This window comes from Pelophylax lessonae (assembly GCF_965119305.1).
Source record: "Pelophylax lessonae genome assembly, chromosome: 8".
NCBI lineage: Eukaryota > Metazoa > Chordata > Amphibia > Anura > Ranidae > Pelophylax > Pelophylax lessonae.
This window is the reverse complement of record NC_138775.1, coordinates 234,937,123-235,009,211: the sequence shown is the minus strand read 5'-3', so window position 1 is coordinate 235,009,211 and position 72,089 is coordinate 234,937,123. Positions and strand designations below refer to the sequence as shown.

The 72,089-nt window shown below is 46.2% G+C and overlaps 2 protein-coding genes across 3 annotated transcripts; one reads left to right on the top strand and one right to left on the bottom strand.

The window, feature by feature from the left end:
- Positions 1-22,389: 22,389 nt before the first annotated feature.
- MRPS14 (mitochondrial ribosomal protein S14) lies at positions 22,390-38,175 on the bottom strand. 2 transcript variants are annotated; one of them, XM_082266622.1, is made up of 3 exons: positions 38,084-38,175; positions 26,411-26,578; positions 22,390-22,604 (listed from the first exon to the last, which is right to left on the bottom strand). In XM_082266622.1, the coding sequence occupies exons 1-3, from the start codon at positions 38,126-38,128 to the stop codon at positions 22,422-22,424; spliced, it is 396 nt and encodes a 131-aa protein (XP_082122748.1). In that variant the 5' UTR covers positions 38,129-38,175; the 3' UTR covers positions 22,390-22,421. The 2 variants fall into 2 exon arrangements, with proteins under 2 accessions (XP_082122748.1, XP_082122747.1); XM_082266621.1 differs by having other exon boundaries at positions 38,066-38,170.
- Positions 38,176-38,544: 369 nt separating this feature from the next.
- On the top strand, positions 38,545-61,812 carry CACYBP (calcyclin binding protein). The gene is made up of 6 exons (XM_082266473.1): positions 38,545-38,602; positions 43,907-44,117; positions 48,064-48,160; positions 58,473-58,572; positions 59,201-59,295; positions 61,292-61,812. Exons 1-6 carry the CDS (start codon positions 38,582-38,584, stop codon positions 61,446-61,448), a joined length of 681 nt encoding a protein of 226 aa, XP_082122599.1. The 5' UTR covers positions 38,545-38,581; the 3' UTR covers positions 61,449-61,812.
- The last annotated feature ends 10,277 nt before the right edge of the window (positions 61,813-72,089 follow it).

Here is a 72,089-nt window from a genome sequence, read left to right as displayed (position 1 = left end):
GACTTGAAGTTTGCAACAGGTGGAGCACCTATGCAGCTTAAAGCATTGCACTTGAAATAAGATCATGTGTGTAATGCCAAGCTCCTGCAGACTGTGTAGCCAACTGCCCGATACAAGCAGGAAATCACTAAGAGGAAGTTCACTAGCGCCGGTTCACACTAAGACGACTTGGTCAGCCTGGCAAATCGCGCACCGTCACGGTCCATTTAGTACAGGACCGGTTCTAATAGGAGCGACACAAGTCGCTCCGACTTAGAAAAAGGGTCCTGTACTACTTCGGGGCGACCTGGAGGCGACTTACATTGACATTCAAGTTATGAAGTCCGTGCACCGCGACTTCACAGGTTACCCCTGAAGTCGGAGCGACCTAGTGGCACTAAAAGTTCAAGAACTACAAGCCATCAGCTTTAAAGGACATTGGTTCTTAGTCATTTATGCACAGAACTCTGAATGAATGATGGTGCCATGTGGATGGAGCCCCGCACAGGGCACACCTTTAAATTTTGACTAGGTGCAATAAGGAGAAGATTCCTGGCCTGCTGCCACAGGTAGGGGGGAATCAAGGGGGGGGGGGGAGCTGCAGGAGCATGCTCCATCCAAATACAGTAACATGTTCCTGGAGGTGACCTTATCCTTTAATGCAAATGATTGGCTTTTAGAATACACCCCCCCTACCAAACCAAAGTCATAACTTGCATAGTTTAGCACATCCCCAAAAAATAAAAAAAAAGTGGGGCCCCCCTAAAAACAAATGTTCAGGCAATAGGCAGCCATTAGATAACAGGACCTGGAACATAGGCCCAGGCCAGTGGTGCAGTAACTGCATGTGATCCAGACAGGAATTGCACTTTGCAGCACTGCTATCCGACCCATTCGCTTCATACAGCTCACACTGCACCCCTTCAAAGTCATGCAGAACAGTTTTTCTCCATCAGAACCGATCATGTCTACACAGCCATGCAATCTCATGCTGCAAATTGCACCGAGCTTTACTAAACCAATTTTGGGGGGTCAGCAACTTAACAACTGCATGGGTTCCCATGAATAGGGGGAGATTGTGAAGCAGTGTGGGAATTGCTGCATATTCTGCACTGCCATCAGTGAGACCAAATCATCTCCAGTGACATCTCTACACTCACTGACCAAATTCATACAGGAAAGTCACTCACCTTCCATCTACACCGAACATCCGGGGAACCCGAGCCATCATCTGTAACAAATTAAAAGAATATAAGTTAGTCTTCCAGCGATCGGTTACAGAATAGAATAGAAGAAGCCATAGGAGCGGAGGTGCGGATCAGAGACGTTGGTAAACATCACTGTATCTCAGATGTCCCTACCAACATAGCTTTCATCATCTCAGCACACCGATCACCATAGAGAGAGGCCGAGCCCTGATATCAATCCACCGCCATCCTCCCCCCACACCGCTCATACCCACTACCCGCACACACAGCGGGGGAGGACGTCTCACATGCGGCATAAATCCATCGGAAAAGCAATGCCATGCCCAGTATGAGAGGAGAGACCACAGCACTCACCATCTCCAGACACCGCCCGCCACAAAGAGAACTCACAGGAACTTCCCACCTCCTATATATGGGCGGCCGCTCACCGGATGTGAGGTCACCGGGAGCTCCATGGAGGGCCTGGCTAAGCGTGAAGGTCCCTCCTCTAGACACACCCCCAGGGCGGTGCTGAATATGTAATAGCATTAGCTAGGTCTGAGTGGCGGGAATGGGTGACTGTGATAATCTCTGTCCTGTGCTGAGAAGTCACTTCAAGTTCTTACACAATGGTGCGCTGTTCTCTCTTCACACTGTGCTCACCTACCTGTACTACCTGTACCCCGTGTACTACCCTCCTAACACACTGCACCCCCTCCCTGCACACTGCACCCCCTCCCAACACACTGCACCCCTCCTAACACACTGCACCCCCTCCCAACACACTGCACCCCCTCCCAACACACTGCACCCCTCCTAACACACTGCACCCCCTCCCTGCGCACTGCACCCCCTCCCAACACACTGCACCCCTCCAAACACACTGCACCCCCTCCCAACACACTGCACCCCCTCCCAACACACTGCACCCCTCCTAACACACTGCACCCCCTCCCTGCACACTGCACCCCCTCCCAACACACTGCACCCCTCCCAACACACTGCACCCCTCCTAACACACTGCACCCCCTCCCTGCACACTGCACCCCCTCCCAACACACTGCACCCCCTCCTAACACACTGCACCCCCTCCCTCACACTGCACCCCCTCCTAACACACTGCACCCCCTCCCTGCACACTGCACCCCCTCCCAACACACTGCACCCCTCCCAACACACTGCACCCCTCCTAACACACTGCACCCCCTCCCTGCACACTGCACCCCCTCCCAACACACTGCACCCCCTCCTAACACACTGCACCCCCTCCCTCACACTGCACCCCCTCCTAACACACTGCACCCCCTCCTAACACACTGCACCCCCTCCCAACACACTGCACCCCTCCCAATACACTGCACCCCCTCCCTCACACTGCACCCCCTCCCTGCACACTGCACCCCCTCCCTCACACTGCACCCCCTCCCAACACACTGCACCCCCTCCCAACACACTGCACCCCCTCCTAACACACTGCACCCCCTCCCAATACACTGCACCCCCTCCCAACACACTGCACCCCTCCAAACACACTGCACCCCCTCCCAACACACTGCACCCCTCCCTGCACATTGCACCCCCTCCCAACACACTGCACCCCCCAACACACTGCACCCCCTCCCTCACACTGCACCCCCTCCCAACACACTGCACCCCCTCCCTGCACACTGCACCCCCTCCCTGCACATTGCACCCCCTCCCAACACACTGCACCCCTCCTTGCCCATTGCACCCCCTCCCTGCACATTGCACCCCCTACACTGCACCCCCTCCCTGCACATTGCACCCCCTCCCAACACACTGCGCACCCTCCCAACACACTGCACCCCTCCCTGCACATTGCACCCCCTCCCAACACACTGCACCCCCTCCCTGCACATTGCACTCACTACACTGCAACCCCCTCCCTGCACATTGCACCCCCTCCCAACACACTGCGCACCCTCCCAACACACTGCACCCCTCCCTGCACATTGCACCCCCTCCCTGCACACTGCACCCCCTCCCAACACACTGCACCCCCTCCCTGCACATTGCACTCACTACACTGCAACCCCCTCCCTGCACATTGCACTCACTACACCGCACCCCCTCCCTGCACATTGCACTCACTGCACTGCAACCCCCTCCCTGCACATTGCACCCCCTCCCTGCACATTGCACTCACTACACCGCACCCCCTCCCTGCACATTGCACTCACTACACTGCAACCCCCTCCCTGCACATTGCACTCACTACACTGAACTCTCCTCCCCAAAACACTGCACCCCCTCCCTGCACATTGCACTCACTACACTGCAAACCCCTCCCTGCACATTGCACTCACTACACTGAACTCTCCTCCCCAAAACACTGCACCCCCTCCCTGCACATTGCACTCACTACACTGCAAACCCCTCCCTACACATTACACTCACTACACCGCACCCCCTCCCTGCACATTGCACTCACTACACCGCACCCCCTCCCTGCACATTACACTCACTACACTGCACCCCCTCCCTGCACTTTGCACTCACTACACTGCAACCCCCTCCCTGCACATTACACTCACTACACCACACCCCCCTCCCTTCACATTGCACCCCCTCCCTGCACATTGCACCCCCTCCCTGCACAATGCACTCACTACACTGCACCCCCTCCCTGCACATTGCACCGCCCCTGCACACACCACACCGCACCCCCTCCCTGCACATAGCATCCCCCCCCCCCCCGGACACATTGTGCACACTGATCCCCCTCCCTGCACATTGCACTCACTACACTGCACCCCCCTCCCTGCACATTGCATTCACTACACTGATCCCCCTCCCTGCACATTGCATTCACTACACTGCACCCCCTCCCTGCACATTGCACTCACTACAGTGAACTCTCCTCCCAACACATTGCACCCCTCTCCCTGCATATGGCACTCCCCTCCTTGCACATTGCACTCACTACACTGCACCCCTCCCTGCATATTGCACTCACTACACTGAACTCTCCTCCCAACACATTGCACCCAGCCTCAGGGACATCCTTCCTAATGACCACCAATGCAAGGGGCATTCCTCCCACCGATGATTAATATAGGGAGGCATTCTACCCATTGACTATCAATGTAAGACGCATTCTTCCCAATGACCACCAATGTAAGGAACATTCTTCTCATGAGCCACCAATGTAAGAGGTATTCTTCTAGTGGACCACCAATGTAATAAGTATTCTTCCCATTGACCACCAATGTAAGGAACGTTCTTCCCGTAAGAAGTATTCTTACCCTTTATCACCAATATAGGAAGCATTGTTCATTCTGACCACCAATGTAATGGGTCCCGTCTTCCCTCTGATCACCATTGAAAGGTACATTGTTTCATCTAACCATCTGTTTATTAGGTCCATTCTTCCAACCAATATAAGGGGGCACTTCTCCAGGGATTGCCATTACAATTTTCAGTCCGCGTTTCTTTTCTGGCCATTATTATTATTACTATCATGCCCTACATTTCACTTTTTATATATTTTTATTACAGAAAATAACTTTATTGTATAGAACAGCCCTGGGTGAGAAATGCATGTAAAATGTAGAGTTAGCAGAGTTGTAGACAAAGTAATTATTAGCTGGGGTTATCAAAAACCTAAAAGTTACAGAATCTCACAAAAGTAAGTACACCCCTCACATTTTTGTAAATATTTTATTATAACTTTTCATGTGAAAACACTGAAGAAATGACACTTTGCTACAATGTAAAGTAGTGAGTGTACAGCTTGTATAACAGTGTAAATTTACTGTCCCCTCAAAATAACTCAACACACAGCCATTAATGTCTAAACCAACAAAAGTGAGTACACCACTAAGCTAAAATGTCCAAATTGGGCCCAAAGTGTCAATATTTTGTGTGGCCACCATTATTTTCCAGCACTGCCTTAACCCTCTTGGGCATGGAGTTCATCAGAGCTTTACAGGTTGCCACTGGAGTCCTCTTCCACTCCTCCATGATGACATCACAGAGCTGGTGGATGTTAGAGACCTTGCACTCCACCACCTTCCTTTTGAGGATGCCCCACAGATGCTCAATAGGGTTTAGATCTGGAGACATGCGTGGCCAGTCCATCACCTTTACCCTCAGCTTCTTTAGCAAGGCAGTGGTCGTCTTGGAGCTGTGTTTGGGGTTGTTATCATGTTGGAACACTGCCCTGCGGCCCAGTCTCCGAAGGGAGGGGATCATGCTCTGCTTCAGTATGTCGCAGTATACTGTATGTACATGGTATATGTGCAGTAAAAGTACATGAATGTTGCCATTCATGATTCCCGCAGCACTCATGCAGCCCCAGACTATGACACTCCCACCACCATGCTTGACTGTAGGCAAGACACACTTGTCTTTGTACTCCTCACCTGGTTGCTACCACACAAGCTTGACAGCATCTGAACCAAATAAGTTTATCTTGGTCTCATCAGACTACTGGACATGGTTCCAGTAATCCACCTCCTTAGTGTGCATGTCTTTGTAATGTTCTGGTACCTCTGGTACCCTTATTCCACTTTATGGGTCCCACCATTCTCTTCTGGTAGGTGCGCATACACCTTTAAGACCGATGCTGTCATCACTGAGCGCCGCAGAGAGGCTATTTCAACCGCCGGCGTTCTCACTCACATGTTCGTTCAACCGTCATGGTTGGATCGTCCCTGTCTGAAGTCAGCATACCAGATGTTACTCGCTCCTGTATCTCGCTACCTGAACTTGTTTCATATCTGATCCTGTGTCTCGCCACCCGATCACTCCCGGCATGCTGCTTTCACCCTTCACTCTTCAACCTGCCTTGCATCTATGCTTACAAGCGTGTCTCGCTGTGGAACCTCGCTACAGATCCCTGTATCTCGCTACCAGGATCACTTCCTCAGACCCGAACCTCGCTACTGATCCCTGTATCTCGCTACTGGATCACTTCCTCATCACCGGACCCTTCTACTACTATACTATAGTGATAAGTACCCCGCAGGGGAAACCTCCATAACTTACACTACTACTATTGCATTAAGGACTGTTACTACCTATCCACACTATCCTATCATCTGCACTGTTACATAGATTGCTAGCTCTTGAGACTACTACCATCTATCATCTGCACTGCTGCATAGATTGCTAGCTCTCCTGTCTACTACCATCTGCACTGCTGCATAGATTGCTAGCTCTCCTGTCTACTACTATTTATCCTTGCACTGGGTTAGTCTATCCTGTATTTGTCATCTGCTGTCCTCACCACCTGTTAGCATACTCAATACTAACCTATCTGCATTCCTAAATACCATCTTGAACTCTCCTGTACAAACCTATCAAGTGCTTACCATCCTTGTCACTGTTCACACCTGTCCCTTCAGCACATCACCTTCATACTATCATATACATCCTATCACTCCAGGAACATCTCATTGAGTGTGTATATATCTGTATGTTGAAGCTGACAGGCCCACGGTGATGAGTCCTGGAGAGTTGGATCTGGTATTCAACACATCTCTACATGACTACTGAGTGGAGATTTTGCAGCTGTAAATCCAGCCTATAACAAAAACGCAGGAGCGTTACAGATTGAACGAACCTTAAAAATGGATTCAGCAGAATTACCCACTCAAGTGACATAATTAACACAACAAGTAAAAGCGTTAATACTTGCTCTGACTGACGTACAAGAAAAGAATCAGACTCTGACACAGCAGGTAACCCAGCTCTCACGGCTTACTGCTGTTCAGCCTCCTGAACCTAAAATAAACCCCCCTCTAGTGTTTACAGGCGACCGGAAAAAATTTCGGGAATTCAAAAACGCATGTCGATTGCTTTTTTTGTTAAAGCCTCGTACATACCCCACTGATCAAATAAAAGTCTGTACCGTTATTTCATACTTGACGGGTGATCCATGGGCCTGGGCAGACTCTCTCTTTGAGAATAATGATCAGATTCTCAACACCTATTCCTTATTCCTAGCGGAACTCACCAGCTTATACGATGACCCCAATAGGCAGAGTACTGCTGATATGCAGTTGAGGGCCTTGAAACAAGGAAGGAGACCTGTAGAAGACTTTGTATCTGAGTTCAAAAGATGGACCCTTGATTCAGGGTGGAATGACACATCTTTGCAAACTCAATTCAGACTCGGGTTATCGGAAGCTGTTAAAGACGAGCTCGCCCGAGCGGATTTACCTGGCACCTTGGAGGCCTTGATACAACTTAGTATCAACATCGACAGAAGACTGCGAGAAAGAAGGGCTGAAAAGATGGGAATGCCATTGTCTAGTCCTTCTCGGATTTCGGCCGTTGACCCTACTCCCATTGATGTAGGAACCATACGCCCACCTTTAACGACTACTGAACGAGCTAGAAGAACATCCAGAAATCTCTGCATGTATTGCGCATCCCCGGATCATTTGATAAGCACCTGTCCCCTTGTTCGCAAAAAAGAGGGTGAGTGTTCACATGTCTTGCTGGGAGGATTAACGACTTCCTTTTCTAACCCCTATCTTTTTGTTCATTTAATATTACAGTGGGACCAAACTAGGATCACCACCAAGGCTATGGTCGACACTGGATCTTGTGGAAACTATATTGATACACGCTTTGTTACCTTAAATAAAATACCTATTATTTCAAAATCTAAGCCTGTTTCTGTTAGTTTCATTAATGGTATTCCACTGTCTTCTGGTCCAATCACCAACCAGACACAGGCACTCCTTGCCACTACCAACGAGTCAAATGTGGAGACCATCACTTTTGATATACTATCCTCACCCCATTTTCCTATTATTTTGGGACTTCCCTGGTTACACACACACCAACCAATCATAGATTGGAAAAAACTGACTTTGGTTTTCCCTTCTCACTATTGTGAGAATACGTGTAACCTCCCATCTTATGGGAAGATTCTGTCTGTGGTGTCAGATGAAATTGCACCACTATGCTATCAGGATCTGTCCGAAGTGTTCCTTGAGAAAAATGCTCAAGTGTTGCCTCCCCATAGGGATTACGATTGCACTATCGATCTACTCCCTAACAGCAAATTGCCTTTCGGTCATGTTTATCCCCTTTCACAGGATGAACTGTCTCACCTCAAGGAATACTTGGATGAGAATTTGACAAAAGGGTTCATTAGACCTTCTACTTCTTCCACTGCTGCAGGACTTTTCTTTGTCCGCAATAAGGATTCCAGTCTCAGGCCTATTATCGATTATAGGCAATTAAACACGATTACGATAAAGGATCGCTATCCTTTACCGCTTATCCCTGAACTTATTGAACAAGTGCATGGGGCTACTTATTTCACCAAATTAGACCTGAAAGGGGCATACAACCTAATCCGAATCCGTGACGGGGATGAGTGGAAAACAGCATTCAGAACCAGATACGGACTATTCGAATACCTTGTGATGCCATTCCGGCTATGTAATGCTCCCACAGCTTTCAAAAGATTCATAAACGACATCTTTAGAGACTTACTTGATGTCTGTGTTGTAGTATACCTAGACGATATACTTATCTATTCTCGATCTATGCCTGAACACATAAAACATGTAAGACTTGTGTTGTCCAGACTGCTCTCACACAGTCTATACGTGAAATTAAAAAAATGCCTATTTCATAAAGAAGAAATATTATTTCTAGGATACTTCATATCCAAAACTGGAATTAAGATGGATATGAGTAAGATATCCTGTATTCTAGACTGGCCTATACCAACAACTCGTAAGGCCCTACAGCGATTCCTAGGATTCTCGAACTTCTATAGGAAGTTCATCAAGAACTTTTCCGCCATTGTGAGACCTCTCACACAACTGACAAGTATAAAAAAACCATTCAAATGGTCAGAAGAAGCAAATCAAGCTTTCTGCTTATTAAAATCAAGCTTCACTTCTGCTCCCATACTACGCCATCCAGACCCATCCCTCCAATATATTCTGTAGGTAGATGCGTCAAATATGGCAGTAGGAGCAGTTCTCTCCCAACGACCAACAAACACTTCATCACTCCACCCAGTTGCTTTCTTTTTAAAATCACTAAGCAGCCCAGAGGTGAATTACCCAGTGGGTGAAAAGGAGTTGCTTGCCATAAAATTGGCACTGGAGAATTGGCGACATCTGCTCGAAGGTACCCGGTTACCAATACTCATATATACAGATCATAAAAACCTTCAATACCTCCAGACTAACAAGACTCTTTGCCACCGGCAGGTACGATGGTCATTATTCTTTTTAAGATTTAATTTCTTAGTGACCTATACGCCTGCAGACAAAAATAAAAAAGCGGATGCGCTATCACGACTAACCGAAGATAACTGCGCTGAAATCCCTTCCATTCCCATAATACCCTATGAACGCATTATTGGTGTTGTCCGATCCTTGAAGGAAGAGATTTTGCACAGTATAGGAATGGATTCACCTCCACCACAACTAAGTACTGATGCAGAAGGCTTCCTCTATTACAATGACAAACTTTACATACCCCCTACTATGCGCACCAAGATCTTGGAGTTATCGCATGATGTACCCATGGCAGGACATATGGGTATGACGAAAACCTTTAATTTGCTCACCAGGCAGTTTTGGTGGCCTGATATGAAGACGTCTGTACAAAAATTTGTTTCTTCATGTGACATCTGTGCAAGGTCCAAAATTGACACTACAAAACCATCTGGACTACTTTGTAGTCTACCAATACCCCAGGTTCCATGGGAAGTTGTGTCCTTAGATTTCATAGTAGAACTACCACCTTCCAAAGGATTTAATACCATCCTAGTGTCAGTGGACCACTTGACAAAGATGGCACATTTCATCGCTATCCGTAGACTACCTTCATCCAAACAAACAGCGGAACTACTGATGAAACATGTGTTCAAGTTGAATGGAATTCCAAAGACTCTTTTGTCCGACCGTGGTTCACAATTTATCTCTAAATTTTGGCAAGCACTTTGTCAAATTTTACGCATTGAGCGAAAGCTCACTTCTCCCTACCATCCTCAGACCAACGGACAGACTGAAAGAGTCAACCAGTGCATTGAGCAATATCTACGCTGCTACACATCATACCTGCAGGATGATTGGGTGGATCTCCTTCCTCTAGCGGAATTTGCTTACAACAACGCAACCCACAGTACTACGAAGCAAAGTCCGTTCTACTTGAACTATGGGTTTCATCCCACTCTTCTTCCACCACGCATCCTGCCATCGAGTAACCCAGTAGCCTCGGATTACCTTACCCAAATAAAAGACTCTTTGGGTTTACTCAATACTACCATATCACACGCTCATAGTCAACAAAAAAGGTACTACGACCTTCGTAGAAGACCTTCTCCTCAGTATGTTATTGGGGACCTCGTTTGGCTATCAACAAAAAATTTAAGATTAAAGATCCCTAGCAAAAAGCTTGGGCCTTTATTCTTGGGACCCTTCCCAATCAGGAAACTAATTGGAAAAGCTGCAGTACAGCTCACCTTACCGGCAGATCTCAAGATCCATCCCATCTTCCATGTGTCGCTATTGAAGCCACATGTTCCTAACCAAGGAATAAGGCCTACCATCCCACCTCCACCTCCTGTACAAGTTGAAGGCGGAGAAGAATATGAGATAAAGGAGATTCTGGATTCTCGTATCCACAGAAGAAGACTCCAATATCTAGTACGATGGAAGAACTATGGGCCCCAAGACGACACCTGGCTGGATACCTCTGATATACATGCCCCTAGACTGATTCGCAATTTTCACTCGAAATACCCGGAAAAACCAGTTCTAGAGGCCTTCCGGAGCCGGCCTTAAGGGGGGGGGGGTACTGTAATGTTCTGGTACCTCTGGTACCCTTATTCCACTTTCCATTCCGTGTATGCGTCCCACCATTCTCTTCTGGTAGGTGCGCATACACCTTTAAGACCGATGCTGTCATCACTGAGCGCCGCAGAGCGGCTATTTCAACCGCCGGCGTTCTCACTCACATGTTCGTTCAACCGTCATGGTTGGATCGTCCCTGTCTGAAGTCAGCATACCAGATGTTACTCGCTCCTGTATCTCGCTACCTGAACTTGTTTCATATCTGATCCTGTGTCTCGCCACCCGATCACTCCCGGCATGCTGCTTTCACCCTTCACTCTTCAACCTGCCTTGCATCTATGCTTACAAGCGTGTCTCGCTGTGGAACCTCGCTACAGATCCCTGTATCTCGCTACCAGGATCACTTCCTCAGACCCGAACCTCGCTACTGATCCCTGTATCTCGCTACTGGATCACTTCCTCATCACCGGACCCTTCTACTACTATACTATAGTGATAAGTACCCCGCAGGGGAAACCTCCATAACTTACACTACTACTATTGCATTAAGGACTGTTACTACCTATCCATACTATCCTATCATCTGCACTGTTACATAGATTGCTAGCTCTTGAGACTACTACCATCTATCATCTGCACTGCTGCATAGATTGCTAGCTCTCCTGTCTACTACCATCTATCATCTGCACTGCTGCATAGATTGCTAGCTCTCCTGTCTACTACTATCTATCCTTGCACTGGGTTAGTCTATCCTGTATTTGTCATCTGCTGTCCTCATCACCTGTTAGCATACTCGATACTAACCTATCTGCATTCCTAAATACCATCTTGAACTCTCCTGTACAAACCTATCAAGTGCTTACCATCCTTGTCACTGTTCACACCTGTCCCTTCAGCACATCACCTTCATACTATCATATACATCCTATCACTCCAGGAACATCTCATTGAGTGTGTATATATCTGTATGTTGAAGCTGACAGGCCCACGGTGATGAGTCCTGGAGAGTTGGATCTGGTATTCAACACATCTCTACATGACTACTGAGTGGAGATTTTGCAGCTGTAAATCCAGCCTATAACAAAAACGCAGGAGCATTACAGTCTTCAGCAAACTGCAGATTTTCTTGTGCATCATCTTTAGAAGAGGCTTCCTTCTTGGACAAATTTGATGCATTGTTAGGCGTATGGTTTTAGCACTGACAGGCTGAGCCCCCCCCCCCCCCCCACCTCTTCAACTTCTGCAGCAATGCTGGCAGCACTCATACGTCTATTTCCCAAAGACAACCTCTGGATATGACGCTGAGCACATGCACTAAACTTCTTTGGTCAACCATGGCGAGGCCTGTTCTGACTGGAACCTGTCCTATTAAACCACTGTATGGTCTTGGCCACCATGCTACAGCTCAGTTTCTGGGTCTTGGGGATCTTCTTATAGCCTAGGCCATCTTTATGTAGAGCAACAATTCATTTTTTCAGACCCTCAGAGAGTTCTTTGCCATGAGGTGCCATGTTGAACTTCCAGTGACCAGTATGAGAGAGTGAGAGCGATAACACCAAATCTAACACACCTTCTCCCCATTCCCACCTGAGACCTTGTGACACTAACCAGTCACATGACTAATTGGAAAATTGGTAATTGGGCCCAATTTAGACATTTTCACTTAGGGGTGTACTCACTTTTGTTGCCAGCTGTTTAGATATTATTGGCTGTGTGTTGAGTTATTTTGAGGGGACAGCAAATATACACTGTTATTACAAGCTGTACACTCACTAATTTACATTGTAGCAAAGTGTCATTTCTTTAGTGTTGTCACATGAAAAGACAGAATAAAATATTTCCAAAAATGTGAGGGGTGTACTCACTTTTGTGAGATACTGTATAAATAAGGGTTCCTCCATGTTAAAAAGGTTGAGAAAGGCTGTCCTTACCTCCCCTGTGAGCGTAATCTCTGCGCAGACATAAGCTGGCTGGCTGTAAACAAATATTTAAATGCAGAAAAAGGGGGTTCCCCTATGGTGGGACTTTTAAGGCACGCCTAGAGTGCCTGAAAAGTCCCACCATAGGGGAACCCCCTTTTTCTGCATTTGCATATCTTTGGGATGTGGCACCATCATCAGGGTCACCATTGAGAGCAATCTCTTAGCAAATATTTAAACACTTGAGGACGGCCCGCCCGCAGTACATTGTGCAGCTGCTGTAGGCAAAGCGATGTACCCGTACGTTGTTGTCTACTTCCAGGTTTAGGGCATGCACATTTGTGTGCCCCAGACTGGCTCCTGCTGTGATTGGTCACAGTGGGAGCATGTCAACAAGCCCTGACCAATGAATTATGGCCAGGACCTGCTGACCGGCTGTGTGCAATCACAGCCCAGAGCTCTCTGTGTTCCTCAGAGAGGATCTGTCAGTTTCTCATCCCTGCAAAGCAGGGGTGAGAAACTGAAAGATTAATTAGTAAAAGCGGAACACTTTACACACATTACACATAGTTAGGCACATCTTTAACCCTTTAATCGCCCTAGCTGTTAATCCCTTCCCAGCCAGTGTCATTAGTACAGTGATTCATGCACACAGGGTGTTTTTACAGCTGCTTTTAGGAGCGTCATGCATTTTTTTTTTTTTTGCAGCTTACCTCTTGCACACACAGGCGTTTAGAAGTTGTAAGTGGTATAGACGTTGCAAAATGCAAAGAAAAAAAACAGGGCCAGTGTTTTCTGAGGACCAGCATTACAGCTGTAAATGGCTGCAAAACGCGGGTTAACCCTAGATACAGCATTACGCCTCGTCAAGCATTTTTTTTTTTCATGTCAAAATCAATGGTTCCCTATGAGAGCCCATTGATCTGAACGGAAGTTGCATCCAAGTTGGATCATGATGATCCGACTTGTGGTGCGACTTGTGCTCTGAGGATGTTAAAGGAGAACCCCATGCCATAATTAAATAAAAAACTGCGTGGGGTCCCCCCAAGTTCTATACCAGGCCCTTTGAGTCTAGTATGGGTTTTAAAAAGGAACCCTGTGCCAAAATAAAAAAAGAACAATGTGGGACCCCCCCCCCCCCAAGACCATACTAGACCCTTCGGTTGGGTCCCCCTAAAATCCGTACCAGACCCTTATCTGAGCATTCAGCTCGGCAGGTCAGGAAAGGGAAGAGGATGAACGCTCCCCCCCCTCCTGGACCATACGAGGCCACACGCCCTCAACATGTCGTCACATACCTTCACAAGGGGTGGGGTCTCCTGCTGATGTCACCGGTTTACCATGCCCCACAGCTATATAAGAAGCCACAGAGTGTGGAGCTCGCTTAATAACGGGAGAAAGTGTCAGAGGCGGATCCAGGGGAGCAACAGGTCAATTCCCCCCCCCCTGAGAAAATAGTGAGCCGGTCGGCGGGTGAGCGCACTGAGAGGGTGGGCAGACAGGCAGGTGAGCGGGAGGGCCAGCAGAGCGGGTGAGTGAATTGACAGGCAGGGGAGCGGGTGGGCCTCTCCCTCACGAGATCACAGATGCTTCGGCTCTGTCTGATCTGCCTTTACCCGTGCATGACGTTAGGGTCCCTCTCTTGCTGCCGGCCACGGAGCAACCTGTCAGGTCAGTCACTGGGATATTTCCACTTTTCCCTTCACGCCCTCATCCTTTCCTTACACTTACATCCCCCAGGCTAACACTTCACTTACTCCCTATTTCACTCTCTCCACCTTTCACATCACCTTCTACCACACACTGCTTCTCCATTTTCTCCATCATCCCTTGGCTTTTGGGCTTTCCCTCCTCTTCTTTTTCCTCCTTCCTTTCTTTCCCCCCCTTCCTTCCTTCTCCCCCTTTCCCCCCCCCCTTCCCACCTTCCTTCTCTTACTTCTTCCACTCCCTTTTGGAAACCCCATGCTTTTGGTACACTAGTCCTTTCCACCTGGTACAAATTATACCAGTTTATTACCATTGTGAGCATATATGCCACATTTTCACTACTTTTTTCACAGGTTTGGAAGGTTCTCTTTCATACACACACACTTGCCTGCCATGGGACCCCCTCTCTGTTTGCCGGCACTGTGGGACCCTTCAGCTCCCGGGTTAGACGTGACGCACCGCTGCCATATAGGAGTCCACTTTTGCTATTTGAGCTTTTTTGATCTGTGAGTATACAGTACTCCCTTAGCTCTTATCATTTTATTTGAACCTTTTTCATTTTTAATTTCATCTCTACTGCACCCTGTAACAACATTGTCTTCTTATAGAGACACCTTGAATATATTGATCTCTGAAGAAGGGAGACTGCTCCCGAAACGCGTCAAATCACAATATATATTCTACTGCGATGTCATCTCATTACATCATTCTTGTTACTTTCAAAGCAAGAGGTTACACCAAGTTGTCTACCCTAAAGTGAAAATACATCATATTATATTATTCATGTTACATGTCATGTATATTTTGAGCCATTGAGCTATATTATGTGCCATTGAGCAAATGTTGTCATCTTATGCAATAAAATCAATCGTTATTTTATTCATATACTGTGCATGATAATCATTTCCAGCCACTGAGCACGTACCTCATACAAAGTCCCGCGGGCCAATTCTCTTTGTGTTGATATATATTTTGGGATGGAGGAGTGCTTTGGTGGGAACCAGACCATTACCCCTTTCTGAGCAGAAGGATGACATCATATCTGACTCCCCGCCCTGCATCACCGCTGTCCAGCTTGTGACAAAGCACAGCTCTCAGTGGGTTGCAGTGAGATTACCTCACACTGCCCGCCTTCACTCTGGGTCTAGGGTGCAAGTGACAAGCTGCATCTGTTGGCAGGTGACGTGGCAAGTGACAAGCTGCATCTTGTGTCCCGCGACGTGGCAATTGACAAGCTGCATCTGATGACAGGTGACGTGGCAAGTGACAAGTTGCATTTGGTGTAACCCGACGTGGCAAGTGACAAGTTGCATCTGGTGTCACGTGACGTGGCAAGTGACAAGCTGCATCTGGTGACAGGCGACATGGCAAGTGACAAGCTGCATCTGGTGTCACGCAACATGGCAAGTGACAAGCTGCATCTGGTGACAGGTGACGTGGCAAGTGACAATTTGCATCTGGTGACAGGCGACGTGGCAAGTGACAATCTGAATCTGGTGTCACGCGACGTGGCAAGTGACAAGCTGCATCTGGTGACAGGCGACATGGCAAATGACAAGCTGCATCTTACGTCAAGCGACGTGGCAATTGACAAGCTGCATCTGGTGACAGGTGACGTGGCAAGTGACAAGCTGCATCTGGTGTAACGCGACATGGCAAGTGACAAGCTGCATCTGGTGTCACGTTACGTGGCAAGTGACAAGCTGCATCTGGTGACAGGCAACATGGCAAGTGACAAGCTGCATCTGGTGTTACGCAACATGGCAAGTGACAAGCTGCATCTGGTGACAGGCGACGTGGCAAGTGACAATTTGCATCTGGTGTTAGGCGACGGTGGCAAGCTGCATCTGGTGACAGGCGATGTGGCAAGTGACAAGCTGCATCTGGTGACAGGGGACATGGCAAGTGACATGCTGCATCTGGTGGCACGTAACATGGCAAGTGACAAGCTGCATCTGATGGCAAGTAATGTGGCAAGTGACAATCCGCATCTGGTGGCAGGCAATGTGGCAAGTGACAAGCTGCATCTGGTGATAGGCGACGTGGTAAGTGACAAGCTGCATATGGTAGCAAGTAACGTGGCAAATGACAATCCACATCTGGTGGCAGGCGACGTGGCAATGAAACGTTTAGGGCTCCCACTGATTCTGATTCTGCATTATGGTGAGTTGAACTATTTCATTTAATATTACAATGTAATAATAGAAATAATGTGCTTCAATCATCCTGACACTATATCAAACATGGTGCCGTGATGATTGAAGCACTAACACCAGGCATTGCCCAGACAAATTGCCCACAAAAAACTGCAGTGCCCCTCTGGAGACTAGATTCTGGATCCGCCTCCGGTCGGAGGAAGATCGGGTTGGTGGTGGAGAAGATTGGAGGAAGAAGACCATTTTGGCGTGGGGCTCCCCTTCAAGATTCTCAGAGTACAAGTCGCACCACAAGTCACCATGATCCGACTTGGATGTGACTTCTATTCAAATCAATGGGCTGAAAGTTAGATCAAAGACAGCTCTCATATGGAACCATTGACTTTGAATAGAGGCAGAAAAACGCTGCTAAAGGCTAATGCGGCTAAACGCGCATTAACGCCAATAGATAAAAACTACTAAAAGCGAGTTTTTACAGCGCTTTTTCCTGGCATTGGTAGTGGCTTTGCAGCTTGTTTTTTCTAATGCCCTGTGAGCATGAGGCCCTAATGTCACTGGTGATGTCAGTGGCAGTTATTCACTTCCCCCCCAGCATAAGTTAGTGTGAGATTTTCACCACAATATCGCAGTCCCATTATAGTATGATCGCTGCCATTAGCAGTATAAAAAATATATAAATCAAAATTCCTGTATATATACCATGTTTGCAGGTGCTGTAACTTTCACGCAAACCAATCAATATACACTTATTGGGATTTTTCTTTTTGGCCCTTTCACACTGGGCTGATCCATTTTGACGGAATCCGCTTGCTCAGAGGGGGATCGCTCCACTGATCCCCGCTTAGCAGGCGGATGATAGTTCGGTCTCCACTCACTGTGCTGAGACTGACCTGTCAGAGTGCCACACTCCTCGCCTGTCTGTTTTTTTTTTAATCAATGTTTTATTGAAATTCAAACTCAGTACAGTGGAAAATAAATGTTGAGCAGTAACAATAGTATTCGCCTGTCTGTTTTCATCCGATCCCATCCTCCAGACGGATGGAAAATAGGGTCACCATCTCTCTGGATCTGGCGGACAGGGGACAGGATCAGATTGGATAGATGTCAGCTGACATGACCTCTGCCACTCCATAGGGGTGAATGGAGGGTCTGAGCAGGTCTGCCTGAAAAACTGGCAGGGGGACCTGATTGTAAATCCCGTGTGAAAGGACCCTTTATCAAAAACATGTAGCAGAATACATTTTGGGCATAGTTTATGAAATTTTCATTTATATCACAAAAATAAAAAACCCAGTTGTGATCAAACACCACCACATAAAAGCTCTATTTGTGTGAAAAAAACATATAAATTTTGCTTGGGTACAGCATTGCATGACCGCGCAATTGCGCAGTGCTGAATAGCAAATAATGGCCTGGTCATGGAGCATAAAGGGTGTAAAATCTTCTGGAGTTCAAGTGGATAATGAATGCGTGATCAATTGTTGTCAATGGGATGTACTGTATGTGCTGCATTCCATAACCAAGGCTGTAGCCATGGAACTGCCAACATGCAACTCCAACATTCCCATACTTGATTCCATGCATGCTTATATTAGCAGCCTCCCTTCTGATATTATCTAGATTTAACTTTCACAGCTACAGCATTTCATAAAAGTGAGTACACCCCTCACATTTTTGTAAATATTTTATTATATCTTTTCATGAGACAACACTGCAGAAATGACACTTTGCTACAATGTAAAGTAGTGAGTGTACAGCTTGTATAACAGTGTAAATTTGCTATCCCCTCAAAATAACTCACACAGCCATTAATGTCTAAACCGCAGGCACCAAAAGTGGGTACACCCCGAAGTCATAATGTCCCAATTGGGCCCAAAGTGTCAATATTTTGTTTGGCCACCATTATTTTCCAGCACTGCCTTAACCCTCTTGGGCATGGAGTTCACCAGAGCTTCACAGGTTGCCACTGGAGTCCTCTTCCACTCCTCAATGATGACATCACGGAGCTGGTGGATGTTAGCGACCTTCACTCCTCCACCTTCCATTTGACGATGCCCCACAGATGCTCAATAGGGTTTAGGTCTGGAGACATGCTTGGCCAGTCCAATCACCTTTACCCTCAGCTTCTTTAGCAAGGCAGTGGTCGTCTTGGAGCTGTGTTTGGGGTCGTCTGCCTTGGGGCCCAGTCTCCAAATGGAGATGATCATGCTCTTCCTTATGCCACACTACATGGAGTGAACCATGAATGCCAACATGTAGCTCCCCAGTACCGGCAGCACTCATGCAGCCCCAGACCATGGCACTCCCACCACCATACTTAACTGTAGGCAAGACACACTTGTCTTTGTACTGCTCACCTGGTTGCCGCCACACATGCTTGACTCCAACTAAACCAAATAGGTTTATCTTGGTTCCGTCAAACCACAGGACATGGTTCCAGTAATCCATGTCCTTAATCTGCTTGTCTTCAGCAAACGGTTTGCGGCCTTTCTCGTGCATCATCTTTAGAAGAGGCTTCCTTCTGGGACGACAGCCATGCAGACCAATTTGAGGCAGTGTGTGGCGTATTGTCTGAGCACTGACAGGCTGACCCCCCCACCCCTTCAACCTCTGCAGCAATGCTGGCAGCGCTCATACGTCTATTTCCCAAAGACAACCTCTGGATATGACGCGGAGCATGTGCACTCAACCTCTTTGGTGGACCATGGCGAGGCCTGTTCTGAGTGAAACCTGTCCTGTTAAACCACTGTATGCTTTGGCAAGACCCTGAAAATGAGCTGCAGCATGGTTGCCAATCTTCCTATAGCCTTGGCCATCCTTCTGAAGAGCAACAATTCTTTTTTTTTCAGATTCTCAGAGAGTTCTTTGCCATGAGGTGTCATGCTGAACTTCCAGTGACCAGTATGAGAGAGTGAGAACACCAAATGTAACACACCTGCTCCCCATTCACACCTGAGACCTTGTAACACTAACGAGTCTCATGACACCGGGGAGGGAAAATGGCTAATTGGGCCCAATTTGGACATGTTCACTTAGAGGTGTACTCACTTTTGTTGCCAGCAGTTCAGACATTAATGGCTATGTGTTGAGTTATTTTGAGGGGACAGCAAATTTACACTGTTATACAAGCTGTACACTCACTACTTTACATTGTAGCAAAGAGTAAATGGGGGATGAGTCAAGTTAGGCCAGTTTGGATTTGAATTCGCTGGTGCAAACTTACTTGCTATAAACAGAGCCATTTCTACCGTTTTTTTTTCTTCCCAAAATGCCTAAAGAAGGCCTCACACGCATCGCCTAAACTGTGTGGATTGTCAAAACCATACAGACCGCCTTCTCTGTTGAAGGTCTCTCCCCCTCTGGTAAGATGAAGGCACATTCGACTATGGTGGTGGCAACATCCTGAGCAGCATGGTCAAAAGTATTGTCAGAGGTGATTTGTAGAGCAACAAGTCGGAGTTCTTCCAACATGTTTATACACCCCTATAAGATAGATGTGGCCTTGTGTGCTAGGCAAATCATGAGCACCTCCATCCTGTTTGCTGCTGTGGCACAATATTAAAACCTTATTCAGCAGCAATTTCTTGTGTTTGGTGTCATTCATTTTCTTTTCCCTCTCTTGTTGAGCCAATGCTAGTTTGATGCTGTTGTGCGCCAATGTAACCCAGAGCCAAGACAACAGAAAATGACTGTGCTTCATGTCAGTACAGAACCATTGCTTTTTATTTCATGTGTCTAGTCATAGAACACTGGCTAAAGGAGGATCCTTTCAATTAATTGGTTTAGATAGGGGTTGTCCTTTAGTGGGGTGATTGCAGCTGTTCAGCAGAGCCAGCAAAGGAGAATTACTGCAAGCATTTGAAAAACAGCTCCAATTTCTTGGAGTTCATTGAAGAAAAAAAAAAGGTCCCATTCCTCTGTCTATAATCATTTTCAACAAAACTACGGTATACCGGGAATAGGGGGGTGTAAATCAGGCTAGCCCCAATTTTTTTTTGCTTGCCCATGTTCAAATCCTCTTGAAGTTGGCAGTACAGTAAACCCCCGCTCCATCGCGGTTCAGTTTTTGCGGTCCCGGTATATTGCGGTTTTTTTTTGTAATGTTATTTTACTATATAAATCATTAAAAAATTTAATATTTTTGTGTTTTCCATAGCTCTTGCTATGTCTCTCAGTATCTTTTATGTGTTTAAATGTGTTCCTATTGTTTTAAAAGTGTGTTTAAAGACCTTAAAATGCTTTTACACGTACAGTGACAGTAAAATAAACATGCCTACAATGCATTTTAATAGGGGTTTTCTATTTCGCGGATTTTCACTTTTCGCGGCTGGGTCCGGAACGTAACTCCCGCAATGGAGGGGGGTTTACTGTATACCAAAACAATCTCTGAATTCCTATGTTCCTGAATGAACTACAAAAAACTGATTTTAGGGCCAGCTCACACTAGAATGCACTGCGGGAAACCCGTGTTTTGTACGCATTTCCTGCACAGTGTTCAAAACGCACAGCTGTGTGATTCATGTTGTGAACTGACCCTTACAATGAGCCCAGTGGTATACAGTGGGTAGTTTCAAAGGTATTTTCAATAGCTCAAAAGAGAAAAAAAAAAAAAAAAATTGTTAGGGTTTTACATACACTTTAAAAGAACAATGTCATTAAAAGTTCACTTTTATGGCCCGTACACACGATCCGAAAATCGGACGAAAATTAACGCTTGTGAAAGGATCGGACGATAATCTGATCGTTAGTACACAGCTTACGAGAGGCGATCACGACAGTTCGCTCGATATTATCCGGTCGTGCAAGCATAAAAATTTTGGATCGGATTATAACACATCGTACGATTATCGTATTATCAGTATGTTGTTCGTCCGAAAAAAATGGTGAGCAGTAGACAGCGCATGAGCAGTAGACATAATTTTCCCCTCACACGCTACAGCGTGGTTACGCATACCGGAAGCTTTTGAATCAATCAGAAAATTCGTATCGTAAGTAACCTCTCCCATTTGCGGACGGAGGGAGAGTCGTCCGATTTTTGGATCGTGTGTACTGGGCATTAGGCTACATTTACACCACTGATTAGGGGAGTTCCTTCTGTGGCTGTCAGTGGCTCTCATCGGGTAGGTGCGACCGCTTACCCCGTTCACTATAATCACTATAATAAGCTTTTTGCCACTATCTGCACAGCACTTTGTGTGTGTCCAGCAGCAATTAACGCACTGCTGTGCAGAGAGCGGCGAGTAGCTGCGTCCGCCAGCAACCTGCTTTTACAGAGAATAGGGCGGGCGGTCGCACCCGCCCGCTGAGAACCACAGAAGGAACAGCCGCTACAATTCACACCAGCTTTAATCGAAAAGAGAGAGAAAAAAAAAAAAAAAAAAGGATTGAATGCAAGGAAACAAGGTAGTAACAAAGTTACAGATATTGCAAAAGGCGCTAAAAAATGTAAGTTTCCTCAATTTTTCTATGATTACATAATATAGATACAGTTACTTTAAATGACACAAGCAGCTTGCTTACGGTACAGTATAATAATATAATATTTTATTAGGTGATCAGAAAAAAAAAAAAATATAAAAAAAACACATTCTACAACACACCTTTTCCAAGAATGTGAAAAATGCAATGTCCAAATATCTGGTAATTATAACTGCTGTAAAATCCTTGATTTAGGTGTTACCACATGGCCCTCTGAACACCAGAAATCATATTGTGATCTGCAAAGTGGCGGAATACTATTCTGCTGATTCGCCAACGTCTCTTCACACCACGAGGACGTGAGGTGAGAACGCAGCGATTCCGAATTCTCACTGGGCAACTATCCCTGGGCAGTGCAGCCATCTCCTTATCTGCTATTTCCTGCAAAAAAAAAAAAAAAGTTAGCACATCTGTTACACGGAGACACTAGTTGATGATACTTAAAGCATGTACAGCCACAACTTTTCTTTTTCATTTTGGATAGAGTAGGAAAGTCGTCAGTGTTGGGGAGATTTTCCTCACGGTCCTTAAAGAAACAGAAAGAGGAAATCTCTACAATGGGAAGGCAGTTCCTTTGACAGTTGTCACCAATGAAAGATTTCCTCTCACGTTTCAGTATAGGAAGGGTGAATCTCTAATGGGGACATAAAGAGCAAAGAAAACCTGGCAAGTTCTAACCTCTTTTACTATACTATCAAAAAAGTGTTCCCTCTAAATAAATTTTAAATGATATGAGATGCAAGTGATTGAAAGAGGACATCATCCTTTCCCAAGTACAGCAAACGGAAGCTGGGAGAAGAGTAAGTGCGCTAATTAAATTTTTCCCCTGCAGGTCTTTTTTTTTTTATAGCTTTTATGCAGTGTTTCAGCATAAAAGCTATAAAAAAAAAAAAAAAAAAAAAAAAAAAAAAAGAGCGCATTTAAATAATAGACCTTGCACTTTAGCTGCAAAGTCTGCTTTAGGCCCCTTTCACACTTTACCGCGATTTTGACTGGACTTGAAGCAATGGCTGTATAATCTTGGGATCTATAGACCTCAAGTCGGACCAAAGTAGTGCGGGACTACTTTGAAGTCGCAAAGATATGAACGATACTCAATGGAAATCATAGGGTATGACTTGTCACGCGACTGCAGTCCCAAGTTGCAGGACAAGTCACAGAAGTGTGAAAGGGGCCTTAGGTTGGCTCCTGTCTTGGCCAGCAGGTACAGATATTTACAATCTTTACAGAGCTTCCCAGTAGCCTGAGATCCTAGAGTGCCCGACAAAGGAAACTGCTGTCAAAGTTTGCATGGTTGTCGTTTAGCCCTTCCCCCTTTGCTGCCCGCACCTTACTATTGGCTAAAAATTGTGATGAGTGACCTCATTGGTCAAAAGACTACTCTCACAAACCACCTGCAAAAATAAAGGCCTCTTGCACACGGATGTAATAGTTTACTTGTATTCACACACTGGATCGTGCTGGCAGAAATATCCCTAGGCCTCATTTACATGGCTGTCACACAGAAATAAAACCATTTTTTTTTTGTACTTGTATGGATCACACGAGTGCAATTATTTCTGCATTCCAGTGACCCATTTGGCATAAGCCGGCTGACGTCACATAGCCAATACAAGCTCTTAAAAGATCCCGACAATATAGTTGGGATCCATCCAGATGCCTGAACTGGGAGGCACTGAAAAGCCTGAGCCAGCCACTCCCATTCCCTCCACAGCTCAGCACTTCAGTAACAGCTGGAGGGGCAGAACAGCCAGCCAGTGACAGATAGTCACCAGCTCTCTGCAGCCTGAAGACGAGAGCTGAGCAATCAGTGGTGTTTGATTGCTCAGTTCTTGGTCTTACAGCTGGCAGGGGACAGATGCAGCATTCACCTAGGTGACTATAATTTTTATTATTTTTTTGTGAAACCCACAGTACTCTTTTAAGGCAAGGAACAATAGTTCCTGCATAATGATCAGTAAAAAGATTTTTGTTTTTGAGCAAAAGTTGGAAGGTTCTTTTTCTCATTGGTATACATTGTATACGCATGTCCTCAGATGAAGATTTTTGGTTACGGATCTGAATGCAGTACATGTTTACGCTCCTCTGTGAATGTCTCTATTGAAAAACAATGGAGCTGCATGCAGATCTGTAAATAAAAATGGGTAAAATTCTTCATTCTCTTCTAGCTGCCAATGTTTTAATTTATATGCATACACTACTTGGGTATATTTTTGTAAAATACTGCACTCAAATGTAAAATATTCTATCATTTTTATAACTCTAAATACATTTTATGCAGTTGTGTTGATTGTCCCATTTACAACAATGCATGTGTTCAGATCCATAAGCGAAAAAAAAATGATACATGGTTATAAACACTGCGTTTTTTTTTTCACCCATCTAAAACAGTGTTTATTGTACTTCCCTGTCTCGGGGGGGGGGGGGGGGGCAGCATACACAGGATATAGCTCTGTCCCTATGTCCACCCACAGGACCTGTTCAAATCTATAAAAGGAAAGCGAGTGTAACCTCCTATAATCTAAGTTCAGGGCAGCGCAAAATGTTTATGGAGACATTTGCAAAGCAGCAGGTTGGTGCAGTGCACCTGCCTCAAGTGCTACAGGGAAAAGGAATCATAATGGAGACATTCCATAATACAGTGTACACATTCCCTACATAAATCTATATCCACCATATGGTGGGTGCAATACAATATCAACACCTTAAGAGAAAAAGCGCATAGATCCTGCCCTGAGGAAATGGGTGGTTTCCCCAGTGTTAGACCATGCGAGTGTATTGTAGCAATCATAGGTGGGCAAACTTCAAGCTTGACGTGTTTCGTGATAAACGCTTCTTCAGGAGCTCTTCAAACACATACCCCAGGTGGAGTCCAATGGGGGGGGGTCAAAAATACAGATAATAAACTCTGGTATATGACTAGCGTTTTATAGAATATTAAATTCAAAGATATTAGGAGGGTACCATCCAAACAATCTCTCAGGTCACTCAGTCTCAGTGGGGACACCCAGATATTAAGCCAACTAATCAGATACCTACCTGGAATGATATCTGGCTGTTTTATTAACAGCTGTAGCTTATTGCAGTAACTGACCATCCAGTGTCTATTGCACACCGACTCTGTCACCAGTATCTGATCCATATGTTTAGCCTACCTATTTTCTATATTTAGCCATCAGCAAACCCTGTGAGATATGGTGTGACAGAGATTATTATGTTTGGATGATACTGGCCTAATATCCTTGAATTTAATATTCTATAAACTGAAGTCCTATACCAGAGTTTATTATCGGTATTGTTGACCCCCCATTGGACTCCACCTGGGGTATGTGTTTGAAGAGCTCCTGAAGAAGAGTTTATCGTGAGAAACATGTCAAGCTTGAAGTTTGTCCACCTATGATTGCTACAATACAATCATATGGTCCAACACTGGGGAAACCACCCATTTCCTCAGGGCAGGATCTGTGCATTTTTTCTCTTAAGGTGTTGATATTTTATTGCACCCACTATATGGTGGATATAGGGTTATGTAGGGAATGTGTACACTGTATTATGTAATGTCTCCATTAATACTTTTTTAATAATTTCTAATAAATTATGAAATAAATTATTTTACTTGTGCCTTTAAAGTCCATGCTATTTTAGTCCATTTATGATTCCAATAAGTTTTGGGATGTGGCACACTTTACTTGCCGGCTACACCCGTGACACCACCTAACGGTAGTGTAGGTTTTTCATAGTATCATTGCTACAGGGAAAATCCAGGGGCTTGTACGTCAATGGAATGATGGTCCAGGCTTTCATGTCCATTGCAATAAAGTTTGAATATACATTTTCAGCCCTCCCTGTTTAGCTTTTTATTTCTCACATGTATGCTGCCATGTTGGCGCCCAGAAAATTGTATCAAATATTTACCATAATTTTCCTTCCCTGATGCCAATCCATTGGAGCATAATTCTACCCCCCCCCCTTTTTTTTTTTTTTTTTTAAAACAGAGAATATAGGATGTTGCGCTTGCTGTCCTTTTATAGATGTAAACAGGTCCTGTGGGTGAATAAAGGGGTGCAGCTATATCATAGGTATGCTGCCATGGATTGAAGGATTGGGATCAAGAAAGGAAAATTACAGTAAGTATTTTATACAATTTTCTGTTTTTCTTCAAATGCAATCCACAAACTGCAAAGTACCTGAAGCTCCTTAGGCAAGATCATGTTTTTCCTCAAAGCATTAATCCTTAGTCTTTCATCTGCATATTCATACGCCATCTTCCTCCTCTTCACATCTCTCCACATTCGCCAATCTACATAATGACTTCTCACTTGATTTGTGAATGTTGGTGCGGGCCAAGGAAGCAGCTGTGGAGAGAAGTTTACACAATGAATGTTAAAAGTGAAATTATTCTTTAAGCCAGCAACAGATGGTTCAAATCTTGGCCGGTTCTGCAAGGACCGACTGAGATACAAACCATGTATAGGCAGGCCGATTGTACCCAAGTTGCTCAATTTGGGTACAACAAGCATGTTGGCTTTTTCATGCGATTTTTGCCAGCAGCTATAGCTGCTAGCAATATTCACTGGAGATGCACCAAAATTTTGCCACCCGAAAATTGTGTTTTTGGCATTTTGTCAATAGGTAAAAGGGTGTCGATAGTGACGACTCACAAAAAGCGCATCAAGAACGTAACACGGGTGCCTTATTATTGTGTTCTTGCTGTGCTTTCAATGCATTTCAACAGGGCAGTGTGTTTTTGGTGCAATATTTTAAATAGACCAAAAATGCAGCAAGCAAGATTTCTAACACAACAACGGAAGTGCAAGGGACCAGTGTGAAGAAATACATTTTTTTGTTAGCTTTTCTTGCGCTAACGGTGCCGATAATGGCTAATAACTTAAAATTTATTTAAATTCAGGAGATTAATAAAAAGCCAAATATAATACAACTATACATAAAAATATATGTGTTTAAAAAAAAAAGAAAAAAAAATAATTTTCAGTTTCGGTCAAGTGCATCCTGAATTTTCGGTTTCAGCACCAAAATTTCCATTCGGTGGACCTGTAATCGCTGCGTGTTCTCCCAGTAAGGACGGCTCCCCTGTGCCCACCCACCTGGCAGAAGAACACAATAGCTTTGCAGGAGGGACTCCACAATATATACACTGACTACGTTGATAGGGGAAAAAAAATCAAGTGATTTTCTTTCCTGCAAAGTCGCACCATCTATGGCCAGCCTTACTCTGCTCCCATGCCTCTTCTAGCTTAGTAAGTTTAATTCACAGCAGTTGAAAGCTTCACTACACGGCCCTGGCAGTGGTGTAGAACTATAATGCTCGCAAGGGCTATCGGTCATTGTCATCTAGCTGCAAAAGAACCTGGAAGTGATGTGCATTATGTCACTTCTGGTTTTGGTTGTCACTTTCTGTGCTCCATTAGCTTCAGGAGCACATTGGAGTGCAGGGGAGACATCAGGGGTCTCATTAAAGAAAACCTGTCTGCAGCTAGAAGCATCACCCCCATACCGTTGTTTAGAGCCGATGGTCGGCTTTCTTGTAATGACAACTGATGTGGCTGAGCGGCCCCTCCGTAGTCATTACAAGGAGCAGGAGGAGATGCCCCCCCCCTCCTGCCGCTCGCCTGGGTCTCCTGTCCCACCGGCATTTCCGCTGCCTGGCCAAAGACCTGAAAAAAGCAGCATTTGGCTCTGATCGGGTCCTCGATGTAAAAACCCGGAAGCGATGTCATATCACTTCCAGGTACTAAAGCCTTAACCACTTTACGTCTGCTCACAGTAATACTACTGCGGCAGAGTGGCTCGTTATCGTCTGACGACGTAGTATTAACGTCGTCAGACACTCCCCCTTCTGGGTGGCGCTTGCGCGCCGCCGGAGGCTCGCTCCCGCTGTTTTCATTCACAGCGGGAGTCGGGCCAGGGGAGGAGCAGCGGCGATGGCCGCTGCTCTTACCCGATCGTCGGGGATCGAGTCTGGAGATCCGCCCGCTGTGTGTAAACACAGCGGGCGGATCTCCATAGTGACAGGGAGTGACAGATCGGACTGTTCAGCATAGCTGGACATCCGATCTGTCCATGACTCACACAGTCACCTCCCCCCCTACACGTCAGTAAGCACCAGGCATACATTAACCCCTCCCTCTCCAATAAAATTAACCCCTTCCCTGCCAGTGTCATTTTTACAGTAACAGTGCATATATATAGCACTGATTACTGCAGTAATGTCACTGGTACCCCCAAAAGTGTCAAAAATGTCAGTCAAGGGTCCGATCTGTCCGCCGCAATGTCGCAGTCCCGCAAAAAAAAAAAAAAAAAAAAAAAAAAAAAAAAAAAAAAAAAAAAAAAAAAAAAAAATCGCAGATCGCCGCCATTACGCGTTAAAAAAAAAAAACACCAAAAAATGACAGAAATCTTTCCCTTTGTTAGTAAACGCAATAACTTTTGCGCAAACCAATCAAAATACGCTTATTGCGATTTTTTTTACCAAACATATGTAGCATAAAACAAATTGGCCAAAAATTTTTTTAAAAAATTGGTTTTTACATCTTTTTTGGGGGGAATTTCATATAAAAAAAATGTTAAAAATATTGTTATTTTTTCAAAATAAACGCTCTTTTTTTGTTTATAGCGCAAAAAGTAAAAATCGCACAGGTGATCAAATACCACCAAAAGAAAGCTCTGTTTGTGGGAAAAAAAGGACGCAAATTTCGTTTGGGTACGGCGTCGCACGACCGCGCAATTGTCAGTTGAAGTCGCACAGCGCCGAATCGCAAAAAGTGGCCTGGACGGAAGACAGCAAAATCCTCCGGTGGTAAAGTGGTTAAAGGCGACAGATAAAAAAAAAAAAAAGACAGCATTCGAAATAGCCAAACATGACGTTTTGAATGCTTTTAAGTGCAGAGCAGGGGTTTGGGGTCAGACCCCAGATCCCTCCATAAAGAGTACCTGTCACTGCCTATTACTTTCACAAGGGATGTTTAAATCCCTTGTGACAGCAATAAAAGGGATACATTTTTTTTTTTTTTTTTTAAAGGACAGTGTAAAAAAAAAAAAAAAAAAAAAAAAAAAAAAAAATTTAAAATGTGCAGAATACCAGCACCTATCAGCCTGAAGGGTGGATTAAAAAACGGTATAGGCCCTGAAAAAACTATATTGGTCAATCCCTACTGCTATCACACTGGGGGCTTATCAGCTCCCAATTTTAAGGCTTGACATGTGGGTTATCAATTTACTCGGCACAACCCAGGGCTGGACTGGCCTAGCGGGATACCGGGAAATCTCCCGGTGGGCCGCCGGCCCTGGGGCCACTTTGAGGGCCGGCGCAGCCGCAGCGCTGCTTTAAGGGCCGGCCCAGCCGCGGCGCCGCTTTAAGGGCCGGCCAAGCCGCAGCGCCGCTTTAAGGGCCGGCCAAGCCGCAGCGCCGCTTTAAGGGCCGGCCAAGCCGCAGCGGCGCTTTAAGGGCCGGCCAAGCCGCAGCGGCGCTTTAAGGGCCGGCCAAGCCGCAGCGGCGCTTTAAGGGCCGGCCAAGCCGCAGCGGCGCTTTAAGCATTGGGGCGGTGAGTGACGGTCCGTCAGTCCGATAGTTACTGTGAGCGGCAACATGACGTCACGACGCCGACGGGGGCGGCTGGCGCCGTGGGGAAATTGAGAAACTGAGTGGCTGAGTGGAGAGAGGTAGGCTGGTCGTGCAAGCGAGGCTGCGAGTCTGCGACTGGTGACTGTCAAGGGCGCGCCGATGATGATCCCTCCCTCATCCCCACAGTCCCTCCTCCCCGGTCCAAGGAGTTTTTGGGTGATACCAGCATTGCCAGGTGGGAATGCAACACAGGAATCAGAGCAAAGACATGTGCACCTTCTTTAGCCCACCCCAGCCCTCCAGAAATCCCAGTGCCAGACCCCCGGCGCCATGCCCTCCTGACCCCGCAGCGTCTTGCCCTCCTGACCCCCAGCGACCTGCCCTCCTGACCCCCAGCGACCTGCCCTCCTGACCCCGCAGCGTCTTGCCCTCCTGACCCCGCAGCGACCTGCCCTCCTGATCCCGCAGCGACATGCCCTCCCGACCCCGCAGCGACATGCCCTCCCGACCCCGCAGCGACATGCCCTCCTGACTCCCAGCGACCTGCCCTCCTGACCCCCAGCGACCTGCCCTCCTGACCCCCAGCGACCTGCCCTCCTGACCCCCAGCGACCTGCCCTCCTGACCCCCAGCGACATGCCCTCCAGCGACCTTCCCTCCTGACCCCCAGCGACATGCCCTCCTGACCCCCAGCGACATGCCCTCCTGACCCCGCAGCGACCTGCCCTCCTGACCCCGCAGCGACCTGCCCTCCTGACTCCCAGCGACCTGCCCTCCTGACCCCCAGCGACCTGCCCTCCTGACCCCCAGCGACCTGCCCTCCTGACCCCCAGTGACCTGCCCTCCTGACCCCCAGCGACATGCCCTCCAGCGACCTTCCCTCCTGACCCCCAGCGACATGCCCTCCTGACCCCCAGCGACATGCCCTCCTGACCCCGCAGCGACCTGCCCTCCTGACCCCGCAGCGACCTGCCCTCCTGACCCCGCAGCGACCTGCCCTCCTGACCCCGCAGCGACCTGCCCTCCTGACCCCGCAGCGACCTGCCCTCCTGACCCCGCAGCGACCTGCCCTCCTGACCCCGCAGCGACATGCCCTCCTGACCCCGCAGCGACATGCCCTCCTGACCCCGCAGCGACATGCCCTCCTGACCCCCAGCGACATGCCCTCCAGCGACCTTCCCTCCTGACCCCCAGCGACATGCCCTCCTGACCCCCAGCGACATGCCCTCCTGACCCCGCAGCGACCTGCCCTCCTGACCCCGCAGCGACCTGCCCTCCTGACCCCGCAGCGACCTGCCCTCCTGACCCCGCAGCGACCTGCCCTCCTGACCCCGCAGCGACCTGCCCTCCTGACCCCGCAGCGACATGCCCTCCTGACCCCGCAGCGACATGCCCTCCTGACCCCGCAGCGACATGCCCTCCTGACCCCCAGCGACATGCCCTCCAGCGACCAGCCCTCCTGACCCCCAGCGACATGCCCTCCTGACCCCGCAGCGACCTGCCCTCCTGACCCCGCAGCGACCTGCCCTCCTGACCCCGCAGCGACCTGCCCTCCTGACCCCGCAGCGACATGCCCTCCTGACCCCCAGCGACATGCCCTCCTGACCCCCAGCGACATGCCCTCCTGACCCCCAGCGACATGCCCTCCTGACCCCCAGCGACATGCCCTCCTGACCCCCAGCGACCTGCCCTCCTGAACCCCAGGGCCATGCTCTTCTGAACTCCCCCTGCCATGCCCTTCTGACCCCCCAGTGCCATGCCTTCCTGAACCCCCAGCCTCATGCCCTCCTGAACCCCAGTGCCATGCCCTCCTGAACCCCAGTGCCATGCCCTCCTGAACCCCAGTGCCATGCCCTCCTGAACCCCAGTGCCATGCCCTCCTGAACCCCAGTGCCATGCCCTCCTGAACCCCAGTGCCATGCCCTCCTGAACTCCCAGCGCCATACCCTCCTGACCCTCAGCACCATGCCCTCCTGAACCCCCAGCGCCATGCTCTCCTGACCCCAAGTGCCATGCTCTCCTTACCCCCAGCGCCATGCCCTCCTGACCCCCCCCCCCCAACGCCATGCCCTCCTGACCCCCCCCCAACGCCATGCCCTCCTGATCCCCCCCAACGCCATGCCCTCCTGATCCCCCCCAACGCCATGCCCTCCTGAACACCCAGCACCATGCCCTCCTGAACCCCAGCCCCATGGCCTTCTGACTCCATAGCACCATGCCCTTTTGACACCCCAGTTTTCCTGACACCCCCTGCACTGTGTCCTTCTGATCCCCTAGTAGTGTGCCCTCTTACCCCCTATACCTTGCCCTCCTGACCCCGGCCTACATACTGATTACCCCTGTACACTGCCCTACATACTACTGACCCCTGTACACTGCTCTACATGCTACTGACCCCTGTACACTGCTCTACATGCTACTGATCCCTGTACACTGCTCTACATGCTACTGACCCATGTACACTGCTCTACATGCTACTGACCCCTGTACACTGCTCTACATGCTACTGACCCCTGTACACTGCTCTACATGCTACTGACCCCTGTACACTGCTCTACATGCTACTGACCCCTGTACACTGCTCTACATGCTACTGACCCCTGTACACTGCTCTACATGCTACTGACCCCTGTACACTGCTCTACATGCTACTGACCCCTGTACACTGCTCTACATGCTACTGACCCCTGTACACTGCTCTACATGCTACTGACCCATGTACACTGCTCTACATGCTACTGACCCCTGTACACTGCTCTACATGCTACTGACCCATGTACACTGCTCTACATGCTACTGACCCCTGTACACTGCTCTACATACTACTGACCCCTGTACACTGCCCTACATACTACTGAGCCCTGTACACTGCTCTACATACTACTGACCTCTGTACACTGCTCTACATCCTACTGACCCCTGTACACTGCTCTACATACTACTGACCCCTGTACACTGCCCTACATACTACTGACCCCCTGTACACTGCCCTACATACTACTGACCCCCTGTACACTGCCCTACATACTACTGACCCCCTGTACACTGCTATACATCCTACTGACCCCCTGTACACTGCTATACATCCTACTGACCCCTGTACACTGCTCTACATACTACTGACCCCTGTACACTGCCCTACATACTACTGACCCCTGTACACTGCCCTACATACCACTGACCCCTGTACACTGCCCTACATACTACTGACACTGGCCAGAAATCAGAGCAGATAGCCAGGCTTGAAACTAATCAAGAAAATCAGCTTGCAGTACCAGATGTTCTGCCTTCATGATGAACTCCGGCATCTGACTTGTGGGGGCAACCAATTACCCCCCAGACAAGACAAAAAAATGTGAATGAAAGTGAATGACGAGATTCTCACTGAAGCTAACTTTTAAAGGTAGGCTAAGTTTATATTTTTACAGTGACATTAGTTTTAGTAGTTTTTTTCAGGGTTTTCTTTATGCCATCTTTAATTTTTATTATGGATTTGCTAGTTAATTTGGAAAAAAAAAAAAAAAAAAATGATAAAAAGGGGATGCTAAAAAAAGGTAGCTCTGCACCCCGGTGATCTCTTCAATGTTGTTCGGGTAGATCTTCATCTTTTATAGGTTGCCTACCCCTGCTTTAGAGATTCAGTGCTACGTTAGACACCTTTGTGGTATTTTTTTTATATGGCTCATATTTGGGTGTAATGTATATGCCCTATAGAGTTGACCTGTTGAACGCTTTTGTGTTGATAGCTATGGAGGGAATGTGTATGCTGGTCTTGTGGGCATGCCGCACTCTGCCCGTCTGGTTGACGGAGATATGTTCTTCAGGCTGGGGCACTTTTCATCTCCCCCCTCCCCTTGCGGGAGGTGGCCCCTGATTGGATGACTGTGCGGCGTCAGCCCGGTCTCTCCTCCCTAATGGGTGGATGGGGCGGGTTTGTGATGCCAGATCTTTTCCATTGCAACCACCGTGCACCTATGCGCAGCAGCAGCATGCATACGACGGTCTGGCATCGCCACTGTGGCCCCATTGCGGATCCAGCAGTGGCTCCTATTGGCGTTGTGGGAGCATTTAAAGTGAGAGGGCCACTGTGCCTATGCTGCAGCCCAGACACAGGATACAGGGACAACCATTTTAGATGGATATGCACTTTCCCCGATATACCACCAAGGTGGCCAATATTGCCGATATTTCAGGAAAGTGCATGTACCGGAGTGATGCCTGCAGCTAGAGGCATCACCCCGGTACTGGCGTCGAGAGCCAACGGTCGGCTGTTTATAATGACAACCGATGCTGAGAAGCCACTCGGCTGTCGTTACAAGGAGCTGGAGGGGAGCCTTTCCGCGGCTCGTCCGGGTCTCCCGTCCCACCGGGAGACCTGGGCAACCAGCCTGCACGGCCGCCGAATACCCGATGAAAGCTGCATTCGGTTCTGATTGGGTCTCCATGCAAAAACCCGGAAGTGATGTCATGAGCAATATCACTTCTGGGTACTGTCTGGTGCCAGATTAAAAAAAATTACAGCATTCAAAACAGCCAAACTTGGCGTTTTGAATGCTTTTAAGTGCGGAGGAGGGGTTCCTCCTCTCCCAGATCCCTCCACAAAAGCACTTTAAAAAAAAAAAAAAAAAAAATTTAATTGTACAAAAATATTGTCTGATACCGAAATGCATTGGCTAAAAGATCGGTATCGGCAACGAAAAACCTATATCGGTCGATCACTAGTATGGACGTTTACTGGAAGGGGATACAGAGGGTATACTGGGAATCTTGGTGACGAGCGGTATGCGCTCCATATCTCTTTTATAGATGGGGATGTAATACAATCTATGATCACCTGAAAACAGGGTGAGGTGACGTTATGCTGTGGGGCTGGTATGAAATTATTTCCAGGGCTGGTTTTTATCCCCAGTCCGGCCCTGGCACAACCTCACCTTTTATATTTTACCAAAAAACTGGGTAATATTTGTGTTTGTGTGCGCTAACCCTAATATCATGGAGAATAGAGGAATGCTTTTGTAACCCTATACCAAGAGGAACAGCACCACTCCCTTTATCACTAGTGGAGTATACAAATGAATTAGGAGGAGTGCAACCATTCTTTACAGTACTCATTTAGCACTATATGCTGATCCCCATCATAATATTGGGGAGTAGGGACTCAAGAGGGGAGCACGAAGTTATTCACCGTTCTATATATTTCAAGCACCTGCACTTTGGAAGCATAGAAGGACTGTCTAATTAGCACTGTCACTTTTAAGCACTAAAGACATTTATTATTTGTGATACAAGCTTAAAACAGCGCTTAACACATAAATAGGAAAATTAAAAATAGTCCTTCTATAAAATAAATAAAAAATGAATCGTGTGAAAATTAGTGCAAAGTGTGGTGCAGCTGCTGTGCATCCAAAGAAAGTTTTGGAAAGAATGTGTATACAAGATTCTTTGAAAACGCCCACATGTTGGGTGAAACGCGTTGACGTAATTTCCGGCCTACAACCACGAGACGTCACATCCGGTTTACTTCCTGGAGTCGGTGGAACGCACGCCAACACGGCGTTCCTGATTGTCATTTTATATGCAATCTTTTTGCTTTGTTCTTGTAAGTACAATTGAATCATTTGGGGGGAATAAAAATACCTTAAACATATTACACTATTGGCCCCATTCTTTTTCTTTCATACATTTGGATACCACGGTCACTTGCTTGGAGCGATCCCATCAAGGTTTTCTTATTCATGGTATCTTACATTGGAGCTCGGTTGCCATAACTGATCCCTTCATGCGCTGAAAAACCATATTTGTGGTGAGTAGGGGACCTGGAGGGTCGGGACACTCACTGGAGCACCAATTGATTGGATCGATTTTTTTGCACCTGAGCACTTTATATTTATGGTAAAAAATAGAGTTGGGGTGCACCCGCGCTATGGATAAAATACTGAACTTGTTAAAATGTTTAAAATGGTTTTTAATAACCGAGAGGACCAGATGGTTGTGCTGCCTCCAACTTACCACAAGGGTAAAAGTGTTATATGGGTCAGGGGGTGTTGGTATGGGGCGCTACCACCTTGTACAACAAAATCAATGGTGTATGTGGTCCCAATATGAAAGTGCACTGTGATCATATAAAAGCAAATTATGTGCAAGAAAAAACTTTTTTATACAATATATAAGGTGCTGCGTGCTATAAATGAGATAATATGGTGTGCAAACAGTGCATACAGTAGTGCAATCCACAGTATATGTTGTTTAGGTGAATTGTACCATTTATTGAGTATATACTAGAAATGCGACCATCAGCCTGTGGTCGGTGAGAAAGTGCCAAGTGCAAAAAAAAAAAAAATCGGGTGAATAAACTTAAATAATACTTGAAAAACCTTTTTATTGTGATATCCCCTTGCGGGGAAGACTGGCCTCCGTGGTTGGTAAACCAGTGGTAGTAAAGTAAAGTGGTGAGTGAGTTGCGCTATTATGGCGCGTGCTGGGAGAAAAAAGTGCTTTGTACCGGAGGTCAAGCACTTACCAAGTCCTCTCCCTTCCTCCACACTCAGCCGGGTTGGTTACTTCTCCCCTTACTGTGATGCCTGCGGTGTTTGGATGTTTCACCGGAGTAGTAGTGCTCGCATAGTATGAGAAGTTCACCGTCAGCTTTTGCTCAATGTTTCTCTGGTGTTCGGGCGCGCGGCGCTTCCGCGTTCCACCTGCCAGAACCACCACACCGGAAGTGACATATGATGCTGGATGCCGCTCTACGTGTTTCGTCAGTGCGACGTCATCTGGGGGCGGCGACCGCCCCCAGATGACGTCGCACTGACAAAATGCGTAGAGCGGCATCCAGCGTCATACGTCACTTCCGGTGTGGTGGTTCTGGCCGGTGGAACGCGGAAGCGCCGCGCGCCCGAACACCAGAGACACATTGAGCAAAAGCTGACGGTGAACTTCTCATACTATGCGAGCACTACTACTCCGGTGAAACATCCAAACACCGCAGGCATCACAGTAAGGGGAGAAGTAACCAACCCGGCTGAGTGTGGAGGAAGGGAGAGGACTTGGTAAGTGCTTGACCTCCGGTACAAAGCACTTTTTTCTCCCAGCACGCGCCATAATAGCGCAACTCACTCACCACTTTACTACCACTGGTTTACCAACCACGGAGGCCAGTCTTCCCCGCAAGGGGATATCACAATAAAAAGGTTTTTCAAGTATTATTTAAGTTTATTCACCCGATTTTTTTGCACTTGGCACTTTCTCACCGACCACAGGCTGATGGTCGCATTTCTAGTATATACTCAATAAATGGTACAATTCACCTAAACAACATATACTGTGGATTGCACTACTGTATGCACTGTTTGCACACCATATTATCTCATTTATAGCACGCAGCACCTTATATATTGTATAAAAAAGTTTTTTCTTGCACATAATTTGCTTTTATATGATCACAGTGCACTTTCATATTGGGACCACATACACCATTGATTTTGTTGTACAAGGTGGTAGCGCCCCATACCAACACCCCCTGACTTTATATTTATTTGCACCAAGGAATAAGGACTTTTATAAATATTTATGCTGGTCAATTTGGTGTATAGATGTATTGTTAACAGCTATTTTGCACAGACCACCTTGCACTTTGGAATATATATGTTTAATTTATTTGTGTTTTATTGCTAGCGCTGTTTTAATTTTGTATACACATTTATTATTTGTACTGTATAATTTGCACTTTGTCTAATGAGATTTATTATTATTTAGCACTTTCTATCAACTCTATATTAGCAGCACTGACACCTACATCATATCAGATTATTTGTGGGGCTCATTCCTCTATGATCAGCAGCAGCTAAATCCCATTTATTTATACTAGCATATTGCACTAGCGCCTTCCAATAATTCCTGTACGCGGGTACATATTCCAATACAAACTATGAAAAACTATTTTTTTTTCAAAATGTTCAGTCTTGAAGTGGCTAATTGCCAATCACATGACCATCATCAGCCCTGACATGCAGTCTAGCAGTAGAGCTGGATACACACTGTACAATTGTCTTTAGATTTACCAAAACCATATAATATGAGGTCAGACCTAAACACTCTCAATTTATATGCAATCAGGCAGACCCTTGCACTACATAGTTGAAGGGAAATCTACCAACAAAAGTTGTACAGTGTGTATCCAGCTTAGGAGTCCCTGACGATCCCAGAGACCTCAGACTGGCTGATATTATATGAACTCTCCCCGGTGTGTCTCTCCTCCAGACCTCTGTCCTTGCACTCACCTGCCGGGCACTCCGAAGCACAGAACCCAGCAAGGACGCCGCCATCTTGCCCTGGATGTCAATTCAAGTGCTCCAAACTTTATTGCTCTTCATAGTGTGAGCGTTCATTGCAGAGCGGATAGTCAGGAGGTCACCATGGTACCAAGAAACTCGGGCTCGTGTTGCTCAAGTGAAACCTGACCATAGTTTAGCATATACTAGCCATATGAGATGCATTGATAGTTTATTATTTAAAAATTATCAGTTGGTTCAAAAAATATTTGTCTATATACCCTGTCTGAGTTCCCTGGACTCCGAGAAAATGGCCGCCGTCGCCTCCAGGCTGCACTGAAGAGAGTCTGGCACTTTCTGCAGGAAAGCCCCAATGAGGGGCGGGGCGAGAAGGGCGTGGGATGTGACGTCAGTGGCAGCGGCGCGGAAGGTTCCAGAGTAGGGTGTGTGGTGGAGGGGCATCTGGTGTCTGTGTGCGGTGTGTGTTCGGTTCTGTCATCCTCCGCAATGGACTCTGCTGTACTGGAGGTAAGAGGAGTCAATAGAGGGCGGGCCAGGCTGGTGTCCATTCATTGAGAAAATAGTGCATGGTATGTGTGCCATGTCCTTTCTATCCCATGTCTCTATGATCAGTACAGGCAGGAGATTCTGGGCTCATAAATAAGGGGCTCCCAGAATTCCATTCCAAGTCACCTGACATTGCACTGTTGCTGCATGAGCACCGACCTGTACTATGCATGGCATTTAATGTGGTTTGACACCACCAAACTGAAAGTGTCATGTATTGCAGCTTACCAATCCTTAGATGTGGTGTCTGCATTCCTTCCTTTCCTTTTTACTTTCTGTTTTAAAACATCCAATAAAAAAAAAGAAAAAATTGAAAAAAAAAAATCAAATTTCTTCACCTGCTTAGGCCAATATGTATTCTGTTCTATATTTTTTTGTAAAAAAAAAATCCCAATAAGGGTATATTGATTGGTTTGCGTAAAAGGTATAGTGTCTACAAACTATGGGATATTTTTATTAGATTTAATTAATTTTTTATTTTTATTTTTTACTAGTAATGGCAGCGATCAGCGACTTAGTGCAGGAATGCGATATTGCGACAAATCGGAGACTGACACTTTTTTGGGGACCAGAGACACTAATACTGTGATCAGTGCTAAAAATGTTTTACTGTCACTGTGCTAATGACACTGGCTGGGAAGGGGTTAACATCAGGGTTAACTGTGTGCCTAGCCTGTGCTTTTCCACTGTGTGGGAGGTGCTTTGCAGAAACACAGGATCCATGCCCCCCCCCCCCCCTTCACAGAACGGCAAACTGCCTTGTTTCGCTCTTCTTCCTGTGTACTGTACAACTGGAGGGTGTCATCAGACATCAAGTTCGAAGTATCCGCCACTGGGCTCCCGCTTTGTGTGATGACAGCGGGAGCGGGTCACTGGCGGCGCGCATGCACTTCCCAGACCCGGAAGTGTCAGATCACATACTAGGTACGTGATCTATCACAGAGTGACCGCCCTGCCGCAGTATATCTGCAGTGGGCAGTAGAGAAGTGGTTAAAGATGAACGCCAGCTAATACTTTTTAAAGTGTCACTAGGGCTCCATTCACAGGAATAAAGCATGTTGCTCTTGTAGAACCTTTTAATGTTAAAGTAGAACCAGAGGCAAAACCTTTTTTTTTTTTTTTTTAATTTTGGATAGAGTAAGGGAGGGTTATAACCCCTGTAAGGTTTATTTTTACCATCTGTGTCCCATTGGGGAGATTTACCTTCACTTCCTGTCCCATAGCCAAACAGGAAGTGAGAGGAAATCTCTGCAAATTGAGGGAAATCCTTGGGGACCCCCCCAGGTCACTAGAGCTAGTATCCCAATTTGAAGATTTCTTCTCTTACTTTTAAGGGGACAGCCCAAAATGTGAGATTTTCTTTTACTTTCACTTTCAATAATAATGGTAAACAGAACAAATAGAGAGGGTGAATCTCTTAAAGTGTGTGTAAAGTCTCCTATGTTATACTTCCCTCCTCTGTGCAGTTGGTTTTGCACAGGGCATCCCAGATCCTCCTCTTCTCGGGTCGTTCTTTGCTACTCCTGGCCCTTCCCTCCTGTTGAATGCCCCCCATAGCAAGCAGCTTGTGTACCAGCCTATCCAGGGGAAGAGTCCCGGACGGCTGAGGGACTTGTGGACATCGCTGGATAGAGATGGGACTCAGGTAAGTATTAGAGGGGCTGAAGGAGGCTGCTGGACACAGAAGGCTTTTTATCTTAATGCATAATGATAAAAAAAGTTTCTGCCTTTACAATTCCGATAACAGGGCCACAGACAGCAATAAAAACCGCCAAAGATTCTGATCCCTCTCCATTCTATCCAAAACAAAAGCAAAGTTCTGCATTTAGTTACAGTTTAGGAATACATACTTGAACTGATTTTTTTTTTTTTATCTTTTTAAAGCGGAGTTCCACCCTGGATTTTTTATTTTTTTTTTTAATACCCCCGGGACAGTCAGGGCTAGTGCATTCCACAATGGCTAGCCTCTGATCTGTCCCGGGTTGCACTTACCTGTTAGGACAAATACTTACCTTGCAAACGTCTTGTCCAGCGCTGCCATCTCAGATGTGGGCAGCTTGAAGCCAGCGCGTCCTCTTCGGCGTCTTCTTCCGCCTTCTTTGGTCCCACGATGCTCTGCGCCGGCCCCGACGTCACTTCCGGGTCGCGCGCGTCATCCCTCCACAGCTTCTGGGCATGCCCAGAAGCTGTTTAGAAGGGGATGACGCGCGCGACCCGGAACTGACGTCGGGGCCGGTGCAGGCGCAATGATTCCTGGGAGCTATGACGTCCAGCTCCCAGGAATCATTGCAGAGCCAGGAAGTGACGACGGGCCGCGGCCGAGGAAGGAGGAAGAAGGAAGTAAGGTAAGTATATTTTCTTCGCTACGAGGTAAGTAAAAAAAAAAAAAATATGCGATTATCCATTTCTTTTTCAGGTGACCCGGAGCGAGAAGATGGAGGTAAGTATAAAAATAGGGTGGAACTCCACTTTAAAGTGGAACCAAACCTATCTAATCTAAATCTATTTATAGCTCTTTCAGACGGCCGCTCCGCTGCTTTTCTCCGCTGCGGGACTTTTTTTTTTTTTTCATGGAGCGGATGACATTTGTGTCATCCGCTCCGTGTGCCCGCATATTATCCCATCCGTTTGCGGATGATATGCGGACATAATGTAAGTCTATGGGCATTGCGGATGTCAGCGGATGACACCGCTGACATCCGATTTTCCTTCCTTTCCGTTCTTTGAACGGAACAAAAATAGGGTTCTGTTCCGTTCCAAAAAACGGAACAGAACTGAAAGGAAGAAAATCGGATGTCAGCGGATGGTATTCTGCTGACATCCGCAATGCCCATAGACATTCATTATGTCCGCAAATCATCCGCAAAAAAATAGGATGATTTGCGGACATACGGAGCGCCCGTGTGAAAGGGCCCTAACAGTTTCAGAAAACAGTTCTATTCCCAGCACATACCAAGAATGCCAACTGTTGGATCTGCTTGTGTCCTCAACCAAACTGCCAAACTGTCTGGTGTCACAACTGATCACATGTGCAGCATCATGGCAGTTGCAGATCAAACAGAGGCCAAGATGGCAGCTTACTTGTCTAAAAAGTATAGAAGGGTTTAGTTCTGCTTTAAAGGAGAGTTTAGCGTCACTTTAAAGTTAAACTGAATCCACAGATTTAGGGCTGGTTCACACCATACATGCATGATGGGAAAATTTCACTTGCAGGGACATCAGTTTTCATGTGAGTTTCAGTCAGGTTTTTATGCATGTCAGTTATGTGCCCTGTTCACACCGATGATGTCACGTTGTGTTTTTTCCTGTGCAGAAAACTGCATACACGTTTCCGATTCCTGTCCTGGAAAAATCCACACATTGTAGTGTGAACAGGGCTCATAGAGAACCATTGTTTTTGTGCCCTTGCAGAACGTGTACAGAAAAACAGACGTCTCTGCCCCATGCTGTGAACCAGGTCTAAATGTTTTCCCTAAACAGTTCTATGAAGGGCATGCCTCTGGTGATAACTGTCACATTTGTCAGTATGCTTGGGTCAGCTCCCAACTTCTAAGCCCTCCAATGGTTGGAGTCATACCTGATCACATGTACAGAAGCTAACATAAGCACACCTCTAACTGTAACCGTTATCATCCAAGGCATCCCCCTTAATGGAACTGTTTGGAGGGACCCTTAAAGGGGTTGTAAAGGTTCAATATTATAAAAATTAGAAACATGTCATGCTTACCTGCTCTGTGCAAGGGTTTTGCACAGAGCAGCCCGTATCCTCATCTTCTGGAGTCCCCCGCTGGCGCTCCTGGCTCCTCCTCTTCATTGGGTGTCCCCACAGAGAGCCGCTTTCCATGGGGGCACACATGCGGGCGCACTCCTGAGTCCCGCTGCTGCGTCCATTGACACAGATAGCAGGACTCCCCTGCATTACTGGATTTAATTGACAACAGCAGGAACCATTGGCCTATCAATCTATCCCATGAGGACAGAGGCAGCGGCTGGAGCCACCGGGCTTGTGTACCACACCGGAGCGGATGGGCTCAGGTAAGAAAAATGGGGGGGGGGGGGGGCTCTGGGGGCAGCTGCAGCAAAGAAGGTTTTTCACCTGAAAGCATTAGGGTGAAAAACCATGAGATTTTCCAATCCCTTTAGGGCAATGGGTTTTGTTCTACTTTAGACAGGTAAAAAACAGTTTTATTTTTTTTTTTCCTATGGGGGGGGGGGGGGGGTAACAGTTTTAAATTAATGAATAAAATCTGGTAAAGTAATCTGACAATTTGCCCCATATGGTCAAAGTAACAAAGTGTCTTTAACATAAACATCTGAATGTGCCATGAGGATTGCTGAAGAAATTATGCAGAAAAGAAAAATGTTTTCCGTCTTCATCTTACATTAGGGCTCGTTATTAAAGTAATACTAAAGTCTTCTTTTTTTTTTGGTTTAAAAATAACAAACATGTTATACTTGCTCTGTGAAGTGGTCTTGCATGGAGCAGCCCAGATCCTCCTCTTCTCGGATCCCCGCCGGCGCTCCTGGCCCTTTCCTCCTGCCGAATGCCCCCACAAGCAAGTAGCTAGCTATGGGAACACCTGAGCCGAGCCGCTGCTCTGTATGTCTATTCAGACACGGAGCCACAGCTCTACCCCTGCCACCTCTCTCTCCTCATTGGCTCACAGACTTTGACAGCAGCGAGAGCCTATGGCGCCCTCTGCTGTGTCTCAGCCAATCAAGAGGGAGTGTCCCGGACAGCCGAATCTCTTGTGCAACATCGCTGGATCCAGATGGGTCTGAGGGAGGCTGCTGCACATAGGTTTTTCTTTTTATCTTAAAGCGGAGTTCCAGCCATTTACTCACCTGTCCAACGGTCCAGCGATGCGGCCGCCGGAAGCCTCGATCCTCTCCCTCGGCGCCGGCATCACTGCTGTGGGCACCCGGCTGTTACAGTTTGCGGCTTCACAGCCGGGTACCCACTGCGCATGCGCGAGTCGCGCTGCGCGCCGTGATTGGCCGGCAATCTTCTGGGACCTCTGACGTGTCCCAGAAGATTGCAGGGAGGGAGGGGGAGAGGAGAACTTCCGCTCAGGGTACCCGCTCCCCCCCCCAAAAAATGACATGCCAAATGCGGCATGTCGGGGGGTCAGGACTCCCTAAAGCGGAAGTTCCACTTTTGGGTGGAACTCCGCTTTAATGCATAGAATGGAATTAATTAATCCATGTTATTAGCACTATAAGGCACTGGAAATTAAATGAAATGTTTTTTTTTTTCCCACCCAGCTTCAGAAGGACCTTGAAGAAGTCAAGCAGCTTTTGGAAAAGGTGACAAGAAAACGAGTACGTGATGTGCTGTTCGTGGAGCAACGCAAACTGGAGACCGAGATCGCTAACAAACAGCAACAACAAACAGGAGAGTCTATGGAAGTTCAGAAGCCATCTGCCATTGTCCCTCCCATGTCCAGCACGTATACAGTGAAAATTAGCAACTATGGTGAGCAGAAAGCACATGTTCATGAAAATACATCCTGTCCATTTCCTTCATGAGGAACAGGATGCATAGACAGGCTGCAGTCATCAGAATCACTGTACAAATGTGGCATGGTTATGGACCCATAGCTGTAGCCCTATGAGGTCTAAACACCTTAGAGATTTTAGAATGCGTTCATGTAAGTCCAGGCAAAAACTAAAGGCCCGCACACACGATAAGAAAATCTGTAGGGAAAATTCATCCGACGACCGATCTGCCGATTTTCGAATTGTTAGTATGGTACTTTCGACAGCCGACTCCGACTTTTCGGCTGAAAAAATCCTGATGTGCAGGCTATAAAATTTTTATCGCCTGTCAACACAACGTCCGATTTTCGTCACATTAGTACAGTTTTCGACAGAAAAAATCTTAAGAGCAAGACTAGGCATGCTCAGAGACGAAAGAACACATACAAAGCAATCCAACACATGACATCACTTCTGAAGTAGAATTCTGTCGTACGGGAAAATTTGTATGAAAATGAAAATAACCTCTTCACTTTCCACATCAGACTAGCATGCCACAAAAAACAGACGACAGATCGTTTGATAATCTGACCGTGTGTACAGGGCTTTAGCCTGCCCTGTGCCACATTCTAAACCTAATCTATCAAGCCCTGAAAAGCAAAAATCGCTGTACTTGCCTATTTTGCAGCCGATCCGGTTTCCAGTGGCGGAAGCTGTGTGCAGAAGAGAACCGGCAATTGCTGGGAAGTGATAGCTCCCATAGACTTACTATTGGGCTTCTGTTGTCAGCTGCCTCTCCTGCACCTGAGAGAACTACAATAAATACCCTGACTCGTTGGACTGGAAATTCTAGATCCTTAAGGCCAGCGAGCATGTGCAGGTTATAGCCCCATGCTAGGCCTCGCCTAGCAATTGTATACGCTATACTTTTTCTTTATTTGGGATTCCCCCCCTCCTTCACAAAAGTGGAGTTACCCTGTAAAGTAGCACAGTAGTAAAATGCCCTTGTCATGAAGGGGGTAAAATGTTCCGGGAGCTAAAAGCGGTTGTAAACCGCTGCACTTTTTGTTGCCTTATCTGCAAGGCAAAGGCATAATGTGCTTGTATGCACCAGGTCCATCTATACCTGGGCTTCCTTTCCAGTTCACGGCTCTGGCTCTGTGACTGTCCGGAGCCTTGATGATGTCGGGAGTGTGCAGGAGCTGCCAGTCACGGCACACTGCTCTGAAGAAATGGCAGAGACGGCTGCTCCTGCAGAGCGCATGCATAAATATCTCCTAAACGGTGCACGTTTAGGAGATAGGTAAGCCTTAATATAGACTTCCCTATAGGTAATACTTAAAGATGGAAGTTTACTTCCCCTTGAAGTGGCTAAACCAACCAAATTTCGATTCATCAATGGTAGAGCTGCACGATTTGTGGATAAAATGAGAATCACAATGTTTTTGCGTAGAATAAAGATCACGATTCTTGGCCTAACATCATCTTTTACATTATACAAAAAAATTGGGCTAACTTTACTGTTTAGTTTTTTTTAAAATTCATTAAAGTGTATTTTTTCCCAAAAAACTGAGTTTTAAAAGACTTCTGTGCAAATACAGTATGACATAAAAGATTGCAAGGATCGTCATTTTATTCTCTAGGGTCTCTGCTATATATACAGTGGGTACAGAAAGTATTCAGACCCCCTTAAATTTTTCACTCTTTGTTATATTGCAGCCATTTGCTAAAATCATTTAGGTTCATTCTTCTTCCTCATGAATGTACACATAGCACCCCATACTGACAGAAAAACACAGAATTGTTGACATTGTTGCAGATTTATTAAAAAAGAAAATCTGAAATATCACATAGTCCTAAGTATTCAGACCCTTTGCTCAGTATTTAGTAGAAGCCCCCTTTTGATCTAATACAGCCAGGAGTCTTTTTGGGAAAGATGCAACAAGTCTTTCACACCTGGATTTGGGGATCCTCTGCCATTCCTCCTTGCAGATCCTCTCCAGTTCTGTCAGGTTGGATGGTAAACGTTGGTGGACAGCCATTTTTAGGTCTCTCCAGAGATGCTCAATTGGGTTTAAGTCAGGGCTCTGGCTGGGCCATTCAAGAACAGTCACGGAGTTGTTGTGAAGCCACTCCTTCGTTATTTTAGCTGTGTGCTTAGGGTCATTGTCTTGTTGGAAGGTAAACCTTCGGCCCAGTCTGAGGTCCAGAGCACTCTGGAGAAGGTTTTTGTCCAGGATATCCCTGTACTTGGCCGCATTCATCTTTCCCTCGATTGCAACCAGTCGTCCTGTCCCTGCAGCTGAAAAACACCCCCACAGCATGATGCTGCCACCACCATGCTTCACTGTTGGGACTGCATTGGACAGGTGATGAGCAGTGCCTGGTTTTCTCCACACATACCGCTTAGAATTAAGGCCAGAAAGTTCTATTTTGGTCTCATCAGACCAGAGAATCTTATTTCTCACCATCTTGGAGTCCTTCAGGTGTTTTTTTAGCAAACTCCAATGCGGGCTTTCATGTGTCTTACACTGAGGAGAGGCTTCCGTCGGGCCACTCTGCCATAAAGCCCCGACTGGTGGAGGGCTGCAGTGATGGTTGACTTTCTACAACTTTATCCCATCTCCTGACTGCATCTCTGGAGCTCAGCCACAGTGATCTTTGGGTTCTTCTTTACCTCTCTCACCAAGGCTCTTCTCCCCCGATAGCTCAGTTTGGCCAGACGGCCAGCTCTAGGAAGGGTTCTGGTCATCCCAAACGTCTTCCATTTGAGGATTATGGAGGCCACTGTGCTCTTAGGAACCTTAAGTGCAGCAGAAATCTTTTTGTAACCTTGGCCAGATCTGTACCTTGCCACAATTCTGTCTCTGAGCTCTTCAGGCAGTTCATTTGACCTCATGATTCTTATTTGCTCTGACATGCATTGTGATCTGGAAGGTCTTATATAGACAGGTGTGTGGCTTTCCTAATCAAGTCCAATCAGTATAATCAAACACAGCTGGACACAAATGAAGGTGTAGAACCATCTCAAGGATGATCAGAAGAAATGGAAAGCACCTGAGTTAAATATATGAGTGTCACAGCAAAGGGTCTGTGATACTTAGGACCATGTGATATTTCAGTTTTTCTTTTTTAATAAATCTGCAACAATGTCAACAATTCTGTGTTTTTCTGTCAGTATGGGGTGCTATGTGTACATTCATGAGGAAGAAGAATGAACCTAAATGATTTTAGCAAATGGCTGCAATATAACAAAGAGTGAAAAATTTAAGGGGGTCTGAATACTTTCCGTACCCACTGTAATATATATAAGTATGTGTATATATATATCTATGTATGTAAGTATGTGTATATATATATATATATATATATATATATATATATATATGTATATGTATGTAGTATGTGTGTATGTGTGTATGTATGTTTGGGGGTTCTAAGTACGTTTCTAGCAAAAAATACTGATTTTAACTTGTAAGCAACAAGTGTCAGAAAAAGGCTTGGTCTTTAAGAGGTTAAACTGCCCTCATTTACAAACAGAAGTTCATTCCTTTGATCTAAAAGAACGAAATGATACATTGTAAAGCATTGTGTTTAGTTATCCAGCAGCCCTAACAATGTTGATAAACATTATTTTTGACAGCTGTGAGTGAGCAGAGAATGGCTCTGTAAGGATCGCGGACATGCTGTTTTAAGATCATTGGGGGGATCGAAATTGCGATTTATTTTTAATGAATAATCGTGCAGCTATAATCAATGGCCAGCTCACTTCGACTTTTTATGAAATTAATATGATTTACTTGAATGTAATTTTGACATGTTGGGGTTGATAACTATAGTGCACGTTAGGTTAGAAATAAGGTTAGCCTTCAACTAAAAGAGGAGTTCATACATTGTGTACTAGTACTGATAACTTATGCACTGTGCCTTTTTTTTCCCTCCAGGCTGGGATCAATCTGACAAATTTGTTAAAATCTATATTACTTTGAAGGATGTTCAAAATATTCCAGTTGATAATGTGCAAGTCCAGTTCACAGAAAGGTAAGGTAAAGGTGTTTTGATGGTGCCCATTAAAAATAAGTTATTGGAGAGATAATCTAGTGGCCTGGATGGGATGCAGGTGACATGATGATTACCCAACCTGAACAGCACAGTTAATGTGGACTATAATACATACAGTGTTGGTGCTGCACTGCCGGATACCAACTAATAAATAGATGAAGGAGAAAAGGGGGTAGTGTGTATCCTACAATGGATATTCATCCAAAAAATATGTAGTAGGTCCACTGTACAAACCAAATGTGAATGAAAACTATTTCTGCAGATTCAAATCTGAATATCAATAACTTAAACTAACACATGTCACACCATTAACCCTTTGGCTGCCAGGACCTGTGCTCCACTTTTAAACTCAGCTGACCGGACCATTTTTGCAATTTTTCCATTGCCTTTTTATTTTTCATTTCTAGCTTTCAGAGTTTGTAAAACATCCCCCAAACCATATATTTTCTGTAAACACAGGGCCAGTAGAATAAAAAGAAGGTGCTACTGATTTTTAAGGCTCCATGATATTTGTGCAAATGTTTATCAAAATAATATTTCTCTTTCGTTTATTGACAGACACAGTGTCATATCTTGATTGACCGTTGGGTTATTTTGCCCCCTATAGGAGTAGGATACTAGGCGGAAAAAAATTGACTACGCCTCTAGGACAGTCCTAGGGGGTATACTCCCACTTCCTGCTATAGGATCTCAGTTTTCTTTTCTGCCTAGTCAGGAGTAAGGACCTAGCTCCTTGCTGGGATCTTTGATCCTAGCATTTTTTCCATCAAATCGGTTCGGACTGCCTGGGCCTGGCTCTGGATTCAGCCCTGGCTTGGGTGTTTCTTCCAGAAACAAATCTGCTGAAGTTGCAAAATGTGATTTGGTTCCTGTTTTCCAACCGCTGGTCATCTCTCAGGACTTGCATGCAAGTGCTGGGTTTCATGGTCTCCACCTTCGAGGCAATCTCAGTTCCTCAGTTTTCTCAGTTTCATACCAGACCTCTGCAAAAGGAGATTTTGGCCTAATGGGACAAGAATCATTGGTCCCAGGACAATCTGGTGCTGTTGGGCCGGAGTACGAAGGGATCCTTGCTGTAGTGGCTCTATTCCCTGGTGCACAAGCAGGAAAAGTCCTTTCTTCCCCTGTACTGAACAGTGGTTCCCACTGACCCCAGTCTGTCCTGGTGGGGAGGTGTCTTGGGCATGGAATCGGCCCAGGGAGTTTAGTCTCGGGAGGAGTCCAGCCTAGCAATCGATATTCTTGTAATTCGGGCAATCAGGCTTTGCTTGTCCCAGTGGACGAATTGTCTGCAGGGGTGTCCGGTAAGGATTCAATCGGACAACGCCACGGCTGTGGCATATGTCAATCATCAAGGGGGCACAAAGAGTTCCCTTGCTGCCAAAGAAGTGGCCGGCATTCTAAGGTGGGCAGAACGATATGTTCAAGCCCTCTCTGCTGTGCACATTCCAGGAGTGGAAAATTGGCAGGCAGACTACCTCAGTCGGCAGGCTCTGAGTCCGGGCGAATGGTCTCTTCACTGGAGGTGTTTCAACAACTGTGTTTCCGGTGGGGGGACTCCCGATGTGGATCTACTTGCTTCTCGCCTCAACTGGAAGGTTCAGAGGTTTGTGGCAAGGTCTCGAGATCCTCTGGCAGATGCTCTGGTGGCCCCTTGGGGCCAGTATCTTCTCATATATGCCTTTCCTCCGTTACAGCTTCTGCCGAGACTTCTGCGCAGAATCGGGGCAGGAGGGATTCTAGTCACTCTGGTGGCCCCGGACTGGTCTTGCTGTCCTAGTAGGCGGGCCTGGTAAGACTGGTCGCCGATGCTCCTTGGTGGCTCTCAGGGAAGATCTTTTGTCTCAAGGGCCGATCTTCCATCCTGCTTTACATTCGCTGGCTTCATTAGCCTGGCTACTGAAGGACAGAGGGTTTTCGAATTTGGTGATTCCTACTCTAAGAGCTAGCAAATCTACTTCTCTGAAGATTTACCATCGAGTTTGGAAGGTGTACTTGGTGTGAGTCTCGGAGGTCCCCCCCCCCCCCTGTTCCTTTTCGGTATCACGTCTGCTGGAGTTTCTACAAAGTGGTGTAGATCAGCTTTTGGCTCTGGGCACTATCAAGGTCCAGATTTCAGCCTCGGCAATTTTGTCCAATGACCGTTAGCCACAAATTCCTTGGTGCACACATTCATGCAGGGGGTTCGCCATTTGGCTCTTCCGGTAAGGTCCCCTATTTGTGAGATTCCTCTGCTTACTCTATCACAGAAGGTGGCTTTATTGGTGGCTATTACTTCTGCATGCAGGGTTTCAGAACTGGCTGCATTGACCTGTCAGTCACCTTACTTGGTGGTTCACAGGGACAAAGTAGTTCTTCGTCCCTGTTAATCGTTCCTTCCCAAGGTCGTCTCAGGTTTCCACTTGGGTGAAGACCTTGTGTTACCTTCGTTGTGTCCTAAGCCAAAACATCCAAAAAAAATTGCCTTACATCCCCTGAATGTGGTTCGGGCCATCAGGGTGTACTTGGCGGCAACTGAGTCGATTCGCAAATCAGATTTTCTTATTTGTCCTTAAGGATGGTTCTCGTAAGGGGCAGGCTGCATCTGCTGCGACCATTTGCAGATGGATCAGGCAGACGGTGGTGCAGGCCTATTCCATCAAGGGTCAGGTTCATCTTTTCCCTGTTAAGGCTCATTTTATGAGGGCGCTAAGTGCCTCCTGGGCATTCTGTCTTCAGGCGTCAGTGGTCTAGGTTTGCAAGGCAGCCACCTGGTCGTCTGTGCACACATTCACAAAGTTTTACAAGGTATCCTGGCATCTGCAGATGCTGCTTTTGGTCGCAAAGTTTTGCATGCCGCTGTTGATGGTTTTTTTTTATTTTCCTGGTAGGTGAGCTCCACTTGTTCATGCTTGAGCTCTTTGGTTGCCTGGTTGGCTACGTTTAGCCCTTTTGGGAAATTCTGTTTTTTTGCTGTGTTTTCCCGCCCCCTAATGATGACACTGCTTTTGGACATCCCAATGGTAAATGAAGATATGAAGCTGTGTCCTTCAATGAATGAAAGAGAACTGGATTTTTGTCCTACCGTAAAATCCTTTCCTCTGATGTACATTGACGGACACAGCACCCACCCCTCTGTGGAGTTGGGTTATGTATTCTTCTGACACTGCTTGTTAGTCAACTGAGATCCTATAGCAGGAAGTGGAAGTATACCCCCTAGAACTGCCCTAGAGGCTTAGTCAATTTTTTTCTGCCTAGTGTTCTACTCCTGTAGGGGGCAGCATAACCCAACAGTCAATGAAGATATGAAAACTGTGTCCGTCAATGAACATCAGAGAAAAGGATTTTACGGTAAGACAAAAATCCATTTTTTTGCTAAAAAATACACTAAAATCCTTATTGGCAGATAAAAATGCAGAAAAGTTTGCAAAACTCCCACTAAATATAAAAGCTTAACCTGTATTGAGTTAAATAAATAACAAATACAGTATATGTAACTTTTAAATTGCGCCTTTCTCTTTAGTTCATTGACAGACACAGCTCCATATCTTCTTGACAGGTGGGTTTCTGCTTTCCATAGGAGTAGGACACTAGGTGTAAAAAAAAAAAAAAAAAAAAAAAAAAAATTGACCACGCCTTTAGAGTTGTCCCAGGGGGTATATTCCCACTTTCTGCTATAGGACTTCAGTTTTTTTTTTCTGCTTAGTCAGGAGTAAGGAGCTAGTTCCTTGCTGGGATCTCTGGTCCTAGCATTTTTTTCCTTTTTAACTAAATTTCTTTCTTTTTATTTTCTGTTCCTGTGAGAAATCTTCCTGAGAGAACTACAATCAACTGCCGGACTGGGCGACAGACTGCATATCCTAGATCCCTATGGTCTTCCCGGTCTGGCCAGCGAGCCCGACTCGACCTTAGCTCCACGCTGGGTTGGCCGCAACATAGCCCCACTGGACGGGGACTGGCCTGAGTTTAACGTCTTGCGAGGACGCATAGCCCTGATCACGACCCTAGTCATGACCTGAGTCGCAGCGTACCTCTGGCCGCAGCACCCCAAGATGGTAGGTGGTCTATCTGGAGTGGTGCCCGTCTGGTCCCATGGTGCGTTTAGTGTCCCTCTGCCCCTCTGGTGGCCCCTTGGGGTAGACGTGGGACCTCCCTGGGTTGGTCAGACCCCCGAGTGCTCTTCCTTCCCACTTTACGCTCCCCCTCAATATCAGGGTTTCTTTTCGAACCACCCCATATTTACCCATACCTAGCTCAAGTTGCGTTACGCTTTGTAAATTGGTCCCGCATTCTTCTGTGTGTGTCTCCGAAAGCTGCAGAGAGAAGTAGGAGGGGCCGCGGCGATCTTACCTGGAAGTGGGAGTGGGTACCCCAGAAGTGGAAACGGATACCTGTCTAAACAAGGTACCTGCCAAATGTGGCAGTGGAGAGGGGAAGAGTGCAAACAAGCAGAGCTTCCTCTCTTGGGTGGAGCTCTGCTTTAAGCTGTAATAGGCAGTGGACAGGGTGCTGATGCTGCGATGCTTTGCGCCCGCTGCAAACTTGACCCAACTTGTAGCGATGTCTTCCACCGAACACTACACATTCATGTCAAGGGGAAGGCTGGCAGTGAGGAGGCGTCACATTGCTTTCTCACTGCCTGTCAGTAGCCTCTGAATCTCGATCCAAACGCTTTGGAGAGACTTTAGGGGTCTAAACAGACCTCTAATGTCTCTTTTTTGAAACAGAGAAAGGGACTAAAGACAGTCCCTTACTTTGCAGCCTGAGCTGCACTGTATTTGATTTGATAAGAAGTCTGTATAGACTCCTATTGATTCGTAAAATGAAACATTTTTTCATTCACAAATTGACACATAGTAAACAGTTTACTATATGAAAGAATGCAGGAGCGATCTGTAATGATTGCTGACTGCATTCTTTCAGGAAAGGGAGGGGGCTGCTAAAACACACTTTTACCCCCCCCCCCCCCCAATGCTGATTGTGATCTGTCAGCTGCTGAAGCCAGCGTGGGAGGGAAGGAGGGAGAGCTGGCTAGCAGCATGGAGGGGGCACCCGTACATTGGGGAGGTGGAGCACTGAAGGGGGGGTCGGAGCAGTGCAGAGGGGTGGGTTAACCCCCCCTTCCCTCCCCAACACCCCCTCCATGCTGATCACAATCTGTCGGCGGGGGGGGGGGGGGGGAGGGGGTCAGAGTAGGAAGGCTACGGAAGAGTTAGAGTGAGGGTGGGGGAATAAAGATGTCAGAATAGGTGAGTGGAGGGGCAGGAGACACATTGGCAGCGCAGCGACGGCAGGAGGAGGGGGGGTCACATTTTGGGTAAATTGAACTGATCACAGCTTTCAGTTTGTTCAGCAGCTGCTGAACAATTATGCTATGAGCTTATAGCAGAAGGAGAAATTAGGTCTGTACAGTGTATGGACCTGTCCAGCTGTAAGCAGTGCTGTAGGTCTGTATGCCGTACGGACCTGGCAGCGAAAGGGTTAATAGACTAAGTGATCAAAAGCTAATCCAGAGTGACTAATGACTGGCTGCGCTTAATAAATAAACCTACTGGCAAAAGTTAACTACAAATAGTAGCTGATATGTGCAGAAAATAACAGAGAAAATATAATCAATGTAAGGCTAGCCATACATTATACAATTTTCTTATTCAATTTCCTTTAGCTTTACCTTCAATTATGTAGTGAAAGGGCCTGCCTGATTGCATATAAATTTAAAGTGTTTAGGTTTGACCTCATATTATATGGTTTTGATAAATCTAAAAGAGAACTATTGAAGAAAATTGTATAATGTATGGCCAGCCTAAGTCCTTAAAAAAACAGCCAGTGCACAGATATATAAATTGGTGTAGGGTCCTTTCACCATACGGGATTAAAAGAAAGTGACTGGTGTCTTTTCGATCCAGTGCAGTGACACCTCTGTGTGTGCTAGTCTCTCACCTTACCTCTGTAAAGCCCCGTACACACGTACGGATCGTCGTCATACAAACGTCGGCGGACGAAAGATCTGCCGATTGTACGCGTGTTAGTATGGTGCCTCCGACAGCTGTCTGCGCACAATCCGCGGACAAGAGTCTTTCTTGCAAACATGAAAATTTTTGTCTGCGGACACCAGAACGGACGATTGTTCGCCTGTCAGTACAGAATTCTGCCGACAGATCGCAGATTTGCAAGACTGGGCATGCTCAGAAAATAAAAAACACAGGGAAAGTTAACCATTACATGACATCACTTCTGCAGTCAGCTGACGTCTGCGGACAAAATTCTTGTGCTGTCCTTGTGCTGTCTTTGCACTTTTCAACAGACACCGACATCCCGGGGAGAAAAGACGAACGTTTGTATGACGACGATCCGTACGTGTGTACGGGGCTTTAGGATACAGCATAAATAGATATCTTTCGCTGAGTGGTCCTGTACTTTCAGCTGCCTCTAGGGATCCTCTTATGGCTGGCTCTGCTGGTGTTTCTCTATGGTGGGTGACATCTCCTCTATGGTAATCAGGTAGTCTCCCCAGATACAGTGGGTACGGAAAGTATTCAGACCCCCTTACATTTTTCACTCTTTGTTATATTGCAGCCATTTGCTAAAATCATTTAGGTTCATTCTTCTTCCTCATGAATGTACACATAGCACCCCATACTGACAGAAAAACACAGAATTGTTGACATTGTTGCAGATTTATTAAAAAATAAAAACTGAAATATCACATGGTCCTAAGTATTCAGACCCTTTGCTGTGACACTCATATATTTAACTCAGGTGCTTTCCATTTCTTCTGATCATCCTTGAGATGGTTCTACACCTTCATTTGAGTCCAGCTGTGTTTGATTATACTGATTGGACTTGATTAGGAAAGCCACACACCTGTCTATATAAGACCTTCCAGATCACAATGCATGTCAGAGCAAATGAAAATCATGAGGTCAAAGGAACTGCCTGAAGAGCTCAGAGACAGAATTGTGGCAAGGCACAGATCTGGCCATGGTTACAAAAATATTTCTGCTGCACTTAAGGTTCCTAAGAGCACAGTGGCCTCCATAATCCTCAAATGGAAGACGTTTGGGACGACCAGAACCCTTCCTAGAGCTGGCCGTCCGGCCAAACTGAGCTATCGGGGGAGAAGAGCCTTGGTGAGAGAGGTAAAGAAGAACCCAAAGATCACTGTGGCTGAGCTCCAGAGATGCAGTCAGGAGATGGGAGAAAGTTGTAGAAAGTCAACCATCACTGCAGCCCTCCACCAGTCGGGGCTTTATGGCAGAGTGGCCTGACGGAAGCCTCTCCTCAGTGTAAGACACATGAAAGCCTGCATGGAGTTTGCTAAAAAAAACACCTGAAGGACTCCAAGATGGTGAGAAATAAGATTCTCTGGTCTGATGAGACCAAAATATAACTTTTTGGCCTTAATTCTAAGCGGTATGTGTGGAGAAAACCAGGCACTGCTCATCACCTGTCCAATACAGTCCCAACAGTGAAGCATGGTGGTGGCAGCATCATGCTGTGGGGGTGTTTTTCAGCTGCAGGGACAGGACGACTGGTTGCAATCGAGGGAAAGATGAATGCGGCCAAGTACAGGGATATCCTGGACAAAAACCTTCTCCAGAGTGCTCTGGACCTCAGACTGGGCCGAAGGTTTACCTTCCAACAAGACAATGACCCTAAGCACACAGCTAAAATAACGAAGGAGTGGCTTCACAACAACTCCGTGACTGTTCTTGAATGGCCCAGCCAGAGCCCTGGCTTAAACCCAATTGAGCATCTCTGGAGAGACCTAAAAATGGCTGTCCACCAACGTTTACCATCCAACCTGACAGAACTGGAGAGGATCTGCAAGGAGTAATGGCAGAGGATCCCCAAATCCAGGTGTGAAAGACTTGTTGCATCTTTCCCAAAAAGATTCCTGGCTGTATTAGATCAAAAGGGGGCTTCTACTAAATACTGAGCAAAGGGTCTGAATACTTAGGACCATGTGATATTTCAGTTTTTCTTTTTTAATGAATCTGCAACAATGTCAACAATTCTGTGTTTTTCTGTCAGTATGGGGTGCTATGTGTACATTCATGAGGAAGAAGAATGAACTTAAATGATTTTAGCAAATGGCTGCAATATAACAAAGAGTGAAAAATTTAAAGGGGTCTGAATACTTTCCGTACCCACTGTATGTCCTCCATGTAAGTGATATGTGTGGGAAAGAAGGTTCCAAATAGTGTGGTATTGTTTCCCAAATTTTATTAAATAAAAACTGCTGATTAACTCACATGATGTGTAGTCAAAACAAATGAATCATCCACAAGCATCAAGCTTGTCCTCCAGCAGCCCTTCCGGTCTGCTTATCGCTCAGTCCCGACGCGTAGCATCATGCCCACGTGACTTCATCAGGGATTCCCCACACATGTGTTAGTTTACCTTATTGATATTCAGATTTGAATCTGCAGAAATATTTTTCACTCACATTTTGTTTGTACAGTTGACCCACCACATATTTTGTGGTATGAATATCCATCGTAGGATACACACTACCCCCCTTGTCTCTCATCTACTATTTATTAGTTGGTATCCGACAGCGCAGCATCAACACTGTATGTATTAGATTATTTTCGGCCACAGATTAGCTTATCGGTGCTTGCGGCAGTGAGTTGTTTGACCACCCTTTAAGTGATAGCACATGTTATGTGGACTATACACGAAGGGAAGTTGTCATTCAGATACATATAGTAGGATTGTAGGAAGTGTGCAAAACAATTTAGTATTGTGCCATGGTTCTGTCCTAGTATGGTCCCCTTAGTTCAGCAGTGAATGTATATGTACTGTACATCTCATGAATCAAAGTATGACGAGGAAGAAATGATCAAAGCAGTTGTAGAGTCTGTCTTGTTGCTGTTGCAGCACGAAGAGCATAGTGAAAGTGCAAACTTGCTGAAAACAACTACTGCTATCCTTTCTTCCAGGGGAATTTCTATGCATTAGGAAATTAATCTTTTTTTTTTTTTTTTTTTTTTTAATTTTTGCAAAAAAGTAAAAGCATAATAATGCATTAGAAATAACCCAAAGTGTACTAAAAATTGCAAAAATGTTTCAGTATTTGGTGGTTTTAAACTGTCCCCTAGAGTAACTTTGGCATTCTTCTTATCATGTTTTCACATATCTCCAATCACTTCCAGGAAAGCAAGGATTTAGAATGACATCATCACAAGCCTCCAGTGCCCCAGCTTAAGTATAATAAATGATTTGATCTCTAGAGCATTTCTAGTTAAAGTGGAACTTCAGTCTGCCACTTGCGTGTCTCCGCCTCCCTCAGCCCCGCCATTATGGTGCATGCACAGATGTGACGGTGGGCTCTGCTGGCCCTTGGGTCCTGGCAGAACCCGTAAGCACATCTGCAAACGCACAGGTGATTTTCATGCATGCGCAAAGACCAGTGGTGTATTTAGGTTTTGTGCTGCCCTAGGCCTGACTAAACTTGTGCACCCCCCAATTTACATATGACCCACCCCTTCCTGTAAAGGCCACGCCCTTTGCTGTTTACAACCCGCCCTGTCATCTGTGAACCACAGACCACAAGTCTATCAGTGCCCATCAGCGTAGCCTCATCAGTTCCCATACGTTCAGCCTCATCAGTGCCCATCTGTGCAGCCTCATCACTGACCGCTTTATGGGGTTGCCAGACTGATTTGCCTCCTGGACTCTGCCCTCTGGCCCAATTCACCCCATAAGACTGGCACTATATTAAAAGTGTAGCGCAAGCCGACGAAGACCCGGGAGGAGGCTGTTTTTTATTCATGCAGGGTGCAGCTTTTTTGCTGCCCCCCTGCAAAGTGCCGCCCTAGGCCTGGGCCTTGTTGGCCTAGGCCAAGATACAGTACTGGCAAAGACGGCAAAGCTTTGGGACTTCCTGATAGCCATCTTTTGCATGCGTGGGAACCTTTGTGTGTTTGCAGATGTTTGAGGAAACCTGCGTATGCTTAGCTGTACCACAGGGCTCGCTCTGGACCCAAAGCCCTGTGGGCACATCTGCACTTACGCAGGGAGCAGGAAGAAAAAAATGTAATTCTTGACAAGGCAAGAGATGGCGGAAGTCCATGCAGCACAAATAAATTACTTATTTAAAAAAAAATAATAATTAAGTCCAGTTGTAAGAGAGGGAGTAAGGCAGAGCATCATGACATGACCTCAACGGCGAAGGTCTGCTTTACATCCCCGACTCATGATGCTGTATATCATCAGATTATTTTAAATAGAAAAGCTGATTAAACTATACATTTTGTTATTATTTTAAATATATACTTTGATATTTGACATTTTTTTTGTTATACAGGTCCTTTGAATTATTGGTGAAGGATCTCAATGGGAAGAATCACACCATGACTGTAAATAATCTTTTGAAGCCAATCGCACCTGAAAACAGTTCTAGAAAAGTGAGTCCAATTCCTTTTTATGTGTACTGTTACTCGTTACAAAAAACTGTTGGCGTTTATGACTGATTTCTAGCTAGCATCATTTCCTGGAAGGAATTCTGGACTATATGATACTGGGATTTCTGCAAATGTTAGCAGATTCAGTCATATCAGTATGAAATAAGCTTTCCCTTGGTTAGCTTGAACAATTGGTAGGAATTAATTGGGGTCTTGGAACAGCAGGATGTCTGTAATATAAAGACTCCTTTCAGATCAAAGGATTCTCACAGATACCTGACCTGTAGCATCGGAACTCGGCTTGAATTTATTATGCATTTAGCCATATATAAAAAACAGACAACACATTAGTGCTAAAGTGTTACTGCACATGACAAAGGTTCTTGAAAACAAGGAGGCTTGTTAATCCGCACTTTGCCTCTAAATGCACTCATGTCCTTGCAACCCCCTTCAGATCATGGAAATCTGTGATTCTAAAAGAAAAAACAGAAACAAGGAGGGGGGTACCAGCCTAGGGTATTATCTCAAACGGTGCTTGAGATCCTGCGCTAGGCTAGTGCCCCCTGCCTTTTTTGACATTTTGCCATATAGATAGGCATTTCTTCAAATATACTTTCTTTTCTCTTGGCAGGTGAAGACAGACACTGTACTCCTAATGTTAAGGAAAAAGTCTGAAAGCAAATGGGATTATTTGACGCAAGTTGAGAAACTGACAAAAGAGAAAGAGTGAGTATCACGGTGGAAATATGCAGAATTTTTGGGAAAGTTTAACATCAATACAGCAAATGAAAATGACAAACGGGGTTCTATACAATCCATAAAATTCCCAGTTAGTGTAGACAAGTATTTCATGGTAAATGAAATGTGCATAAGAATTGTGGGATTGTTAGAGGTATTAAACCCAAAAGTACATTTATTATCTTGCAGCTTACCAATTCTTAGATGTAGTGGCTGCATTAGTTTGCTTTCTTCTATTTTTAACCCGTTGATCTAGTCTATAAGTCTGTTGTTTTTCATCAGAACAAGCTGTCCTGCAGATGTAGCAGCAACTTGGCTCTCCCAGTACGGTCTCCATTGCCCTTGTAGGATCTCAACTTGTTGCTGTTGGTTCTTCAGTAACCGCTGCTGGAAAATATTCTCGCGACTCCTCTGCTTACATTGTACCAGAAGTTAGCCTTCTTGGTGGCTTTTTCTTCTGCACCGAGGGTGTCAGAGCTGGCAGCTGTCTTGTTCACCTTACTTGGTGGTTCACGGAGATAGAGTAGAGCTTCATCCCTGCCAGTTTCTTTCCTAAGGTCTTCTTTGGTTTCCATGTAAATAAAAGCTTTGTGTTGCTTTCCTTGTGTTTTAAGCCTAAGCACCCTAAAGAAATTGCTTTACATTCTTTGGATGTGGTTCGGGCAATCGGGGTGTACCTGGTGGCGACTGAGTCATTCCAAAAAATCGGATTCCCTGTTTGTCCTTACAGATGGTTCCCGTAAGGGGCTGGCCGTGTCTGCTGTGAACTTTTCTGCTGGATCAGGCAGATGGGGGTGCAGGCCTATTAAAGGTCAGGATCCTTAATTTTTCTTGTTAAGGCTCATTCTACGAGGGCGCATAGTGTCTCTTGGGCCTTCTGTTATCTGGCGTCAATGGTGCAGGTTTGCAGGCGGGCACTCTTTCGCAAGGTTTTGAAGACCGCTGTTGGGAGAGGGTTAGTCCTCTTTGAGGGTGTAAATTTTTGCCAGGCGAGCTCCAGTTGTTTCCTGGTTGTGCTCTGGTTTTACCTGGTTGGCTACATTTAGACTTTGGAAGGTATGTTTATTGCTGTGTTCTTCCCACCCCTCATATTGACACTGCTTTGGGATGTCCCAGGGGGTCAAAGAAGATATGGAGCTGTGTCCGTCAATGAACGAAAGAGAAAACTGGATTTTTGTCTTACTGTAAAATCCTTTACTCTGATATTCATTGACGGACACAGCACCCGCTCCTCTAATGAGTTGGGCTTTATGTTCTTCTGACACTGCTTGTTCCAAAACTGAAGAGCTAGAGCAGGAAGTGGGAGTATACCCCCGGGACTGCCCTATGAGCCTAGTCAAACTTTCTTCCGCCTAGTGTCCTACTCCTATGGAGAGCAGCATAACCCAGGGGTCCAAGAAGATATGAAGCTGTGTCTGTCAATGAACGTCAGAGAAAAGGATTTTACGGTAAGACAGCTCCTAAATGGCAGGATGGCAGTGGTCCGGATGTGACAGCGACTCAGTCAGAATCTGGAACATGGTCTGACATCTAGTGGTGCCTGTTAAAGAGAGTAGGAACTGGACAAGTAGGGCTTTTTTTGCCAATAAAGTTGTTCCATAAAGTTGTATGCTTCCTGTTGAGGGACCTCATCTGTCTCTGTGTTAGGTAGTAATCCCTGTAGCAGAGGTTTTAAATTCTTCTTTAACCCTTCACCTTTCATTATGAAGCTACACATGGGGCTCTCTAATGTCTGCTAAATAGCGTATATTGTTGCTTACCTAGTATACTCCTAATAACGTCTTGAGGGGGACCCTATGCCGTGTTTTAGGGTTTTTTTTTTTTTTTTTGTCGTGGGGTTTCCTTTCAAGATCCATACCAGACTCATAGGCCTGGTATGGATCTCAGGGGGGGAACCCTGCACCCTTTTTTTTTCTTACATTACAGGCTGTATAATACCCATTACACTTGTCCATTCAATTACCAATTTTTTTTTCTCTCCTAGCAAACCCCCAATGGACACAGATGGAGACCCCAGTGCCGGTCTTATGAATGTTTTAAAGAAAATATATGATGATGGAGATGATGAGATGAAGAGGACGCTAAACAAAGCCTGGGTGGAATCTCGGGACAAGCAGATGAAGGGTGACATGGATTTCTGAAGAAATTATTCTTCTTGTCCCTTTTGCCTTAAAAGAAAGTTCCCAGCCCAGGGATTGGCCTTGCTTTAACAACAGTAGAGTTGATCTCTACAATGTCCATTGTTTACAACTGAATTGCTTGCCAGCATGCAACACTATGCTGTTGAGAAATACCATTCCCATTGGACTATCAAATGCAACAAAAACACTTCCAGCAGTTTGTTCTAGAACATTGATCTGTGTATTTTTACCATTTTAGATCCTCATTTAAGACATGCTGTCAGAAACCTGCAGAGATGATGTCATGAATTTATTTTGAAGTATTTGTAAATGTCTATGAAATGTGTTTTGTTTTGTATATTAAACTCTGCCAAATACATGTTAACTTTGTACTCGTTCTTGAACATGATAGAGATTCTTTTATCTTTAAAAAAATTGCGAGACGAGCACAGAATCACAGCATATTTCACTAAATGTAAAAAAAAATAAAAGTCCATAGATCATTTTCTAATTAACCACTTTACCACCGGAGGATTTTGCTGTCTTACGTCCAGGCCACTTTTTGCGATTCGGCGCTGTGCGAATTTAACTGACAATTGCGCGGTCGTGCGACGCTGTACCCAAACGAAATTTACGTCCTTTTTTTCCCACAAACAGGGCTTTCTTTTGGTGGTATTTGATCACCTGTGCGATTTTTACTTTTTGCGCTATAAACCAAAAAAGCGTAAATTTTGAAAAAATAATATTTTTCACATTTTTTTTTTATATGAAATTCCCCCCCAAAAAAAATGTAAAAATCAAAATGTTCTTAAATTTTTGGCCAATTTGTTTTCGGCTACCTATGTTTGGTAAAAAAAATCACAATAAGCGTATTTTGATTGGTTTGCGCAAAAATTATTGCGTTTACTAACTAAGGGAAAGATTTCTGTCATTTTTGGTGTTTTTTTTTTTTTTTTTAACGAGTAATGGCGGCGATCTGCAATTTTTTTTTTTTTTTGCGGGACTGCGACATTGCGGCGGACAGATCGGACCCTTGACTGACATTTTTGACACTTTTGGGGGTACCAGTGACATTACTACAGTAATCAGTACTATAAATATGCACTGTTACTGTAAAAATGACACTGGCAGGGAAGGGGTTAATTTTATTGGAGAGGGAGGGGTTAATGTATGCCTGGTGCTTACTAACGTATGTGGGGGGAGGTGACTGAGTGACACAGGGACAGATCGCATGTTCAGCTATGCTGAACCCTGCAATCTGTCACTGTCTGTCACTTAGGAGATCCGCCCGCTTTGTTTACACAAACTCGATTCCCAGATGATTGGGGAAGAGCGGCGGTGATCACCACCGTTCCTCCCCTGGCCCGACTCCCGCTGTGACTGAATACAGTGGGAGCGAGCCTCTGGCGGCACGCGTGCGCCGCCCACAAGGGGAGGAGTCCAGCGACATAGGTCTACGTCGCTGGACGGGAACTAACCACTTTGACGCAGTAGAGCTCGAGTGAGCGGTCGGCAAGTAGTTAATAAATATATAAAAAAGGTTTGTAACATAACAAATAAGGGTGTTTTCACACTAGCACTTTTGGTGCGCACCCGGGTTCAATTGACGTCAGAATTTGGTTCTTTTTGAGGATGTGAACACTGTCTTTGAACTCGGGTGCGCACCCGCGAACCGTACCCGAGTCCACTTAACCACTTGCCGTCTGAGTACGGTAGTACTACTGCGGCAAAGTGGTTCGTTATCGTCTGACGACGTAGTATTAACGTCGTCAGACACTCCCCCCTTCTGGGCGGCGCTTGCGCGCCGCCGGAGGCTCGCTCCCGCTGTTTTCATTCACAGCGGGAGTCGGGCCAGGGGAGGAGCAGCGGCGATCGCCGCTGCTCTTACCCGATCGTCGGGGATCGAGTCTGGAGATCCGCCCGCTGTGTTTATAGCGCAAAAAGTAAGAATCGCACAGGTGATCAAATACCACCAAAAGAAAGCTCTGTTTGTGGGAAAAAAAGGACGTAAATTTCGTTTGGGTACGGCGTTGCATGACCGCGCAATTGTCAGTTGAAGTCGCACAGCGCCGATTCGCAAAAAGTGGCCTGGACGGAAGACAGCAAAATCCTCCGGTGGTAAAGTGGTTAAAAAGGGTGGTCGGGGGTACGGTTCATGTGAACTCCAGTACGGTTCGCTTCTGATGAGAACGCAATCGTACCAAAGCAAGCAATTCTATCCATTTTGGCACCTTCTCGTTTACAGCTGTTGCCAAGCAACAGGAGTACGCGCCGGCTGCAGCTTGATGACACAAGTGTACCGCGGTTCAGATACAAAAATCAAATGTGAACACAGTCCATCGGGGGCAGGGGGAGGGGGGAGCAATTGAACTCGGGTTCGGACCAGGCAATCGCACCTAGTGTGAAAACACCCCAAGACAAAGCATAAACCCTGTAGTGTGTAGAGATGGCCAGAAGAGGGAGAAAGGATGGCAGTGTTTGGTACCTATTATAGGTATAATGTAACTATTCTCTTCAACTAGTAATAAAGTAACAATTGCCAATTTAAAAAACTTAGGCCTGGCTCACATTACTGAAGGTGGTTGCGGGTGCAGAAATTGCACCTGTTCCTGCACCTGCAACCACCCTCAGCCAAAATGTGCTGCTATTTAAAAACACTTGCATTTGTGGGTGTGGGTACCGCCAGGAAATTGCTTGGTTAAAAAGTACCATGCGATTTCCCGGTCGCTGCATTTTCAAAAAGGTGCAAGAAACTTTATCCTGAATTAAACACAGGCACTGCACTGCAATGCTCATGCGAATACTTAGACCCTATTCACACTTAACTGCTGTGAAAATATGGGCACAGTCACGTTTTTCTGCGCATGTTTTCAGAAATATGGCAAAATGTGCGATGCGCTTGCGTTGCCATTGCTTTAAAGGGCACCTCAAATGTGTTTCTTTTTTGCCGCATAACAAAACACGCAACACTCCATGCTTAAAAAAGGGGTCGGAGATTCTTTGGAGCATCTGTCATGGCACACAGACATGCGCTAAGATCACGGAAAAAAGTGTATTATGTCTGAAGCGTGAATGGGGCCTTACAGCAGCTAGAGGAGGACTGGTTATAAGTGCATCTGAAGATAGGAAAAAAACTTGTACTGTTCTTTTGCATATAAAATTATATATGTATGGTATGTATACATACAGTGGGGAAAATTATTTTCTCTTTTGTTCATTGACGGACACAGCTCCACATCTCCTTGACCCTTGGGTTTATGATGCTCCCTACAGGAGTATAACCCTAGGCAGAAAAAAGTTTGACTTATGCCTACAGGGCAGTCCCAGGGGGTATATTCCCACTTCCTGCTATAGGTCTTCAGTTTTTTTCTGCCTAGTCAGAAGTAAGGACCTAGTTCCTTGCTGGGATCTCTGGTCCTAGCATTTTTTTGTTTTTAAATGGAATTTTTTTAGCTTCTTTTATTATTTTCTGTTCCTGTGAGAACTACAATCAACTGCTGGACTGCGCTATGGACTGAATATTCTAGATCCTTACAGTCTTCTCAGTCCACCCATTTCAAGATGGTGCGGTGGTCTGCCTGGAGCGGAGGCTGCCCGTTCCCAAGGTGTGGGGAGTAGTGTGTCCCCCCACTCCCTCCCTCCCTTCTGGTGGTTTTTCGGGGATGAGGTGGGCCCCTCCCTGGGTTGGTCGGACCCCTGAGCGCCCTTCTTTTCCACTTAATGCTCCCCCTCACTATTGGGGTCCTGCTGCAGACCACCCCCTATTCACCCACACCTAGCTCCCTCCCCCTCGGGGTGGCTTTGCCTATTTTTATGTTTGAGAGCGTCAAACGGGCTGGGGGGGGGGGGGGCTTGGTGGGGGCTCCTGGTGCGCCCCCCCTGCTGTCAATATTTAGCTGGGGGTCTCGGGCGCCGCATGCAGCCGCCATTTTGCTGTGGATGGCTGTTCTCTCTATTCATGTATGTGTGGCCATTTTCTTGTAGTTTCCCATTGCTATCACACGGCAGCCATGTTTTTGAAGCCTATGGAGCGATGAATCGGCAGTGGGCTCCTAGTGTCAGTTCCTGAACGTTTTCTTTCTCTCTGATCGCCGCACGGCGTGTAGCCTGACACTCTGTTTCTATTGAGTATGAGGTGGCGAGTCCCTGTGCATGCTAAATTACTCTTTCTGCTATAGTAGTAACCTGGTGCGCTGGGACTTGTGGTACTGCTGGTGCAGCGGTGGGGGGTACTTTACAGGAATTTCAAAATTTTTGTTGGCGGTCCCCAGGTTAACCCATGTAGTCCCTGGAGCACGTGTCACCACCTGACCCCCTCTGAGGCTGCGGGCCCTCTGAGTCCCAGTCCGCCTTGTCTGCTGTGAACGGCGGTCCTGCAGTCGCTAGTGTCCAAGGTTGATATGGCCCTCCAAAATAGGACGAACAAAAAGTGTCCTCTGCCTTCACCTGCATCCTCTATTTCCTCAGATTCTGAGGTTGATTTGGCCACCGCGGACACGAGTCACCCTACTGGGTCTGCGTCCACGCATCCGGATCGCTCTGATAGTGAGGATGAATTCTCTTCCACTACAGCCGTGCATGAAAAGGCGCTAGTGGATGCACTGATTGTATCAGTGCGGAAAACTTTCAAATTGGAGGACACAGCTACGGCTGCATCGGCTGTGCAGGTGCACTTTGGTACCCGCAGAGTTTTAAAGGCGGCAAAGGTACTCCCCTTTCCTGCTTATTTTGACTGCATTGTCGCGAGTCAGTGGGGTTCCCCAAAATACATTGTTGGGGCACCTAAGCGTTTCGCTAGAAGGTATCCTTTTGAAGAGTCCCTGTTAAAGAAACTGACAGTACCACCTGTGGTGGACTCTCAGGTTTCCAAGTTGAGTAAAGCCACCCTTTAAGGACCCTTTTTGACAAGAGAGCCGAATCTCTGGTCTGATATCTTTTTACCATGACTGGTTCCATTTTGCGGCCGGTGTTTGCCATAACCTTGGTTTCCCAGACCTTGACAGAATGGGCTAAGCTTCTGTGCCAGGATGTGGAAGGGGGAAAACCTCCTCATAATCTGGCAAAGCCCACGGACCAGTTGATCCAGGGGTTGCAGTATATTAGTGTACAACAAAAGGCTAAGGAAGAGATGGGGCTTTGTATGGGCGAATGGAGAGAGGATGATCACAATTATCACACCATTGAATTTAAAATCACTCTCTTTATTGTACAAACATATATAAAAATATTATGAATACATAAAAAGAAAAATAGATAAAAGAAAATCGCATGTGTAGAAACATATTCTCATAGGGAATGCTGATACAGTGTATCTCAATAGATGCTACGGTCTCTAGATAGCACAGTCTAGGACCCCCAGAAAGCTGACGCGTTTCGCAACAGGGCTTCCTCAGGGCCAGAGAGACCAAGGCAGACCGATATTTCTACAGAAAATATATACAGAGGTATATTTATTATAGACATTGATATTTCATATGCTTCTTTCAATACATTATGTATATATATTTCTCCACATTAACTATACATTTAATTCTACAAGACCAAATCAATATGTACTGACCTAGCTGCTATAGAGACCTTGGCGGACACATGCGTTGAGGAGCAGATCAGTGCGGGTGGGTGTATAGGGGGGTGTACAATAAAGCAACTGCAACCATGCAGATTCGGAAGAAAATTCACATTCAGTATCCTCTCAAATTTATCATAGGAACCCAAATTACAGGCAACAGACACGTTCCTCGTATGATACTATATTGGTATTAATGGGGTCTAGAAAAGAAAAAATGGAGAGAATGAAAGCTATGCAAAGGGAGAACAGATTAGAGGAGAACAGGCCACATAAGAAGGGTGCATGTGGCTAAAAGCTCATAGCAGTCATGATTAATCTATATCCATTTCTAATAGTTACCTCTATTAAGACTGATGTGCACATGAGGCAGGTGCTTCACAGAGTATACTCTATACATCCATACATACTGGCCACATCATGGACCTTGCCATCAAGATAAGGGGCTCCTAAATGTAATCATATATTTAAAAAGAAGTGTATGGTACTCATAAAGTATATAACCATCAAGTGATCACCACCTCCAATAATACACCTACCTTCCGTCCACCCTTGCAACAGAGATCTGCCTGTCAGTATGCTGTTCAAGCTGCTCCTAAATATCCTGCCCTAATTGCAGTGTTTGAGCGCCAAAACACAAGTGTTTTCCCAATGTCAATGTCACATCCGCCCTATGGCGGAAGTGTCGAACTGCACCATGGACTAATTCAGCGGCATCAGCCAGCACAGCGGTGGTTGGGACAGCAGCCCGCCGCACATTCAGACTTGGTGATCTGGAAATAACACCAGGGGGCATCTGCACTGCTATCAGCTGACAGGGAAAATCCTTTCCCCCCCCTGTACTGGATGGTAGTCACCATGGATGCCAGCCTGTCCAGGTGGGGAGGTGTCTTGGGCACACATTGTGCTCTCAGGGGGTTTGGACTCTGAAGGAGTCCAGCCTACCGATAAACATCCTGGAAATTCAGGCGATCAGGCTTTGCCTGACCCAATGGACGGATCATCTGCAGGGGCGCCCGGTAAGGATTCAATCGGAGAATGCCATGGCTGTGGCATATTCCATTCCTCAAGGGGGCACCAAAAGTGTCCTACAGCTTGGGAAGTAGCCAGAATTCTAAGGTGGGCAGAACGCTTTTTTCCAGCAAACTCTGCTGTGCATCTTCCAGGGGGTGGAAAATTGGCAGGTGGACTACCTCAGTCAGCAGACGTTGGATCAGGGAGAATGGTCTGTTTTATTAACTGTGTCTCCAGTGGAGGACTCCCGATGTGGACCTGTTGGCCTCTCGCCTCTACAGGAAGGTGCAGAGGTTCGTAGCAAGGTCTCGAAATCCTCTGGCCGATGCGCCAGACGCTCTGGTGGCCCCTTTGGGCCAGTATCGTCTGGTGTATGCATTTCCTCTGATACAGTAACTCTTCTGCCGAGATTACTGCAAAGAATCGAGGTAGAAGGAATTCTGGTCATCTTAGTGCCTGCGGACTGGCCTCGCAGGTCTTGGTACGCAGACCTGGTACGGTTGGTCGCCGATGTCCCGTGGAGACTCCCTCTCAGAGAAGATCTTTTAGCTCAAGGTCAATCTTCCATCCTGCTTTACAGTTGCTGACTTTAATGACTTGGCTATTGAAAGCCAGGTGCTGAAGGATAGAGGGGTGTCTGAATCTGTGATTCCTACGTTGTTAAAAGCTAGAAAATCTACTTCCAGGAAGATTTATCAATGAGTCTGGAAGGTGTACATTGCGTGATGTGAGTTTCGGGGGGTTTCCTCCTGTTCCTTTTCGGGGGCTCGTGTCTTGGAGTTTCTCTAAAAAGGTATAGATCAGCATTTGGCCTTGTGTACCATCAAAGGCCAGATTTTGGCCCAGGCCATTTTCTTTCAGCATCCGTTGGCCACAAATTCCTTGGTTCACACCTTTGTTCAGTAGGTCTGCCACCTGGCTCCCCCAGTGTGGTCTCTGTTACCTCCCTGAGACCTCAATTTGGTGATGTTGGTTCTTCAGAAATCGCCTTTTGAAAATAGTTGTGAGCTTCCTCAAATTACTTTATCACAGAAGGTGGCTTTCATGGTGGCTTACTTATGCGCGCAGGGTGTCTGAGTTGGCGGAGCTGTCTTGTCTTTCACCTTACCTGGTGGTTCACAGAGACAAAGTGGTGCTTCGTACCTGCCAGTCGTTTCTTCCCAAAGTCGTCTCTGGTTGCCGTTTAAATTAAGACACTGCGTTGCCTTCCTTGTGTTCTAAGCCTAAGCACCCTAAAGAGATTGCTTTGCATTCTTTGGATGTGGTTCGGGCGATCAGGGTGTACCTGGCGGCGACTGAGTCGTTCCGGAAATCGAATTCCATATTTCTCCTTACAAATGGACTCCGTAAGGGGCTGGCCGCGTCTGCTGCGATCATTTCCAGATGGATCAGACAGATGGTGGTGCAGGCCTACTCTATAAGGGTCAGGATCCTCCTTTCCCTGTTAGGGCGCATTTTACAAGGGCGCTTAGTGCCTCTTGGGCCTTCCGTCATCAGGCGAAAGTGGTGCAGGTTTGCAAGGCAGCCACCTGGTCGTCCGTGTACACTTTCACAAAATTTTATAAGGTAGATGTGCTGGCATCCGTGGATGCTGCCTTTGGCAGGCAACGGTGGCAAATGACAAGCTGCATCTGGTGGCAAGTGACACGCTGCACCTGGTGGCAAGCGATGATGGCAAGTGACACATTTCGACTGGTGACAAGTGACACGTTGCATCTGGTGGCAGACGACAGTGACATGCTGCATCTGGTGGCAAGCGACGATGGCAAGTGACACGCTGCATCTGGTGGCAGGCATTGGTGGCAAGTGACACGCTCAGGGTTCCCATTGATTCTGCATTATGGTGAGTGGAACTATTTCTTTATATATCACAATGTAGTTATAGAAATAATATGATTCAAGCAACCTAACACCATATCAAGCATAGCGTCGGGATGATTTAAGTGCTAACACGTCCTTTGGAAAGATTATTTCATTTTCCTTGATCAGTGTTAGAAATGTTGAAGGAGCCAATGGGAGCTGCAGACTTTTGCTGCATTCGAGTTCTTTATTTCTTGTTTTGAAGTCCCTGCATTGCTAAGCAGTAGAGCTGTGATTAGTTAATGCTGGTAAAATTCAGGTTGTGGTTGGCATGCTTGCAGTTTAGGCTTACTGAAACAACTGTACACTCAAAAGTTTTGAATTTCCAGTGATAGGCTGTTGAGCATTATTCTCAGGTGTTGTGCCATTGACTCCTTGCCATAGAAACGTTTGTAAAGGGGAGGGGTTAGTAAGATGACCAAGCCCATGGGGGGGGCGCCAGAAATATTTCTGCACCCAGGATCCTGTTACCCTAGGATCGGCCCTGCATACAAATACATACTAGGGCCAAGTGTGCTGTCCTTGAACAGAGTGAAGTTAGGAGACACAGGCCCAAGGAGAGGTAAGTACTGTATAATACTACTTCTCTTGTATGTACCTATTTTGATTAGGCAACAGTGTTACTTTGCAAAACCATTCACTCTAACACGCTTATGTAGCACCCTCCTAGGTAGGTGCTAGTGAGAAAGTATAGTTTTGAGCTCTGTCTGCTTATCAGAAGAGCTGCAGGTGAATCTATATTGTTCTCTGCCTACCAGAGAGCAGGATCTGTTAGTGAGGTCTGCTCAATTTGCTCAGTATGCGATTCATTCAGTCTAGAGAGTGTTTCACGCTGGTCCAATAGGGAGGCATGTTGGACAGTGGGAGGAAACCTGACAAATGGGTGCATAGGCTTTTGATACAGTCCTGATCATTGTTAGAAGGCAGGCTGCCTCAATGCATTTTGGGATACTGTATAAAAGCTAGGAGCACATGTAGAGGTGCCATGCGGTCTCAGGAGGTCGTTCTGAGGGCCAGAGAAGTAGTAGATAGGAGCTGAACCCAGAGGTCCATGGAAGCTGACTGAGAGAGGTGATACTGGAGGTCCTGTTTCTGTAGTATCGTGAGTACGGGAACTCGTGTCAAGGGGCCTGACCTGAGGGGGGCCACCCTTGCTCATAGGGTGTCAGCAGGAAGAGGATGCTAGGGAGAATGTATTGAATATAGGTGATCGTCCATCAAGTCTCTTTGTTAGAGAGAGTAAAGAAAACAAGAGACTGAACCCTATTCATCCCAGTTGCAGGGTGAATCAACAGCCTGGCTGTTCCATATCTTTCAGCAGGGATTTGAAGATAGAAGTCCTCAAATGTTGTAAATAGTTCAATTGGAGTATCCCACTATTCCCTTCTCCTATCCCAAATACCAAAAAACAACAAAAAACCAACAACCCTAGACCTTTTGTTTCTGTCAAGAGCCAACAGGAGCATGGAGGGATCCAGGAGCTTTATTTAACCATGACCGTGTGTTGGTAACTAGGGGAGCCCGCAGAGTCAGTATCCAGCAGTCCTTACGGGGGCAGTGCTACACTTACATCATAGGTTATTCATCCACCTTACAATTTAGTCCCCATTATAGTTTATAGCAGTTCAGCATGGAGGGGCATCAACTACTGCATGCAGAAAATGTTAAGTTCTATTTAAAAAAAAATAAAACATTTTTTACAATCATATGCCCAGCCATTGCACATTCTGACTGTATTTTGCTTATTCTGTTGATTTCTTTTGATTGTCCGCTCCATCCAGTGGTCATAATGCATCCTCAATAAGCAAATACTGCATTACAATCACTAGATGGAGCTGACGATCATAGGAAATCAATATCAACAAAATATGATCAAAACACCACAACAACATTTGATCTCGACTAACTACTTGTTATTATTTACTACCCACAAAAATGTGCCAGTCCTGGTAAAAAGATTTGGCCTTAAACCCATCGGAAGCAGAATGGGAACGCATCTATATCTATGCCCACAAAGGATCCATCAAAAGTCCCATCCCAGGAAAACGGATACAAAATTCAATCTCACAGGTACAGGACCCCGACGAGAATCCAAAAGTTTTCTCCCTCGGTCTCCAATCTCTGCTGGAGATGTGGCTCAGAAGTAGGCCCCATGCTATACATCTGGTGGGACTGTCCTCTGAACCAGACTGGTCCGAGGTTCTTCGTATTACGTCCTCAGT

Excerpts from the sequence above, each read along its gene's own strand:
- MRPS14 (XM_082266621.1), bottom strand. The coding sequence starts at position 38,128 with ATGGCGGCGTCCTTGCTGGGTTCTGTGCTTCGGAGTGCCCGGCAGGTG. Across the intron at positions 26,579-38,065 it reads AGGTGAGTGCAAGGACAGAG|CTGCTTCCTTGGCCCGCACC; the intron begins GTCTGGAGGAGA and ends TTCTCTCCACAG. Across the intron at positions 22,605-26,410 it reads TCTTGCCTAAGGAGCTTCAG|GAAATAGCAGATAAGGAGAT; the intron begins GTACTTTGCAGT and ends TTTTTTTTGCAG.
- CACYBP (XM_082266473.1), top strand. The coding sequence starts at position 38,582 with ATGGACTCTGCTGTACTGGAG. Across the intron at positions 58,573-59,200 it reads CTGAAAACAGTTCTAGAAAA|GTGAAGACAGACACTGTACT; the intron begins GTGAGTCCAATT and ends TTCTCTTGGCAG. Across the intron at positions 59,296-61,291 it reads AAACTGACAAAAGAGAAAGA|CAAACCCCCAATGGACACAG; the intron begins GTGAGTATCACG and ends TTTCTCTCCTAG.